This window comes from Silene latifolia, chromosome X, assembly GCF_048544455.1.
Source record: "Silene latifolia isolate original U9 population chromosome X, ASM4854445v1, whole genome shotgun sequence".
Lineage (NCBI taxonomy): Eukaryota > Viridiplantae > Streptophyta > Magnoliopsida > Caryophyllales > Caryophyllaceae > Silene > Silene latifolia.
Genome location: NC_133537.1, coordinates 247,169,324 through 247,227,247, shown reverse-complemented (window position 1 = coordinate 247,227,247; position 57,924 = coordinate 247,169,324). Strand labels below are relative to the sequence as shown.

The following is a 57,924-nucleotide window of genomic DNA, read 5'->3' as shown; positions in this document are numbered from 1 at the left end:
CGTTTATCGAGTAACCTATCACCGTTACCTTAAAACTTCTTCAATCTTCGTGTGTGTCGTCCACAATATAAGAATCTCCGTCTGGATCTTCAAGCCCTTCACCTAGCACATGAAATAACTCGATTTTCAGCTGAACCGCGGTATTTACAAAACGGGTTAAAAATGAAAACCTTACAAGACCTAGACTTTCTTACCTAGAATGAAGGAGGAAGGAAAGGGGAAGAGAGTGGTACTGAAATTAAGTGGAATGGTTGAGAATTGAAGACAAAATCTCGATTTTTAGCTCGGCAAAAATGGCATTTTCTTGCTCTGGTTTGTTGTTGCTGATGTTGCTGCTAGTATATCAGGTTTCGGAAAAAAAAAAAGAAAAAAAAAAGAGTAAGAGGGTTGGGATTGGTCCGCAGGTTATAAGTGGGGGTGACAGTCAAATAATTTATTATTTTAGTTGGGTGATGAAATTGAGAATTGAGTTGTCGACCCGGGATAGGTCGAGAATATATTAGTCTAGTCTCACATGTGAACATGTGACGGTCTTTGCTAGACGGAATTTCGCCTTAACCTACTATAATTTAAGACGGAACTTTATTATTATTATTATTATTATTATTATTATTATCATTATTCCTATCCGGCTAAATTGTATATTCTATATAAAATAAGCTTTTAAAATTATAGCTTTAATTAAATTTATGTTTAAATTAAAATTAATTAAATAAAGTAATATAAAAGTATTTTTTTATAATTATTATACGAAAAGGGTGGGTGTTACAATCACCCCTCCTTTAAAAAAGTTTCGTCCTCAAAACTTGAAGTAAGGGAGATTACCTTAAGAAAATAAATCCGGGTATTTGATACGCATAGAAGCTTTCGGTTCCCATGTCACTTCTTCCACGTTACCGTACTTCCATAAAACTTTCACTAAGGGGACAACTTTACTCCTCAACTTCTTATCTTTCTTATCCAAAATGTGAATCGGTCTCTCTTCAAAAGAAAAACTAGGCTCAAGCTCAGGAATTTCATTTTACAGCACCTGACTTAGGTCACTAATGTACTTCCTAAGTTGAGATACATGGAACACATCATGAACTTTACCCAAACTCGGGGGTAAATCCAATTTGTAAGTCACGGCACCAATCTTTTTCACAACGTCATTGGGTCCAATGTACTTTGGACTCAACTTCCCTTTAACTCCAAATCTCTTTACTCCTTTAATTTCATAGGGGATACTTTCAAGAACACTTTATCGCCAACTTCAAACTCTAAGGGCAGACGGCGAACATCGGCATAAGACTTTTGGCCATCTTGAGCGGCTTTCATTCTTTCTCGGATGATATTCACTTGGTCAATTGTCTCGGCTAGCTTGTCGGGTCCCAGGTCACGAACATCACTTGCTTGATCCCAACAAATCGGACTACGGCACCTTCTTCCATATAAGGCTTCATAAAGAGCCATTTTGATGGAGGCATGATAACTATTGTTGTAGGAAAATTCCACCAAAGGTAGGCCCTTCTCCCAACTAATATCAAGGGCACAAGCACGCAACAAATCTTCAAGGGTTTGAATTGTCCTTTCGGTTTGTCCATTGGTAGCGGCATGAAAAGCGGTACTCATCAACAACTTACTACCCATAGCATCTTGTAAAGCTTTCCAAAATCTCGAACAAAATCTCGGGTCACGATCCGACACGATCTCCTTAGGTACACCATGGTAACGAACAACTTCCTCAACATAGGCACTAGCAAGCCTATCTAAACTCCAAGTCTCTTTGATAGGGATGAACCTTGCACACTTAGTCAATCTATCCACAATCACTCATACGGCATCCTTTCCACCAACGGTCTTAGGCAAAGTCATAACAAAATCCATGGAGATTGACTCCCATTTCCATAAAGGCATATCCAAGGGTTGTAGCAAACCTCCGGGTCTCTTATGCTCAATCTTCACTTGTTGACAAGTGAGGCATTTCCCAACATAGGTCACAATGTCATTCTTCATGTTAGACCACCAAAATTGAAGCTTCAAATCTATATACATCTTGTCTCCTCCGAGATGGATTGAATAAGGGGATAGATGAGCTTCATCAAGGACTCTCTTTCTCAAGTTGACGGCATCGGGGACATACAAGCGGCTTTGGTAACGAAGGTATCCACTAGCATCAATCTCACAATCTTTAGCTTTCCCTTCAAGAAGCTTGGCTTGAAATCTTTTGAAAGTAGCATCATCCACAAGGTTATCACGAATCTCACGAAGAATAACGGGTTCGGCAACCATAGCACCAAGGTAATCAAAACCACTTTCCACTATTTGCAAACTTAACTTACGAAACTCGGCACAAAGGTCATCGGAAAGCACACGAATAACACTCAAGGAAAGAGTTGACTTTCTACTAAGAGCATCGGCAACCACATTTGCCTTTCCTTCATGATATAACAACTCCAAATCATAGTCATTCACTAACTCCAACCAACGGCGTTGTCTCACATTCAACTCTTTTTGGGTGAAAATATACCTCAAACTCTTATGATCGGTGTAGATATGTATGGACATGGGCCACGAGGGCGCTTGGGGACAAGCGTTTGTATTTGTGGAGTCGCCACCAATTTATTGTGGAAAATTGGAAACCGTTCGAATACCTCGTAGCATGTCAAGACACAAAGTAGTGACATGAACACCAAGATCTCGTTACCCTTAGCATTCTATGTCTAGAATGACTCTCGTGGATGCCAATGAACACGGATGTTCACAGAGATCTGGAGTAAGGGGTGAAGGTACGTATTAGGAAGCTCTTTTGATCGAACACCTAATCTCGCCCGCCTCGATAACGGCCTCTACTAATGATTAGGGAAGTTATTCATACTCGATATATTGACGGTTTATATGCATGCAATGCAACATCCAGTAGATTAATCCTAGCATGTGAGAATTAACTAAGTTGGTTAACACGTAATTTAACATGCAATAAATGTCAAAGTAGAATTTAATGTTGATTACATGTGAGAGCATACAAGCAATACAATAAAGAAAATTATAATAACTACATCGGATTTAATTGATTTATGTCGAGAATACATCTAAAACGGATAATTTTAGAAAAGAAAGAATAAATAAATAAACGAACAGAAATTTGGCGATAATACGATTAATAGTTAATTAAATACGTAAGCTAAACTAGGGTCAAGGCAAAAACGGGAGTTCAGAGACAGAAATCAACCGGGAACAGGCGCAGCAGAGCTGCGTCCCTTGGAAGAGGCGCAGCAGTCGCTGCGTCTGTTCCTGGGTTGAGTTCTGGCTGTGAAGCCGGAACCGCGACTCGTTGATGTCCGTTGGTGAATTTAATGGTTGATTATGAATAATTGACTCGGATGAAAGTGATTAACATATTATTTACATGTGAATTGGTCATAAAAACGATAAAGCACGAATGAAACTAATTAGAATGAATTATTACAAGATTAATGAGGTTATTATCTACAAATCAACAAACTAATCGGATTAATTAAACTAAACAAGTTATTAATGATGAATCAATGATGGTGACGGTAAATAATAGATACAAATATATCAAAGATGAATTCTAGAGATTCAATATGGGTAAATCGAACCTCTAAAAACCGAAATTGATTTTAATGATGAAAACCCGCAATTATGAATTATAAGGGATTTAAGTCGGGATTTAAAAGATGAATTAATTATGAAGAATTATGAATAAATTTCAGTTTAAAATTATCATGCTTAAATTGTCGTATTAATGAAACAATGAACAATTGAAAACAAAGGCAAAACAAACGGATTAACAAAAGACGAAGGAAGAAGAAAGGAAGCAGGAACTGCGGCAGCCTCACGAAGAGGCGCATCAGGCACTGCGTCCCTTCGAAGAGGCGCAGCAGTTGCTGCGTCCTTTCTCGACGGTTGTCCTCTGATAACCAGTAAAAAGGGTTTTTAAACAAGGTTTTTACAAATCGGTTTTAAGCATATTTTCGACATAAATCTTACAATATTAATTACGATAATAAAGAACGATAAACAAAAGAAGGATTTACACCCTCAGACTTACATGTTTGATGAAACGAGATGAACTAAGTTAACGTTTAATGATGCTCGACTCGAATGTACGACGAAAGTGCCCTCTAGGAGGAATTAAACAGATTGATTAAGTTCATTGATGTGAAGTTGTTCAAATTGGTCGGTCATGCAAAACGAGGCTGGTAATCAGAAGGATCCGAGCTTACGTGGTCGAAAGTTCAAGCACGTAGACGCCAAAAAACAAGAGCGTGGTCTTAGAATGCAAAGGGAGAAGAGAAGGGCGGACACTCGCGTGAGAAATATGTGAGACTGAAGGTCTCTATTTATACTAATCACACGGAGGAAGTAGGGTTTTCGGAGAAACTTTGGAAGTGAATCTCGAAAAGATACGAAAAATACGCAGAAAAGGACTGAGGAAGAGGCGCAGCAAGCACTGCGTCCCTGGAAGAGGCGCAGCACCTGCTGCGTCCTTTCCTCAGTGGTTTCCTCCTAGGGAAGAAAGATTTCCGAGTTTCTATTATGGAATAGCGGATTAATCTCGTTTCCTTAATATTTTGTGTGAATATTACGGGAGATATTTTACCAAAGATCAAAAGATTGGAAAATATGGAATAGAAATATCCGGAACATTTCAGAACATTCTGACTCGGTTTTAGAAAATGAAGACGGTTTTCTGACTCGGACTCCAAATGTACTCTAATTACTGCCAAAATGACCATATCGGCACGTAGATGACAATTAAGAGGTAGACACAAGTGTTTGAGCGACCACTTGATGATAAACTTACGAACTATCACAAATCGTTCCGTATACCAAACATACGGCCCAATCATCACCGGGTGGTTTGCGGGAGGTGCAGAAATGAGGTATCTACAGAGCCCCCACTTTGACTGAGGCTTAGACAAGGCGAAAGTCAAAGTATATCCATCAGGTCAATCGAAGATTACAACCTGACGACTATGGCGACGCGAGGCGGCTCAAGGGGTCTGAGTCAAGGACCTGTCGTCGGGAACATTTTAGAGTCTGTCGACTATCGGGGAGAGTCGTTTAAAGTCCATTAGACTACGTAAGGAGGCTCGCCAGCCATAAGAAGAGACCATACCTGAAATTCCTTGAAACTCCAGGGGAAACAAAACGCGATATTGGGAGGAGGCAGCAGGACGTGGTCAGGAACTGCTGGGAGAAATCTGCTTGGGTCGGCTTCAAACAAACTTTGGAAGAGCTTGGGGTCGATGTTGATCTCCATGTCTCGAGAGGGAATGTCTATCCGTGTACTCTCGCTGAGGGAACATAATCGGGAACTGATCTTCATGTCCCGAGATGGAATGTCTATCTATGTACTCTCGCTGGGGGAACATAATAAAGGCGTGTCGAAACACCTGTCAAAGAAGAACCGCTCATTGTGACAAGCTAGGTTTTGGCAAAAACATGGCAACAGTTTGCTGCTAGCTTGGAAATACGGGTCCGGGCGAAGAATAAATGTCAGACGGACCAAATATACGATATGACATCGAGAAAGAGGCGCACCAAAGATGGGCCCACAAAATAACGAACTTATAACGAATCTTCGAAAATTCGTATGGAGGGAAACTGAGGAAGAGGCGCAGCAAGAGCCGCGTCCCTTGGAAGAGGCGCAGTACCTGCTGCGTCTTTTCCTGAGCGTGGCTTTCCTGAGTAAAAACCGGATGAAACAAGGGTTTTGTTTCATTATTTCGAAACATAATTCTCTAATTTCTCTCTCAAATTCCAACCAATTTCCTTCAAAATTCGATCAAAAACTCGCATTTGCCATGACTAATCGAGGTATGTGTATTATTTGTGCATTAATCTTCTATAATTGATCAAATTGGACCGACAAAATCAGGGTTTTCAACCCTAATTATGTCGAAAATTTGGGGGTTTTTCCCCAAATGATTTTGCCTTGCAAAATCGACCATATAAATGGCTAATTGGTAGTATAAGGATCGTAACCATGTATTTGTTTTGAATTTCGTCGAGTTTTGAGCATTTGAGTGAAATTGAGACGGTCTCACAGCTAAACCGTAAATCGCTTCGAACATAGCCTTAGGATTGCCCATTTGTGACGAAACTTGATATTTGGAATCCTTGTATGATGAGTAAACTTCCTACCATTTCGGAATTTTGATTTGTGACGGCTTTTTCAGGACACTTTCTAGGGCATAATCGTCGTTATAATGAAATGCTGTCGAAATTCCGACTCGAACCCATGACTAGGCTTCAACTTAGGCTTGACTTGACCCAAATTACCACATGAGCAGATGGGTTTGTGGGAAAATTGCCAAAGATGGCAAGAAAAGAGCGATTTCGGAGCTCCGAAAACTCGAAAATCCCCTAATTAAGGCTTGTCGTCACTTGGCCCGGCCTAAATTCACTTTAATTTTACAGGTGGTGAGGCTTCTACGTCAGGGAGAGCTCCTATGGACGTGGATACTGCTATTGACCCTTCTCGTTTGCTTGAGGAGGTGTTAGAGCAGGCTTTTACTGCCGCGGTGACGGCTGCTGAGGACGAGGTGGCCCCGAGATGAGCCAACGTTGGACGGGGTGGTCGCCAGTTGAGGGGAGAACCTGCGTGGGCTGAGACTTGGGGCAGCAGGCACCTACTTTGGGCTGCAGAGGGTCACATGTCCTACAGTACGGTGAAGAGCTTGGTAAATTGAATTCATCGCTCTTCATTCATCTTCTTTCATTTCTTTTATTATTCCTTTTATTCATCCTTCAAGCTAAAGACAGCTCTTGTTTTGAATCCAAATAGGAGCCGGGAACATAAGATCGTTCTCGGGCTACACGACAGCGATGAGGTCCTACGAAAGGCTGTGGCTGAGGAGCAAGCCATCATCGAGCGGGGAGCGTTTGGTGCCTTGGTACAGGCTTGGAGAGACATCACGAGGAGGAAGATTCGAGCTAACCTTAGCCTGGTTCGAGCCTTCTTGGATCGGTTTTGGGATACGACCTCTACCTTTCACATGCCTTTCGGTGAGGTTGGGGTCACGTTGGAGGACTACGACATGATTTCTGGCTTGCCGTGCGAGACTGAGGCGGTGGAGTGGCCGGAGACAGCCATGAGGGTAGACTCGGCTGAGGCTAGGAGATTGATCGGCGGGAACTTGTGGACATGGGCCACGGGGGCGCTTGGGAACAAGCGTTTGCATTTGTGGAGTCGCCACCAATTTATTGTGGAAAATTGGAAACCGTTCGAATACCTCGTGTCATGTCAAGACACAAAGTAGTGACATAGACACCAAGAACTCGTTACCCTTAGCATTCTATGTCTAGAATGACTCTCGTGGATCCCAATGAACACGGATGTTCACAGAGATCTGGAGTAAGGGGTGAGGGTACGTATTAGGAAGCTCTTTTGATCGAACACCTAATCCCGCCCGCCTCGATAGCGGCCTCTACTAATGATTAGGGAAGTTATCTATACTCGATATATTGTCAATTATACGCATGCAATGCAACATCCAATAAATTAATCCTAGCATGTGAGAATTAACTAAGTCGGTAAACAATTAATTTAGCATACAATTAGGTCGAATCGGGATTTAAGTTCAATTACATGTGAAAGCATACAAGCAATAAAAAATACAATGATAAATACAATAAAGGAAATTACAATAATGAAAATTACAATAATTACATCGGGTGTAATGATTTATGTCGAAAATACATCTAAATGGATAATTTGGAAAAGAAAGAATAAATAAATTAACGAACAGATTATCAGGTGATAATACGAATAATAGTTAATTAAATACGTAATTAATAAACTAGGTCAAGGCAAAACGGGAGTTCATAGACAGAAATCAATTAGGAACAGGCGCAGCAGAGCTGCGCCCTCTGAAAGAGGCGCAGCAATCACTGCGTCTGTTCCTTGGCTCAGTTCTGGCTGTGAAGCCAGAATTTCAAGTCGTTAATATTCGTTGGTGATTTTAAGTATCATTTAAGTATACTCACATTGACTGTCATGTGTTGTTTTTGTTTTTCGTTTTTAAATATCTCAAATCAATTCTTATTGTCACAGGAAATGGGTAAAGGAAGAGACAGGATAGAATATGTGGATTGAAAAGTGTGCTTTTATTGAAATGAATACTATAGACTCGAGAAGACATGTGACTCGTGGGACAGCCCCCAGGTTGTCACTAGGAATGAAAATGGAGAAAGATACTAAAACGAATATGAGATAGAAAGCCTAAGACTCGGACTCGGACTTTGACGCGATCTTAGATCCAGATTCGTAATCATCGGCCCATGCTTGAACATCTACTCTTCCAGCAACTGGCTTCGGCATCTGGCTTTGAGCATTCACCCATTTGAGCACCTCGTCATCATTATTGGGAACACTGGAAGGATAACAATCAAGAAGAGTTTCTTGATAAATGGTATATCCATAAGGATTGCCTAAGTTGCCTTGTGGGCTAAAGTTTGAGAGGGACAAATTCCCGTCTTCGATCATATCTTGAATGACATGTTTTAATTTGTAACATTTCTCTGTATCATGCCCTTTGCCTCTATGGTATTTGCAGTAGGCATTCTCATCCCAGAATTTGGATTTCTTCTCTGGGTCAGGTGTAGGTCCTATAGGCTTCAACATTTGTTGTTCCATGAGTCTCTGAAGGGCATCGGCATATCTAATACCAATGTTGGTAAATTTCCTAGGAGGTGTGCCCTTCTTGTCGAAAGCCTTTGTGAGTGATCTTGGAGAGTTGTTAGGTTTCTCCGACGAAGGCTCCATGAAGTTACCTTTGTTTATTTTGATTCTCGGACGAGAAGAACTAGGAATGGATTTCCCACTCGTTGCTTTGGGACTATTAGGTCGAGAGTGTGTCTTGGAACTTTTCATCTTGAAAGATTGGGTCTCAAGCTTCTTATCCATTTCAGCAAATTGATTCCCCATGTTGGAAAGCCGAGAGTTTAGATTATCAATGGCTCCCTCTATCTTGGGAAGCATGAGCATTCCACTTTGGACATCGTCCTCCTTCAGCATTTTGATTTCTTTGTCATCACCGGGATCGAGAAGATGAGAAAAGTCTGGGAACGATCCTTCATCGTATTTAGTGCTGTTAGACCCAAGAGGGTCGGTCCCATCGAATTGCTCCACAAATGGTGGCATTGGAAGCTTGCCATACTCGATCATATCTTGAATAGTGTGTTTCAAGAGAAAACACTCTTCAATATCATAGCCTCTACCTTGGTGATATGAGCAGTATTTGTTGCCCTTCCAGAGGTTCACCTGTTTCTCTAATGGTGGATCCGGAATTGGCCCTATTGGATGTAGCTTGCCTTGGGCAGAGAGCCTCTTCAAAGCATCGGCATAAGGCATGCCTAAATCGGTAAGCACCCTTTGATGCCTCCCAGGTTCCTTTCAGCTGTTTTCGGCTTTCTAGGACGATGGTTATTGCAAGAGGTAAGCTTTGGACGACCTAGACTAGAGGTTTCTCTAGGTGGTGTGTTCTTTTCCACCATTCCATTCTCGAGGGTGAGGACGCGAATGCTCAAATTTTCCACTGTAGCTTGAACTCCTAGGACCATGGCATAAACATCTTGGAGAGACATGGTGATTGTGGCTTAAACTGCTTCGTGACTTTGCTGACTAACGGAACTTGTTGAATTCCTACTCGACAGAAATGACATGCATTAAAACTCGATTTGACATGGGATCACGCATACTAAGGCAACAAACAAAGGATACATGATGAGACGAGATGACTAGACTCTTGATTTGTGAATCCAGGAGATATCGTGAGTGACCTCTCGTGTTTGGACACATGGTGCTTTGATCTTGACCTTTAGACTCGAGTGTTGATTTTGACAGAGTGACATTTATGTGGTTGACTTGATTCACGAGATTGGCGACACGTGTTAAATCTAATTCGTGTGTTTAAGACAGACTTGACTCGAGGTTCGGGTATGTGTGTCCCAAACGTGTACTAGGAGAATTCAAGAAACGGATATGGGAACGGCTCGATGTGTTAGCCTCGAGTGTGTGAGTCGAGGTGTGGAAATGTTCAGATCCTAATTGAATTGGGGTAGGGAGCCCAAAATGACGGCGTAACGCCTTAGGACTCGACTCGGACTTGAAGTGACCCAAAATGTAAAGGAAGACGGGTTTATGACTCGACAGAGTTCCGACTAGGACATAGTCGGTTTGAACTTTGACTCTAACTTAGCCCATTTTGGTTTTTTTTTTCTAAAAAAACGTTTTTTTTTTTGAATTTTTTTTTTGTTTTTTTCGTTTTTTTGTTGTTGTTTTGTATTTGGTTTTGAAATGGGTTTTAGGCCCGAAGTTTGACTCGACATATGGACAGAGTTTTGGCTTCGTTTTGCGCTATTTTGAAAATATTTATATTTTGAAAAGGATTTTATTTTACCAAATGGTTTTGTTTACAAAATGGTGATCACATATGATACAAACATATATACAAGCATTATAACGGGATGCTGAGTGCATTTAAAAGAGTTTTGGTTTAAAGGGTGGGTTGCCATACTGAACAATCAAACCCGAGGTCTGTGGAGAGGCTCGTACCAAACAAGATTAAGGCCGATTCCTAGTCCATTTCCTCAAGTAGTGAAGGTCCTTGATACAAACAAGAGTAAGTACCATGGTATGGATGACGTCAATCGCTATCCATCCTTAGGCCCAAAAAAGAATTAGGACCGTTTAGACGGGACGATTGGTCGAATGGGTTGGGTTGGGCCTAGGAAGGCCGAATGAAATGATCTAGGAAGACCGAGTTATGAAAACCGACAATTGTCTTGTACAAACTATTCCCTAACCTTGTTCAAGTTTCACCCTTTTGGCTACACGTATGTGTATTATCCCCAGCGGAGTCGCCAAACTGTGGACATGGGCCACGGGGGCGCTTGGGAATAAGCGTTTGCATTTGTGGAGTCGCCACCAATTTATTGTGGAAAATTGGAAAACGTTCGAATACCTCGTGTCATGTCAAGACACAAAGTAGTGACATAGACACTAAGAACTCGTTACCCTTAGCATTCTATGTCTAGAATGACTCTCGTGGATGCCAATGAACACGGATGTTCACAGAGATCTGGAGTAAGGGGTGAGGGTACGTATTAGGAAGCTCTTTTGATCGAACACCTAATCCCGCCCGCCTCGATAGCGGCCTCTACTAATTGTTAGGGAAGTTATCTATACTCGATATATTCTCGATTATATGCATGCAATGCAACATCCAATAAATTAATCCTAGCATGTGAGAATTTACTAATTCGGTAAACAATTAATTTAGCATACAATTAGGTCGAATCGGGATTTAAGTTCAATTACATGTGAAAGCATACAAGCAATAAAAAATACAATGATAAATACAATAAAGGAAATTACAATAATGAAAATTACAATAATTACATCGGGTTTAATGATTTATGTCGAAAATACATCTAAAACGGATAATTTGGAAAAGAAAGAATAAATAAATTAACGAACAGATTATCAGGTGATAATACGAATAATAGTTAATTAAATACGTAATTAATAAACTAGGTCAAGGCAAAACGATAGTTCAGAGACAAAAATCAACCAGGAACAGGCGCAACAGTCACTGCGTCTGTTCCTTGGCTCAGTTCTGGCTGTGAAGCCGGAATTTCAAGTCGTTAATATTCGTTGGTGATTTTAATGTTTGATTATATTATTTGACCCGGATTAAAGTGATTATCAGCTTATTTACATGCGATTAACGGTCATAAAAGCAATAAACATGGATGAAATTAATTAGGACGAATTATTACAAGATTAAAGAGGATTAATTAACAAATTAATAACTAAACAAATTAATTAGGTTAAATACGATGAATTAATGACGGACTAATGATAAATATGATAATAAACAGGTGCGAATATATCAAAGATCGAATTCCAGAAACCCAATATGAATGAATCGAATTTCTACAACCCGGTTTGACTTTAATGACGAAAACCCGCAAATATTGGTTATTTGAGATTTAAGTCGGGAATTTAATGACGGATTATATGTTAATGATGAACAATATGTTAAGCTATCATGTGAACGAAATAAGTACAAACAAAGACGAAGGAAAACAAAAGATGAAATCAACAGAGGACGAAGGGAGAAGAAGAGAAGAAGGAACGGCGGCAACCTCAGGAAGAGGCGCAGCAAGTGCTGCGTCCCTTCCAAGAAGCGCAGCAGTTGCTGCGTCCCTTCTCGACGTCTGTCTTCCGTTAATTCGTAAAAGAGTTTAAACAAAGGGTTTTAGAAATCGGTTTTAATTGTATTTTCGACATAAATCTTACAATATGATTATAATAATAAATAACAATAAACAAAAGAGAGATTTACACCCTCAGACTTACATGTTTGACGAAACGAGATGAACTAAGTTAACGATTAGTGATGCTCGACTCGAATGTAGACGAAAGTGCCCTCGTAAGAGGAAAAAGACTAAGATTGATTAAGTTGATTATTGTGGAGTTGGTCAAATTGGTCGGTCATGCAAAACGAGGCTGGTACTCAGAAGGATCCGAGCTTACGTGGTCGAATGTTCAAGCACGTAGACGCCAAAAAGTAAGAACGTGGTCTAGAATGCAAAGGGAGAAGAGAAGGGCGGACACTCGTGTGAGAAATATGAGGAGCGACGGCTCTTATTTATACTAATCACGTGAAGGAATAGGGTTTTTGGAAAAACTTTGGAAGTGAATCTCGAAAAGATATGAAAAGATACGAAAAATACGCGGAAAAGGACCTGGGAAGAGGCGCAGCAGTCACTGAGTCTCTTGGAAGAGGCGCAGCACCTGCTGCGTCTGTTCCCAGGTGGTTTCCTCCTGCGGAAGAAAGATTTCCGTGTTTGGTTTATGGAATAACAGATTAATCTTATTTTCCTTAACATTTTGTATGAATATTACCGGAAATTCTTTACCAAAGAATAAAAGATTGTGAAAGATTTATAAAATATGGAATAGAAATATCCGGAACATTCCACAACATTCTGACTCGGGATTTAGCAGTTATCAGAAAATGAAGACGGTTTTAGGCCCGGACTCCAAATGTACTCTAATTACTGTCAAAACGACCGTATCGGCGCGTAGATGACAATTAAGAGGTAGACATCAATGTTTGAGCAATCACTTGACAATAAACTTACGAATTGTCGCAAATCGTTCCGCGTACCAAACATGCGGCCCAATCATCACCGGGTGGTTTGCGGGAGGTGCAGAAATGAGGTATCTACAGAACTTGATGCCGAAGGCGGCTGCGGTGCCTGGATTGGTGCCTATTTCTTACGTCCGGGACTATTTTGTGGGGAAGACCCCGGCGATTGTGGTGATCGATGGGAGGGAGATGGCTCCTCCTCCCTGTACTACAGAACAGAGAGTCCGTTTGTGGCTCTGGTGGTTCTTGTCTTCGATCTACCTCGGAGACAAGGGAGAGAGGCTATCGACGAAGCTCCTTCCCTTTCTTTCTAACCTAAGCAACCTAGGCTATTGGGACTGGGTCACCACTGGTTTTGCGGTCCTCATTCACTTTATGAGGGCCATGGTTTGTCCGGAGTTTATAGAGAAGGGGACTTCTCCTGCCGCTGTTGGCCCTGGGCTGTTGTTGGAGGTATGAACCTTCATCTTATTTCATGAAAGATCATTTCCTTTTCTCATCGAACCACGAAAGATCGTTGTTGATTATCTTGTTTTACAGGCGTGGGTGTACTCCTACTTTCCGGGCCTCGCGCCCAAGAGGACGGAGCCTGTGGAGAGGGCATATCCCATTGTGAGGGATTGGTTGATGTGTCGTACGAGGAGCCGGCGTTCCTTCCTTGACGTCTGTCGATGGGAGGTGAACGCCCTTCAGTTGGACGGCGTGAGTACTTCACCTTGCGTTGTTTGTCTTTCTTCTTTACTTTTAGAACTGATCATAAGAAGGACCCTTCGTTTGCTTTTCTTAGTGGGTGCCCAGGCCTTGGGCGGACTACGCTGGTGCTCCTCCCTTTGTGGCTGAGGTCCTTCGACCTAGGAGCTCGAGCCGGTTGCTGCTGAGGACGTCGATGGGTCCTGTGTGGTACTTCGGCTAGCGTTTGGCTCCTCAGTGCTCTCGAGATGTCTTGACGGTTCTCATCGACCCTCCTCGGACCATGTTTAGGGAGCCTTCTGAGGCTGAGAGGGAGGCTGACCTGGCTGGCGTTGGTGGTGACGCCCTCCTCCTTCCAGGCGAGGACTACTCGGAGTTCCTGTACGAGAGGCTGGCGTACTGGCCGGTCGTGGTAAGTGTTTTACTCTAATTTTTGATCATTTTGAGAACACGATGAATGATCATCGGTTAATGGAAATCATTTGACTTTGCAGGAGGTCGAGGCGGCGGGTATCGAGCCCCAGAGTACCCCGATACCCTTGAGTACACTGACGTGATGGGGATGATGACGATCTCCGAGCTGCGAGACTTTGATGCGGCGGTGAGAGATGCTGGCTTGGACGAGTGGCAGCATCTGATTCGGAGGGTGGGTCTCCTAACTTGTATAATTTTGTGTAAGAACACATTTGCTTGAGTTTGTCCAATTGTTAAGAATCTCTTCTTTTGAAATACAGGTTGCGCCGTCCCGGTTCGTGGCTTTATGGAGGGTAGCCAACCGGTTGCGGGCTACTGCCGTCGAGGCACTTGCTGGCGGCCGAGGACGTCTGGTATGAACCTTTCGTTTACTTCATTTTCGAATTTTCTAATTTTCCTTATGTTTGAAATGATTGACATGAGCCAATTCTTATTGTTTGCAGAGGGAGCGTGAGCTGGAGCGAGAGCTTGTCCAGTCCCGGGAGGAGACAGCTCGCCTGCTGAGGGAGCTCGAGGTCTGCGACGCCGATGTTGCTGCTCTCGAGGCGAGAGTTACTGAGCTAGACAGCGACCAGCAGTAGTTTGCTTGTTGTTTTTGTCTTCAGCTGTATTTTTCACATTTTGTACATTTTTAGGACCCACATTTTGGACATTCGGACTTTGTTTTGGGGCTCGAGCCCCGAGTTTGCCGTACATATCCTCTCTTGATTGTATATATGATGGCCTTAGTGCCTTTGCTGTTGGGTTGCTTTGTTTGTACCTGCAGGTTAGCTTTGAACAGGTTTGGTAGATGACGGTTTATGTCATCATGTTGCCGAAATTTACACGGAAATCACATAGAACATACATTTGTATACATGGCCTAAATTAGCGCAAAACAACGACTCGGAAATGCAAAAATGCAAAAATTTGCCGGAAATGACCAGACGGTAGGGAGGGCTACCCCCTAAAAAAAGGAAAAAATAGAAACATATAAGTTTGAAGTGTGATGTGGAAGGAGAGTGAAATGATTCCCCAAAAAAGAAAATTAAAAAGAAATTTAAAAGTTTGAAAATGAATAAATTAAATTGGTGAAATTATTCCCCAAAAGAAAATAGAAAAAACGAATGGATAAGTGTTCTAAGATGACGAAAATGTCGATATCGCCTCGAAATGCGTGCCCGTTGAATTAGAAAACACGAAACATGGCAATTTTGACGGATTTACCAAAATAATAACCTGTATGAATAGGAAATTATTATTTGAGGAATTATGAAATGTCCAACGCGGAAAATCAAAGAAAGAAGGCCGAAGAAAAGGCGCAGCAAGAGCTGCGTCCCTTTGAAGAGGCGCAGCAGGTGCTGCGCCTGTTCCCCAGTGTATCCGTCCTGACAGATTTTAGGAAACAGCTTTTAGTATAAATAGAGACATCGGGGGAGGTTTTATTCACATAATTCTCCCGTCTTTCCTTCGTCTTATTACATAAAGCTCTCAAAATAAGACTACATCATGAATACTCTCGAAATTCGTCTAAAAGAATGGACAAATGAGTTCTCTAATGTGGAGAAACACGACATAGGTGCTTATAACTTTGGATCACTCTTGAGTTTGAAGTTGATCAAGGTGGTCAAACCGTTCCTAGATGCTTATCTTGATTATTGGGACCCGAATTATCATGTATTTGCCTTCTCTGGAGGCGACATTTGCCCATTTCCCGAAGAAATTGCTACGATTGGTGGTTGGGACCCGGAACATTTGCCTGCTATTCCCTTCACTTCTCAAGGGTATAAGAATAAGTTCAAAGATTTTGTTGGGTTTAAAAGAGCTGATGTTGACCGTCTTGTGACCTCTAAAGGAGTGCCATGCGAAGGGCATTCGGGTTTTGCCTATTACATGTATATGTCCTTCAAGGGCATGTTGATGAGGATTTGAGAGGTGATCCTCGTTATTTGAGCTTGATTGAGTAAATGGAGATGCGCAGGAGCCCAGCTTGCCTGTGTTTAGGAGAGATCCTGTTGAGGTTAGATAACAGGAAAGCCAACCGCGACCTTCCTTATTTGGGAAGTCCCATCATTTTGCAGGTAAGAGAATTTTTTTCTCTTTCTTTTTTTTTTGTCTCTTTTTTTTTTCTTTTTTTTGTTTTTTTTTTGTTTCTAATACCCGCTTTTTTAGGTCTGGCTTATGGAGCGTCTTCGATTGATCGAGCCCCCAGTTAATGTTCCTGCTTATCATGCCCGTTCAATTGCGATGAGGACCAGGCTCTAGATGGTGGACTTCACTCGAGTCTGCAACTATTGGGGAAAAAAATTGAAGAGTGAAGATGGCCCCTTGATTAGATGGATCGTACCATGGTGGCATCTTAAATCTGTCACTGGAGTATCATCCTTGGATCCTACCCGGTCTGTGTGCATCCCTGGCTTGGAGTTTATGATATGCATCTTTTCGGAGAGGTTGATGAGGCAGGTTGGATTGAAGCAGATGATTCCGAAGCTTGACACTGTCCCGAAGACTGTCGTGGCGCTTACTACTGAGAGTCGAAGAGAGTGGGCCATCAAATGGGCTCAAAGAAACGTGTGGTTCTTGAATTCTTCTGTTAGTGCACTTTGGGTGTCGGATTCCTATCTGCGGTGGAGGAAAGCTACTACTCCGGAGGAGTGCGAGAGATTGAGGAAACGCGAGCCTATTGACTACAAGGTTCGTGATGTAGAAAAGAAAAAAGAAGCATCTGACTGAGGGAGAGGAGGAAGTCGGGTTTCGAGTTGTTCATCCTTCAAAGAAACCGAAGACTTCACCTGCCGTCGAGATGGTGGTTGACAAAAATGGCAAGGCTAGACCACGAGAGAGACCATTGGTGATTAGGTCGGAAGTGGCGCAAGAGCGTCCGGCTCGAGGTCGAGACAAGAAATATGATAAAAATGACAAAGGTACAGGGAAAATGGAAGAATAGCCTAAGTCTTTATTATTATTTATTATTATTATTATTATTGTAATAAGAAGGTTAGGTTTTTAGAATCCTAGCCTATTTTTATTTTTTATATTATGTGGCATATTATTATTAAAGAAATGAAATAAAAGAGGTTGATTGGTTATGAAACCGTTACGATTTTCTATCATTATTCTTGTCGAATTCCAAATGCATTTGCAAATGTCCTTCTATTTACATTTAAAATAATTAATGGGTTGTATCCATTGAAGGATTGCCTACGTATTCATTTAAAAAAAATGAAATCAAACCCTTGCGCGTAGTTCAAGTAAATGTAAAAAAATAATTGTTCTAAGCAAGAGCTTGTAATGAACTTAGAAAATAAGCATGAGCTTTTACTTACTCCTAAAATGCATTCCAGTTTATTTGATGATATGAGGATGACAAATTGTCAAAATGCAAAAGCAAGATGACATTAGCTTATTTCAGCTAGGCCAGGGGCCGTTTATTTCGTGCCACAAGAGCGACACGTGAGGTTACGCGAGGCGCGTTTTTTGCTCTTATTCTAGGCATAGTAACGTTTCAGTTGGTCGAGGTTTGTCTGGTTGGAAAATTCGTTTCCATCTAATCTGTGATCCTAACCGCACCCCCTGGAAGTATAGACTTGACTAGAAATGGCCCGGCCCAATTGGGTTTGAATTTTCCTCGTGGATCGACAGGTAAAAGAGCTCTAATTGATTTGAGTACCAAGTCTCCTTCTTTTATATTCCCTGGCTTAACCCTTTTGTTGAAGGCTCGTTTGATACGTGCCTGATATGTTTACACATTATGTAATGCACGTAACCTTCGTTCATCCAGGAGGATGAGTTCTTCATATCTATCCCTCTTCAAATCAGCTTCTGGGATTTGGCTTTCAAGTAAAATACGCAAGGATGGTATTTCTAGCTCGACTGGTTGTACAGCTTCCATGCCATAGTTCAAATAGAAAGGGGTGGCCCCAGTGGGCGTCCTAACAGATATACGGTATCCCCATTAAGCAAAGGTATCTTGCTTGGCCAATCTCTATAGTTGTCAATCATTTTCTTGAGAATCGTGACAACGTTTTTGTTTGCCGCCTCTACCGCGGCATTAGTTTGTGGTCTATATGGCGAGGAGTGATGATGCTTGATTTTGTACTTGGCTAGCAATTGCTCAGTCTCAGCTTGGAAATGTGATCCATTGTCACTGATGATCTCATGTGGGCAACCATATCAACATATGATGTTGGTTTGTATGAACTTTGCCACGTTCTTGGCTGTAAGACTGGTGTAGGAAGCCGCTTCTACCCACTTGGTGAAATAATCGATTGCTACTAGGATGAAATAGTGACCTCTTATTCCGGCTGGAGTGATCTTGTCGATGATGTCAATTCCCGAAGCAGAAAATGGCCAGGGAGATGTCATGGTGTAGATCAAATAAGGAGGGACATGTTGCACATTCCCGAAGACACGGCAATTGTGGCAATGTCTTACATATTTGATGCAATCGGATTCCATCGTGGTCCAATAATACCCCAAACGTGTGATTTTCTTTGCCATCATGGCTCCACTCATGTGAGGGCCATATTCTCCATCATGGACTTCTTCCATCACTTTTCGTGCCTGTGAATGATCAAGGCAGCATAGGATTACACCAAGAGGTGTTCTTTTGTACAATTCTCCTTGTATGAGAACATATTGGGAAGCTAGTAAGCGTATAGCGCGTTGTCCCCTTTTGTCCATATCTGGTGGATAGGTGCCATTGAGTTTGAAGTTTAGGATTGCTTGGAACCAAGGTTCCTCTGTGATTTCCTCTTCATCAGCGATTTGGTACACATAAGCTGGCTCTGACCGTCGTTCGATGCATAAAGGCATTTCTACCATGCTATCCGGCATATTAATCAAATATGCGAGTTTTGCAAGAGCATCTGCAAATTGATTCTCCTCTCGAGGTAGGTGTAAGTGGGTTACTTGACCGAAGAATTGGTCTACTTGGTCTATTCTGGCTTGATAAGGTGCTAAGCTTTCACTTCGGATTTTCCAAGCTCCCGTAATTTGGTTGATGATCAAAGATGAATCCCCATGCACTCGAATATTCTTGATACCTAAATCCACTGCTGTTTGCAATCCAATGAGACAAGCCTCGTATTCGGCAGCGTTATTTGTCACCTTGAAGTCGAGTTTGACAGAGATTGGTGTATGCTTGCCTTCAGGAGAAATGAGCAACACTCTTATTCCGAATCCTCTTAAGTTCGATGCTCCATCAAAATAAAGTTCCCAAGAGTCTACATCAGTTTGGAGTATATCCTCATCCGGAAACGACCAGGTGTCTATCATTTGTGTATCATTAATGGGATTTTCTGCGAAGAATTCGGCAACGGCGCGCCCCTTTATAACTTTCAGAGGTACATACTTGAGATCGAACTCTGAGAGCATCAAAGTCCATCTTGCTAAGCGTCCATTGAGAACGGGTTTCTCGAAGAGGTATTTGACAGGATCCATTTTGGAGTGTATTTTGACGGAGTAGCTAAGCATGTAATGGCGTAGCTTCTTCGTTGCCCACACAAGAGCGAGGCATGTCTTCTCGAGTGGTGTGTATTTGCACTCGTAATCCAAGAACTTCTTACTAAGGTAGTAGATAGCTATTTCTTCTTTTCCTACGATTTGAGCTAGCATGGAGCCCATGGTTGTTTCGGTTACCGTGAGGTATAAACCAAGAGTTTAATCTCGTTGAGGTGGCATGAGCACTGGTGGTTTGGCTAATATCTCCTTGATTCGGTCGAAAACCTTCTGACAGTCATCATCCCACGTGGTGTGATCTGTTTTCTTTAACTTCTTGAAGATAGGTTCGCAGATCATGGTGAGTTTCATTATGAATCGACTTATGTATTGCACCTTGCCTAGGAATCCTCTAACTTCTTTCTCCGTTTGAGGTTGCGGCATTTCGATTAGAGCTTTGATCTTAGAAGGGTCTATTTCTATTCCTCGTTGGCTAACAACGTATCCCAGGAGTTTACCAGATGTTACTCCGAATGCGCATTTCTGAGGATTGAGTCTCATGTTGTACTTCCGTAGCCTTGAGAAGAATTTGTGAAGGTTCGCAATGTGTCCCTCTCTATCCTTGGACTTCACAATCATGTCATCTACGTATACCTCCACCTCTTTATGCATCATGTCATGTAAAAGCGTAGTTGCGGTGCGTTGGTATGTAGCTCCGGCGTTGATTAACCCAAACGACATAACTGTGTAGCAATAGGTTCCCCATTGAGTGACGAAGGCGGTCTTATGCATGTCCTCTATGGCCATCTTGATCTGGTTATATCCTGCGTATCCATCCATGAAGGATAGTAACGCGTGATCTGCCGTATTATTTACCAATATGTCGATATGTGGTAGAGGAAAGTCATCTTTGGGACTCGCTTTGTTTAAGTCTCTAAAATCAACACAAACGCGGATTCTCCCATCCTTTTTGGGTACGGGTACTATGTTAGCTACCCAGTCTTAGTACTCAAAAACTTTGATGAACCCGGCTTTCAATTGTTTATCGACTTCTTCTTTGATTTTGAGAGCCCATTATGTCCTCATTCGACGAAGCTTCTGTTTCACGGGTTTGAAACCTGCTTTGATTGGGATTCTATGCTATGTGATGTCCCTGTCGATCCCTGGCATGTCTTTGTAGGACCAAGCAAAAATGTCTTTGAACTCATGTAGGAGGTCTATGAAACTGGCTCTTTCGGTAGGACTCAAGGTCGTCCATATCCTAACTTCTTGGGGTTCTAGTTCGGTTCCTACGTTGATGGGTTCATTGTTTTCTATTACAGGTCCCCCTTCCCCCTCTTGTAGTATTTCTTTGGCTATGTAGGGAGGTATTTCGATTGAGTCTGGGTCTGGGTCATCCTCATTATCATCGTAAACAGAATTGCATTCAAGATAACACGAAGAGTAAGCGGAACCTGATTTATTCATATTAAAATTTGAGAAAAGTTGAAACAAAGAAGCCATCTGATCTGTAGTCAGTGGCGGTAAAGGGACAGCCGTTGGGACATTTCTCGAACTACTGCTAAGCTAGGAGTAACAAGGGGAGTAGGAATGACGACAGGAGGAGACTCTCTAGGAACTTCTCTAGACTCCGACTCTAACTCCGGCTCTGACTCTGACTCGAATTCATCGTCTTCTGGTTCTCCTTTGAACATCTCTCCTTCTCCAGTGGTGAGCTTGAAGAGTCTTCCTTTATTGTTTGTCCACTTGATCGACTTTCTCCATCCTTTCTGCTGATTGGTGTTGGTTTCTGTGATTAACGCGGTAGGGTTGAAGTGATCGTCTTGAAGTATCATGGTAATGATCTCCTCATGCACGGCTCTAACAAATCGATCTTCTCCAAATAGTAGACTAACAGCTTGTTCGTCTAAGCAAGGTGCTTGACGAGTCTTGACGGTAGGAACCGTTTCCGGAGGAATGAAGTAGTAATCGTGAAAGATCTCGATTCCGGCTAGCTTCTTTTCGAGATAGTGCCAAGGTTCGGGAAATCCGTGAAGGATATCTTGAGTTCCTTCCCTAACGAAGTATCCATTTAGGGTAGGGAGGTAGGGCCACATTTGGATTCCCACATTCTTGCGGTTTTGAACTTGAGCAAGCATCTCGAGAACTTCCTCTTTAGTGGGTTTGTATCCTAGTCCAAGGGGTATCATTTGTGAGTTGCCCTCTTTGTAGGGTGCAAAAGTGTTCCTTCGGATAGGATTCAAAGGCATTCCTGGGAAGTATCCCTGGGATTTGAGCATGTGGTTGACCACTAAATTGGAGTAGGGATTGAAGTATAAGGGTGCCAACTCACTTTCTATGACATTTATGATATGGAAGCCCCCAAGTTCATGTACTGGATCCGCAAAGACTTGATTACTCGACTTCTTTTCGATTATTGCCTTGATGGGCAACGAAGTGATCGTCACCACTTTACCATTTAGTGGGATTTTGATTTTCTGGTGGAGAATGGATGTTACCGCTTTGGAAGCGTGAATCCAAGGTCTTCCCAGAAGTATGTTAAAGGATGCTTCAATGTCCACTATTTGGAAGTTAACCTTTCACTCAATTGGCCTTGTGGCTATGGTTAGGTTAACAAGTCCTACTACCTTTCGTCGTGTACCATCATATGCGCAAACACCTTGGTTGGTAGGGGTCCAATCTGACTCTTTCATGCCCAATTTGTATGCCGTTTTCAAGGGTATGACATTGACTGTGGAGCCATCATCTACCAAAGTTATTGGCACATTCTTCTATAAGCAAATGACGGTGATATAAAGAGCCAAGTTATGACTAGCACCAAAGGGTGGCAAATCTTCATCCGAGAAAGTAATAGGATTACTTAGCTTTGGTGATTCTTGGAAGACCAAGTTGACTACGTCATCGGGTGTGGAGTTATGTGCCACGTTTAGTTTGGCCAAGGCTTGCAGTAAAGCTTGGCGATGTGGGAATGAGCTTGCCACTAGTTGCCAGACTGAAAGATCAGCCTTTGTCTTTTGTAGTTGCTTTAGCAAATGGTCGGTGGAGCCATCTTCATTATCATATGGTGCGACCACATTGGTTGGACCATTCACTATGGGATCTTTTTTAGAGGTGTTTTGGTTTGGGCGTCCCGAACGAGTAAGGTGGTCTACATCTTGATCTTCACAATTTTGGACTATTTCCTCACTGACTTTGACTAAGTAGTGTTCAATGAGATACTCATCTTCATCATCATCGGCCCATATTCCATTGATGGCAGCAAGTTCCCTCATTCTTATGATTTCGGCCTCCCATTGGATAATTTGGTCGACTAGTTCATCAACCATGGCTACTACTTCTTGTATTATAGTGTTTTGAGAGAAGACCAGTGGTGTACGTTCTTTAGGTGTGACGTTGGTATCACGTAGGGTTGCCACTGCACTTTCTAGTTCCATGATTTGCCTATTCACACTTTTTGCCCATGCAATGAAATCGGTGATGGTTGGGGAAATGGTAGAGTAGTTCCCTTCATTCTCTATTGCATGAATTTCATCTTCGACTGGAGAAATGAGGTGTGAACAATCTATGGTAGATTCTTCACTTGTAATCACTAGAATTCCAAGAGGATTCTGAGTGTTGTTAGGCTTACCTCCAGGCGGTATTGGTAGGCGACCGTCTTCAATCACGTCTTGAAGCACATTTTTCAGTTTGTAGCATTTCTCTGTATCATGTCCCTTGCCTCTATGGTATTCGCAGTACGAATTCTCATCCCAGAACTTGGATTTCTTTTCTGGTTCGGGTGTAGGGCCTATGGATTGAAGTTTACCCAGTTTCATCAACCTTTTCAGAGCATTGGAATATGTGTCCCCAAGATTTGTGAATTTCCTTGGTGGGGTACTCTTCTTATATGGCTCGAGAAGGTTAACTTCATCAGTTTTGCTAGTAGAGCCGTAAGAACGACTTGTTGAGCCTTGATATCCACGACCTACCGTTTTGGACAAGAGCCCTTTACGGATGTCATCTTCGATCCTTGTTCCTAGTACGGTTAAGTCTTTGAAGGTCTTAATGTTTTGGTACCTCAAATGACTTGCATAGATGGGTTTTAGTTTGTCCACGAATTTTTCCACGAGGGTAGCTTCATCTAGACGTTCAACAAGTTGAGTACTAGTCTTCCTCCACCTACTTAGAAAGTCGGTGAATCCTTATTTGTCATTTTGGGTAAGAACCTCTAAAGTGCGCATGTTGACTTGGATTTCAGCATTATCCGCGTATTGTTTGGCAAACTCAATTGCGGCATCATCCCAGGTAGCGATCTTCTTATGCTCTAGATAATAGAACCATTGTTTTGGGATGGTGTCAAGAGATGAAGAAAAGATCCTTAAGAACATCTCGGGTTTAATGCCTTTGATAGACATGTAGTCCTTGAAAGCACGGATATGGTCCAAAGGGTTTTCATGCCCCTTGAATTTAGGGATATCCGTCATGTTGAAGTTGGTTGGCAACTTGGAACTCACGGCTTCATATTTGCGATTATTTTCCCTATAAATGTCATCCCCTTTGAGATACATCAATTGTTCCTCCAAGTATTGGAGTCGTTTCTCAGCTGTAGTCATACCTATGGGAGGGTTTTCGTCCCCGAAGTTATTCACAAATTCATCAGACACTTCACTTTCTCGAGGAGGCATCCTCGTTTCCACGGCATATATTCGGCCTTTGATTGTGTCAAGGCGATCATACACTTGGTCTTGAGTGACTTGGAAACGAGCTAGTGTGGCTAGGATTTGATCATTACCATTCTGGAGTTGGTTGAAGTTCACGTCGCTTGTTTCAGGCATCTTGGAAACTGGATAAGAGATCGACGACGAATCAAAACACGATCGACCATTCTAGCACACTTTTACTCGAAAAGAAATGTTTTGACTCGTGAAGTGAGAGTGTGCCACTTGTGTCAAGTGAGTTTTGAAATGACAAAGTTTGAAAATGTTGGTCCTAGTCAACTTTAGTGTAGTTGTAGGAGTGGACTCCAAGTGAGGTTTTGAAATGGGTTTTGAGGCCCGAATTTTGACTTGACGATTGGACAGAGTTTCGACTAGTTTTGCGCTAATATTAGGCCTATGTTTCGAAAAATTTTAAATATTAAAAGGGATTTTGTTTTTACAAAAATCGTCATGGTTTTTTTTAGAAATGGTGATCACATATGGTACAAACATTATACAAGCATTATAACGGGATGCTGAGTGCATTTAAAAGGGTTTTGGCTTTAAAGGGTGGGTTGCCATATGATGTGACCATAATTGGCGCATATTTAGCCCCCGAATTAGCCTTGTTCCCATGCTTTTTAGTGCCTATTTGGGTCATTTCTTATCTTTAGTTCTTTGTTTTGCATATTCTTTGAGATTTTGATCCCTTGGTAGGAAAGGAGTAAGAATCTTGCATTTTCATGGCAAAACGAGACTAAATTGATCGAATTCAATGACCAAGCATCAAGGAGAGACAAGATTAGAAGGCCTTTGTACATATCATAGTAGAAGAGCAATGTTGAGAAAGGATCCTTGAGTCCCCAAGGAAATCCCCAAGGAATTTATGAAGAAAAGGGAAGAAAAGAAGAAGATTTGTTCTTTGTTGACAATCCGAGCGGATTGTCACCAATCCGTCCGTCCCAAAGAAGACAATCCGAGCGGCTTTGCCACAATCCGCTCGGATTCCACCTCCACAATCCGCCCAGATTCCCCTGAATCCGCTCGGATTCCAAAGCCAGAATCCGCCCGTCCCGACCCTATTCCGCCCGGATTCTAGCACAGCACAGATTGTCTTCTCCAAGCTACGAAGAAAGAAGCCCTTCTCTCAGAAAATACCGGCTTCTCCTTGCTCAACTTAAAAAGTGTAATTACTAGTTTAGCCCTTAGTTAACCTTAATGCATCCTCCCTAATTTCCACTATAAATACCCCATTAGTCTAATTAGAGGAGCATGTTCTTCTTATCAATAATTAGTGTAGTTAATATCAATCAAATCTCTCTTTAATATTGTAATCAAGTATTAATCAAGTTTTAATCCAAGTTTTAGTTCTTCAATCTCTCTTTTGTTCATCCTTTATTTTGGGTAATTGAAGATTATTTTGGGTTATTGTTGGGAGATTGACAACCTCTCAATCAAGCATTCAAGTACTTCTTTTATCTTTGCTTTATTATTGGAATCATTAGTAGGTATAATCTCTTAATCCCTTTTTAATTATTGTCAATTACTTTCATTTATTCATCATGTTTCATATTGTTGGTATGATTGACAACCTTGCTAGCATGATCAACATGATAATGAGTGAGTAGTCTCTTAGCTAGTGTTAATGGGTGATTAGGAGAAACCAACATGGGGAATGATTCATGCTTAAATTAATATGCTTTCATGTTTTATTTGCTTGCTTGTTTTGATCTCAACTCATGCACATGTTATATTTGATGAAATGCTAAGCCTATGAATCCTTGCATTTACTATCATCTCCTATCTTTTCAATGAGACTTGTAAGTCATAACCCAACTCGAGTCTCATTAGACCATGCATGTTGTTGAGTAGGGAAGATTAAGTCGACTTGTAGGTGTTGTACAATCTAATCGATTCGGCTCCGGGACCCAAACTTTCCTAGGATTGTAAGATATAACCCAACTCAATCCATCACAACAATAATTGCTTGCTTATAATTTGAGAACATGTTTGTATGATCATATCCCATGATTCCCCTATGATCCCATGACACCCTAGTGCCTTTAATCAATTGTTTACACCCCTTTAATTCATCTTGCTTGTTTATTTTCATTGCTATTTTAGTTTAGTAACCTTCTACATCAACCCAATTTGTGACACCCCTTAGACACCACTAGTTACAATAGAAATCTCAATTCAACTCCCGTCCCTTGGGATCCGACCTTTACTTGCCTCTTTACTAATTGTAGAGTTGTTTGTGGAGCTATAAATTGTGTTTTGATTCGACCGTGACCAACGACCACATCTTAATTTGTGAACACTTAGCGGGATCGCATCAAAAATGGCGCCGTTGACGGGGACGGTGTTTGTTTGATTTAGATTTCTTTTTATTGTTATTAGTTGTGTCTTTCTTCGCCTTGAGGAAGTAAAACTCCTCAAGGTTTGTTCTAATCATTTTCGAGTTGTTTGATATTTTGCGAGATGGATTTCATAGACTGTTTTGTAGAGGACCACTTGAGTATCCCTTACTTCAAGGATCCCATGCAAGCATTAGAAGCCTTAGAAGCAAGTGAGGCTAAGAGCATGTATTGGGAGTTGGAGGTGGATCTCTTTGAGGCCGCTCTAGCTAACAAGAAACTTACTCGTGCACAATCCGAATTGGTGCATAATATTCTAGTATAAGCATGTCAACCCATAGAGGATGAGCAATCCATCCTTGAGGATATTTTACAAACTCAAGAGCAAGAGGAACCCATCATGGGATTTGAATATGATGAGGTTGATGAAAGTGAAGTTGAGTATGCTATGAGAATGGAATGTCTAATGGAGATGGAGCAAATTCTCAATGAAACTCCAAAGGAAGAAAGCAAGGTACAAACTCCTACTTTGAAACCCCTTCCCCCAAATTTGAAATATGCTTACCTTGATGAATCAAAGACCAAACCCGTGATTGTTAATGATAGACTTGATGATGACCAATTGGGAAAGTTGCTTGATGTGTTGAAATAACATGAGAAGGCTATAGGTTATAGTCTAGATGACCTTAAGTGGATAAGTCCCGACTTTTGCATGCATAGAATTCATCTAGAGGAAGACCATAGACCTACCATTCAACCCCAAAGAAGATTGAACCCCCACATGCAAGAAGTTGTCAAAGGAGAAGTCATGAAATTACTTGATGCGGGAATCATATATCCCATATCGGATTCTTTGTGGGTTAGCCCCGTCCAAGTGGTACCTAAGAAAGGAGGTACCACGGTAGTGACAAATGAAAAGAATGAATTAATACCCACAAGAATGATCACCGGTTGGCGTATGTGCATTGACTACCGGAAATTAAACTCCGCAACAAGAAAAGATCACTTCCCCTTACCATTCATTGACCAAATGCTTGAGAGGTTAGCCTCCAACAAATTCTTTTGTTACCTTGACGGGTATTCGGGATTCTTCCAAATCCCTATACACCCGGATGACCAACATAAGACCACCTTCACATGCCCTTATGGCACTTTTGCATATAGGAGGATGCCTTTTGGATTATGTAATGCCCCCGCCACTTTCCAAAGATGCATGATGAGTGTCTTCTCCGATTACTTAGAGACCATAATGGAGGTTTTTATGGATGATTTTAGTGTTTATGGAAAGGACTTTGACTCATGTTTGCATAATCTTTCTCTTGTATTGCAAAAGTGTGAAGATGTTAGCCTTGTTTTAAATTGGGAAAAGTGTCACTTCATGGTCAATGAAGGAATTGTCTTAGGTCATTTGATTTCGGAAAAGGGCATCGAGGTCGATAAAGCCAAAGTTGAGGTGATAGAGAAACTCCCACCTCCCGTGAATGTTAGAGGGGTGAGAAGTTTTCTCGGTCACGTGGGTTTTTATCGTCGTTTCATAAAAGATTTTTCAAAAATAGCAAAACCCCTCACTCAACTTTTGCTTAAAGATGCCCAATTCCAATTTACTAACGAGTGTGTTGAAGCTTTTAATAGAATCAAAGAAGCATTAATCTCGGCACCAATCATTCGACCCCCAAATTGGGAGTTACCTTTCGAGATTATGTGTGACGCTAGCAACTACGCCGTTGGAGCAGTTCTCGGCCAACGGGTAGGGAGAGCTCTTCATGCCATCTATTACATAAGCAAGACCCTCGACCCCTCCCAAGTGAATTATGATACAACCGAAAAGGAGCTTCTTGCCATTGTATATGCTTTGGATAAATTCCGTTCCTACTTGCTCGGATCCAAGGTGATTGTATTTTCGGATCACCGTGCTCTCCGACATCTCTTGATAAAGAAGGAGGCAAAACCAAGATTATTGAGATGGATTTTGCTTCTTCAAGAATTTGACTTGGAAATAAGAGACAAGAAAGGAGCCGAGAATGTAGTGGCGGATCACTTGTCAAGGATCCGGTTTCATGATGAAAATGGAGAAACCCCGATCAATGACTCATTCCCCGACGATATTTTGATGGCTATTCAAACTCAACTTGAGAGGCACATCACCCCATGGTTTGCCGATTATGCCAATTATATTGTTGGAAAAGTGCTCCCTCCAAATTTGAACCACAACCAAAGGAAGAGATTCCTATTCGAAGTGAAGAGATACTTTTGGGATGACCCAAACCTCTACAAGGAGTGTAGTGATGGGCTCTACCGGAGATGCATCCCTCAATGGGAAATCCAAGGAATCTTGGAAGGGTGTCATTCATCACCCTACGGTAGGCACCATGGAGCAAGGAAAACCGTTGCAAAAATTCTCCAATCGGGCTTCTATTGGCCTACAATGTTCCAAGATACAAGAGAATTCATCATTCATTGCGATGCTTGTCAAAGAACGGGGAATATATCTTGGAGGAACGAAATGCCACAAAGGGGCATTCTAGAGGTAGAGATCTTCGATGTTTGGGGAATTGACTACCAAGGGCCCTTTGTGACATCCAATGGGAATAAGTACATCCTTGTGGCCGTCGATTATGTTTCAAAGTGGGTGGAGGCAATTGCCACCCCAAATGATGATGCAAAAACGGTCACCAAGCTTTTCAAGAAGATAATTTTCCCAAGATTTGGAGTTCCTAGAGCAATTATTAGTGATGGAGGAACACATTTCCATGAGAAGAAGCTTGCATCCCTTTTGACCAAATATGGTGTTCAACATCGAACCGGCTTGGGATATCATCCTCAAACAAGCGGTCAAGTGGAAATTTCAAATAGAGAGATCAAGCAAATCCTTGAAAAAGTTGTGAACAAGACTCGGAAAGATTGGAGCACAAAGCTTGATGATGCTCTTTGGGCTTATAGGACGGCCTATAAGACTCCCATAGGATCCTCCCCCTACAAGCTTGTCTATGGAAAAGCATGTCATTTGCCAATCGAATTGGAGTACAAAGCTTATTGGGCAATCCGAGCACTTAATCTTGATCTCAAATTGAGCGGTCAAAGGAGGATGATTCAAATCCAAGAGTTGGAGGAGTTCCGACTACAATCCTATGAGAATGCAAAGATTTAAGAAGAAAGAACAAAATTGCTTCATGACAAAAGAATTAGACAAAAGGCCTTGCACAAGGGAGACAAAGTCCTTCTATTCAATTCCCGCTACCGACTCTTTCCGGGAAAATTGAACTCTAGATGGATGGGTCCCTATGTGATAACCGAAGTTGGAAAATATGGAGATTTCGAACTCAAGGCGGAAGATGGAAGCAAGTTCAAGGTAAATGGTCAAAGGTTGAAGCCCTACTATGAAGGAGCGTTTGTTGGAGAGGTCGAGGCTACCTACCTCAGGCCTCCTCCCCCTTGAAAGGACCATCTAAGGGAGAGTTTGGTGGAGTCCTCCCTAAACCACCACTTGTAAATATACTAACCCTCTAACTTGTATTTATTGCATTTGTTTTAATAATAGCATGAACTCTTTTCATGAGCGTAAGTAAGGGAGGGTTACTAATGATTTTTGAATGAAGGAAGGAACAAATGCTCAAGTGTGGGGACGCATCTAAGAAAGGAGAAGAAGTCAAAACTCGCAGCCTGAATCCGTGCGGATTCCCTGTAATCCGGCCGTCTTGGAGGAATCCGGGCGCTTAGTGGAAAAACCGTCCGTCCAGCTACGCTGAGAAATTGAAGATTTCTGGACTGAGGTCGAATCCGAGCGTCCTGTGAAGAATCCGCCCGTCTTGTGGAATCCGGCCGGATTTGAAGAAAGGCGCCCGTCTTTCTGCCTGTGCATTTCAAAGAAAATCTCTGTACTGGAATCCGCCCGTCTTCTCAAGAAGACGCCCGTCCCATCTTAAAAGAATCCGAGCGTCTTATGCTCGGGACGCCCGTCTTGAGGCGTCAAAATTTTGGGAATTTTCTCTGTGGCAGAATCCGAGCGGATTGTCAAGAATCCGCCCGTCCCGTGGAGCAAGAATCCGAGCGTCTTCACCTCGAATCCGCTCGTCTTCTCACGGTGTCTTAACCCGACTTTTTCCTAATTAAAATACCCCCACCACACATACAATGACACATCACTATTCCTTCCACTCACCCTATAAAACCCACCTCCTTATGACTCCCATACATATCCAAATCACTCTCTTTACCCACAAAATCAAAAATCCCCAATTTTCTAGGGTTTCCAACACTCAATCAACAAGGAACATCCTTACTCTTTCACAAATCAAAACAACCCAACAAAAGAAGCAAGAATGGCACCAAGGAGATCCTCTTTTAGGAGTGCAAGAAGACCAAGGATGGTGGGAAGTTCTTCTACCTCCCATATCAACACCATTAGAAGGGAACATGTAGAGATTGTAGACCTCACAAGGCTCGATGATTTCTCAAATGTGGAATTCCTCGATGATGTGCAGAGATTAGTCTTCCACCGGCTCCTAAGTAAGAATATTCTTCCCACTAAATTTCTTTGTCATGCTACCTTGAGAAAGCTTGGGATTTTTCACCAAGTAGAAGCTCTCTTTGAGGTTTTTGGTCTTTCAACCCTTTTTCGCATGCATGAACCAACCTATCGGTCCCTTGTGCTAGAATTCTTAAGCTTTTTGAAGATTACAACCGTGAACAAAGTGATATGCATAGAGTTTAGGTTGGAGAATGTTTCTAGGATGATGACCCTTGTAGAGTTCGCCAATGTGTTCGGACTTGATGTTTCGCCTACCCAAACATCAAAGCCCAAAAAGTATAATGTTGCACCATTGTGGAGGGCCATGACGGGCCGGGATTTCATTCTTACCAAGGAATGTCTTGCTTTTCACATCCAAAACCCGATCTTGAGGCTTACATATCGATTTCTTTCGGGTACTCTCTTCGCCCGCCGAGATCCGGCCATCGTCAACCAATTGGACCTTGTGTTTATGGAATCATACCTCAACATTCAAGGGAGAGATGGGTATCACTTCAATGCACCTCTAGTTTTGCTAGAGAAATGGGCAAGGTTTAGAAATGGGGATTATGATGGAATGAAGCACATAGTAAATGGAGGACTCATAACTCGACTTGCAAAGCACTTCAACCCAAGGTTCAATGAGAACAATGAGTACACTCCACTTACGGGGAGCACGAGAATTAATGAAGATCTCCTTGTCGTCCAACACCATTGGATAACCCTTGAGGGGGTCGATAAGCGGATAAAGTGGTTGACAAAAGGGAGCGATCCGATCTATCTCCCAATAACCGATCTACCACGGATCTCCCCAAGAAGAGGAAACTTGTCCCCAATGCCCTCCTACCTCATCCCAAGTCAAACAAGGCGAGCTCCACCACCACAAAATCCACCACCACAACAACAAGAACAACAAACCCAAAATGAGAAGATAAAAGTGCCTCCCTACCCCTTTCCCTACCAACCATATAACCATCCAAATCCCTTCATCCTCCCCCGTGACGACTTTGTCACGGGAATTTTGCAAGATTTACACTACCGTCAATATGAGACCTCCGTGGACACTTACTATGCTCTTTACCCCCAATACCATGAGATGGCTCAAAAAGGACGGATTAGTGAGGAAGGAGCTTTCCCCTCATGGGCTCAAATGGATTTGCTCTTTCTTAACTCGGAGAAGGCTAATGAAGGGGCAAACGGTAGACAAAGGGAGGAGAGTGGCAATTCTTGTGGAGGTGACACGGTGAAGCTTGAGAGTGAGGAAGACGAATTCATGGATCCAAGTTTAAGTGATGCTTCAAAGGATATTTGGGATAGCGATATAGAGGGAGATGATGCCGATGTCTAGGAGACCACTTCATCACTAGGTGGAGCAAGCAAGAGCACCCACCTAAGTTCAAGTGAAGTTTTCTCATCTCTCCTCTTTATCTTTATTTTTCATGAAAAGAAGTTTGTGTCTTGTACCTTTGTATTTTATATAATTTTGATCATTGTTGGAGTAGTCCTAGCCCCATTAGAGGACTCACACCTCGGTACCTTTGAGGTGTTCTCATTCTATTGTTCCCATTTTCAAAATCCAAAATGACAAATTAGTTTCATGCAAGCATAGTGTGTGCATGAACTACACCCATCCTTGGACATTAGCAATAGTGTCTCACTCGGTTTGGGGAAGTTAATGCATACACAACGGGAGGTAATCTAAATTATCCTCTCCGTCATAACAAAAACCATGCATCATGTAGCATAGCTTAGTGTAGATTGCATTTAGTATAGAAATCATGCATCATCTTTGCATAATTTCCATCATTTTGGCCATTGAGGACAATGCCCATATTAGTGTGGGGATGGGAATTCTAACATTTAGCTCTTATTCAAAAATCCAAAAAAAAAATTGAAAAATTTCAAAAATCATAAAAATTTGAAAATTGAAAACTCAAAAACATGTTTATTTCCTTTTGTAGTCTTGTATATATTGTCTTGTATATATTGTGTTTGTTCTATCCTTGTTCACATTGATTGACTACGCCACATCCGAGACATGAGGATATTGAAGACCGCATGGTATGATCTTTCCAATCTCCTTTTTCCTCTTTATGTTAATGACTATGTGGCTTTATTTTGATTGATGCGGTATAACAATGTGAATTTAGGACTTGCATTTAGTTTATATGTCATGTTAGTTGATAGATTCACTTGCATTAGGATGTTTATATTAGTTGCATCATGGCATGTAGTTGCATGTTAGAAATGTTTTGAAAAATGCCTATTTAGGAACTTTGACAAGAGCAACTAAGCCATTATAAATACTTGTTCAACTTAAGACTTTGCCTACTAGAATGGTTGTAAAACACCCTAGATAGTGTCATACTAGTGTCTTTTGACCCATGACCCAAGGCCTAGTCAAGGGTTTGCATGTGAGTCACCTATCCAAACCCGTGATGCGATGTGGACTTGGTTAACTTGTATAGGTGACCTTGTTTGACCTTGTGGTAAGGCAACCCAAAAATATTTTCTATCAATAAGCTTGAAGTGCTCATTTCAAAGAAATTTTGTCATGTGGAAGTAATGTAATGCCAAGGAAACCTCAAATGTTATGAATTGTTGAAAGTTGAAAGTTAAGTTGTTTTGATGGAGGCGTACCACTTCGATGTGCTTTGGTGTGGGATCCATTGAATTGGGCCCCCATACGGTTGTGAATTCGGCCGCCCAGAGACAGAGTGACTATCACCCCGAAAAGCTATTGTCTAGAGGTTAACCGGTTGCCTAATAAGTGATTGGCGAAAGCAAAGGACACTAGCCCTAAGGACAAACCCCATCTTAAATTTTTGAAATGTGAAAGTGAAATGAGGACAATTTTGAATACTAGTCATATCCACCCGTTGTGAATAAAGATTTGAGCATTTCATTCCCAAAAAGCCTTTTGTCAAGCCACTTGGTCGAGCTTGGGACGATCCATGACCTTTACTTTTGTAGAGAATTCGAGACTTGTCATGTCATATGCTACTAGCATCATAGGGATCATCATTCCACCACCATCCGATCGCTCTTGACGAAAGCATTTGGAAATTGAGGACGAAAGTAGTCTAGTTTAACACCATTTGGAGGTGATTTAGTGCCATCCTCTTAGAATTAGTAATTTGTTGAACTAGTATTTGTGAAGGATTACATGCTCTTAAATTTGTTCCTCTTTAGTGCCTCCGCCACTTGATAAGGGAGTGGCTATTCTTTTTGTAGATGCATCCATTATGTGTTTTTATGTGCTTAATGTTTGGATGTGTCGCCATTTTGGCAAGACACACCTTGCCTTGCAAGAAGGCATCCTACCTCATGGTTGTCTTGTTGTGAGTTGAAGGGGCGGAGTGAGACCCGCTAATTGTCTCATATCGGCTATATTATTAGGATAGGTTAGTTTTGGTCCTAGTCTTTGGCACCTCTTTACTCGGGACGAGCAAAGGTTCGGTTTGGGGATATTTGATGTGACCATAATTGGCGCATATTTAGCCCCCGAATTAGCCTTGTTCGCATGCTTTTTAGTGCCTATTTGGGTCATTTCTTATCTTTAGTTCTTTGTTTTGCATATTCTTTGAGATTTTGATCCCTTGGTAGGAAAGGAGTAAGAATCTTGCATTTTCATGGCAAAACGAGACTAAATTGATCGAATTCAATGACCAAGCATCAAAGAGAGACAAGATTAGAAGGCCTTTGTACATATCATAGTAGAAGAGCAATGTTGAGAAAGGATCCTTGAGTCCCCAAGGAAATCCCCAAGGAATTTATGAAGAAAAGGGAAGAAAAGAAGAAGATTTGTTGCTGACTGACAATCCGAGCGGATTGTCACCAATCCGTCCGTCCCGCAGCAGCACAATCCGAGCGGCTTTGCCACAATCCGCCCGGATTCCACCTCCACAATCCACCCGGATTCCCCTGAATCCGCTCGGATTCCAAAGCCAGAATCCGCCCGTCCCGACCCTATTCCGCCCGGATTCTAGCACAGCACGGATTGTCTTCTCCAAGCTACGAAGAAAGAAGCCCTTCTCTCAGAAAATACCGGCTCCTCCTTGCTCAACTTAAAAAGTGTAATTACTAGTTTAGCCCTTAGTTAACCCTAATGCATCCTCCCTAATTTCCACTATAAATACCCCATTAGTCTAATTAGAGGAGCATGTTCTTCTTATCAATAATTAGTGTAGTTAATATCAATCAAATCTCTCTTTAATATTGTAATCAAGTATTAATCAAGTTTTAATCCAAGTTTTAGTTCTTCAATCTCTCTTTTGTTCATCCTTTATTTTGGGTAATTGAAGATTATTTTGGGTTATTGTTGGGAGATTGACAACCTCTCAATCAAGCATTCAAGTACTTCTTTTATCTTTTCTTTATTATTGGAATCATTAGTAGGTATAATCTCTTAATCCCTTTTTAATTATTGTCAATTACTTTCATTTATTCATCATGTTTCATATTGTTGGTATGATTGACAACCTTGCTAGCATGATCAACATGATAATGAGTGAGTAGTCTCTTAGCTAGGGTTAATGGGTGATTTGGGGAAACCAACATGGGGAATGATTCATGCTTAAATTAATATGCTTTTATGTTTTATTTGCTTGCTTGTTTTGATCTCAACTCATGCACATGTTATATTTGATGAAATGCTAAGCCTATGAATCCTTGCATTTACTATCATCTCCTATCTTTTCAATGAGACTTGTAAGACATAACCCAACTCGAGTCTCATTAGACCATGCATGTTGTTGAGTAGGGAAGATTAAGTCGACTTGTAGGTGTTGTACAATCTAATCGATTCGGCTCCGGGACCCAAACTTTCCTAGGATTGTAAGATATAACCCAACTCAATCCATCACAACAATAATTGCTTGCTTATAATTTGAGAACATGTTTGTATGATCATATCCCATGATTCCCCTATGATCCCATGACACCCTAGTGCCTTTAATCAATTGTTTACACCCCTTTAATTCATCTTGCTTGTTTATTTTCATTGTTATTTTAGTTTAGTAACCTTCTACATCAACCCAATTTGTGACACCCCTTAGACACCACTAGTTACAATAGAAATCTCATTTCAACTCCCGTCCCTTGGGATCCGACCTTTACTTACCTCTTTACTAATTGTAGAGTTGTTTGTGGAGCTATAAATTGTGTTTTGATTCGACCGTGACCAACGACCACATCTTAATTTGTGAACACTTAGCGGGATCGCATCACCATACCGAACAATCAAACCGAAGGTCTGTGGAGAGGCTCATACCAAACAAGAGTAAGGCCGATTCCTAGTCCATTTCCTCAAGTAGTGAAAGTCCTTGATACAAACAAGAGTAAGTACTATGGTATGGATGACGTCAATCGCTATCCATCCTTAGGCCCAAGTAAGAATTAGGACCGTTTAGACGGGACGATTGGTCGAATGGGTTGGGTTGGGTTGGGCCTAGGAAGGCCGAATGAAACGATCTAGGAAGACCGAGTTATGAAACCGACAATTGTCTTGTACGAACTATTCCCTAACCTTGTTCAGGTTTCACCCTTTTGGCTACACGTAAGTGTATTATCCCCAGCGGAGTCGCCAAACTGTGGACATGGCCACGGGGGCGGTTGGGAACAAGCGTTTGCATTTGTGGAGTCGCCACCAATTTACTGTGGAAAATTGGAAACCGTTCGAATACCTCGTATCATGTCAAGACACAAAGTAGTGACATGAACACCAAGAACTCGTTACCCTTAGCATTCTATATCTAGAATGACTCTCGTGGATGCCAATGAACACGGATGTTCACAGAGATCTGGAGTAAGGGGTGAGGGTACGTATTAGGAAGCTCTTTTGATCGAACACCTAATCCCGCCCGCCTCGATAGCGGCCTTTACTAATGATTAGGGAAGTTATTCATACTCGATATATTGACGGTTTATATGCATGCAATGCAACATCCATTAGATTAATCCTAGCATGTGAGAATTAACTAAATCGGTTAACACGTAATTTAACATGCAATAAATGTCAAAGTAAATTTAATGTTGATTACATGTGAGAGAATACAAGCAATACAATAAAATACAATAAAGAAAATTACAAGAATTACATCGGATTTAATTGATTTATGTCGAGAATACATCTAAAACGGATAATTTTAGAAAAAGAAAGAATAAATAAATAAACGAATAGAAATTAGGCGATAATACGATTAATAGTAATTAAATACGTAAGCTAAACTAGGATCAAGGCAAAAACGAGAGTTCAGAGACAGAAATCAACCGGGAACAGGCGTAGCAGAGCTGCGTCCCTTGGAAGAGGCGCAGCAGTCGCTGCGTCTGTTTCTGGGTTGAGTTCTGGCTGTGAAGCCGGAACCGCAACTCGTTGATGTTCGTTGGTGAATTTAATGGTTGATTATGAATAATTGACTCGGATGAAAGTGATTAACATATTATTTACATGTGAATTGGTCATAAAAATGATAAAGCACGAATGAAACTAATTAGAATGAATTATTACAAGATTAATGAGGTTATTAACTACAAATTAACAAACTAAACAAGTTATTAATGATGAGTCAATGATGGTGACGGTAAATAATAGATATAAATATATCAAAGATGAATTCTAGAGATTCAATATGGGTAAATCGAACCTCTAAAAACCGAAATTGATTTTAATGATGAAAACCCGCAAATATGAATTATAAGGGATTTAAGTCGGGATTTAAAAGATGTATTAATTATGAAGAATTATGAATAAATTACAGGTTAAAATTATCATGCTTAAATTGTCGTATTAATGAAACAATGAACAATTGAAAACAAAGGCAAAACAAACGGATTAACAAAAGACGAAGGAAGAAGAAAGGAAGCAGGAACTGCGGCAGCCTCACGAAGAGGCGCAGCAGGCACTGCGTCCCTTCGAAGAGGCGCAGCAGTTGTTGCGTCCTTTCTCGACGGTTGTCCTCTGATAACCCGTAAAAAGGGTTTTTAAACAAGGTTTTTACAAATCGGTTTTAAGCATATTTTCGACATAAATCTTACAATATTAATTACGATAATAAAGAACAATAAACAAAAGAAGGATTTACACCCTCAGACTTACATGTTTGACGAAACGAGATGAACTAAGTTAACGTTTAGTGATGCTCGACTCGAATGTACGACGAAAGTGCCCTCTAGGAGGAATTAAACAGATTGATTAAGTTGATTGATGTGGAGTTGGTCAAATTGGTCGGTCATGCAAAACTAGGCTGGTACTCAGAAGGATCCGAGCTTACGTGGTCGAAAGTTCAAGCACGTAGACGCCAAAAAGCAAGAGCGTGGTCTTAGAATGCAAAGGGAGAAGAGAAGGGCGGACACTCGCGTGAGAAATATGTGACACTGAAGGTCTCTATTTATACTAATCACACGGAGGAAGTAGGGTTTTTGGAGAAACTTTGGAAGTGAATCTCGAAAAGATACGGAAAATACGCAGAAAAGGACTGAGGAAGAGGCGCAGCAAGCACTGCGTCCCTTGGAAGAGGTGCAGCACCTGCTGCATCCTTTCCTCAGTGGTTTCCTCCTGCAAAAGAAAGATTTCCGCGTTTCTATTATGGAATAGCGGATTAATCTCGTTTCCTTAATATTTTGTGTGAATATTACGGGAGATATTTACCAAAGATCAAAAGATTGGAAAATATGGAATAGAAATATCCGGAACATTCCAGAACATTCTGACTCGGTTTTAGAAAATGAAGACGGTTTTCTGACTCGGACTCCAAATGTACTCTAATTACTGCCAAAACGACCGTATCGGCACGTAGATGACAATTAAGAGGTAGACACAAGTGTTTGAGCGACCACTTGACGATAAGCTTACGAACTGTCACAAATCGTTCCGTATACCAAACATGCGGCCCAATCATCACCGGGTGGTTTGCGGGAGGTGCAGAAATGAGGTATATACAATATGGCAATGAACTCCAATAAGGTAATGTCTCCACATCTTTAAGGCATGAACAACGGCGGCTAACTCAAGATCATGAGTAGGGTAGTTCACTTCATGAACTCTCAATTGTCGCGAAGCATAGCAACAACTCTCCTATTTTGCATAAGAACACAACCTAAACCCATCTTAGAAGCATCACAAAACACATCAAACTCTACTCTATCCTCAGGTAAGGTCAACACGGGAGCGGTAGTCAACCTTCTCTTCAAATCTTGGAAAGCTTCTTCACAAGCTTCGGTCCACAAGAACTTGGTCTCCTTCGTCAAAAGTTGAGCCATCGGTCTAGCAAGCTTAGAAAAATCCTTTACAAAGCGACGGTAATAACCCACCAAACCCAAGAAACTACGGATCTCACCAACATTGGTCGGGCTCTTCCATTCCATCACGGCTTTAATCTTCAAAGGGTCCACCATAACACCCTCTTTAGATATCACATGACCAAGAAATGACACCTTAGACAACCAAAATTCACACTTGGAAAATTTGGCAAACCACTTTTGACGACGAAGAATCTCTAAGATAGTACGAAGATGATCGGCATGCTCTTCCACAGATTCATAAAAGATGAGAATATCGTTGATGAAGACCACAACACACTTGTCCAACAACTCACTAAAAGTCCGATTTATTTGGTCGATGAAGATAGCGGGAGCATTGGTTAAACCAAAGGGCATCACCTTAAACTCGAAATGCCCATATCTCGTGCTAAAGGCGGTTTTTGGAATATCGGAATCACGAACGGTAATTTGTTGATAATCGGATCTTAAATCAATCTTGGAAAAAGTAAAGGCACCTTTAAGTTGATCAAACAAGTCTTCAATTGTCGGTAGAGGGTACTTGTTCTTGATAGTAACACGGTTGAGCTCACGATAATCGATACAAAGTCTCATGGATCCATCTTTCTTCTTCACAAAGAGAACGGGAGCACCCCAAGGTGAGGCACTAGGTCGAATAAATCTTTTCTCAATCATCTCATCAAGTTGCTTCCTTAACTCTTTAAGTTTGGTTGGAGCCGTACGGTAGGGAGCTTTAGCAATCGGTCCGGTTCCGGGTACAAGGTCGATAGAAAATTCTACATCACGCTTGGGAGGTATCCCGGGCAACTCCTCGGGATAAAACATCGGTGAATTCACAAACCACGGGCACTTCTTCAAGCTTCGGCAAAGAAGAAGAAGTAGAAGTCACCACACACAAAAAGACTTGGTGACCTTTCCTCACCATACTCATTAACTTCAAAGCGGAAATCAACTTCACACCTTCTTGAGAACGGACTCTTTTATAGGATACACGGGTTCCTAGCGGACTTTTGAGGTGAATCTTTTGGTCTCTGCACTCGAATATTGCATCATACTTGGACAACCAATTCATACCCAAAATCACATCGAATTCCTCAAGGAGAAAACGAAGTAGGTTAGCGGGGAAAAGAATTCCCGAAATTAAGATAGGGACATCGGGAAAAGAATAGGAGCATGAAATGATTTCTCCGGATGGTAAGGATATAGGGGTATCCTCACTAGGTATAGGATCAAGAGCGAAATTTTCCAAAAACTTGGAAGAAATAAAAGATAAAGATGCGTCGGTATCGAAAAGAATAAGGCATGGTTGATCAAAAATTGAGAACGTACCCGTAATGATGTCGGGATGAGCGGCGACTTTGGCACGGCTCATGACATAGATGGTTTCTCTTGGCTTGGCTTTAGGAGGAGGATCATCCTTCTTCTTGGGACAAGCATTGGCATGGTGTCCGGGCTTCTTACAAATGTAGCAAATCAAAGGTCGATTGTAGCATCCAACTCCGGGGTGAACGGCTTGCTTACAATTGAAGCACTTGCGAGCTTTCTCCAAATTGAGGTTGTTGTTGCTTGATTGGGAAACTTGTCCACTAGGCTCTTGCCTTCTAGGTTCTTGCACTCTTGGTTCTTGTACGCTTGGCACAAACCTCTTGTTAGCATAGTTTAGTGAAGGAGAAGGCACAAAGGGTCTCTTGCCATGAAAGTTAGGACGGTAAGAAGTAGAGTGGGAACGAGACTTGGCATCATCATCAATAGCCTTCAAGGAATTCTCGGCCCAAAAAGCATCATCATAGACTGCCACAAAGGTTGTGGAGTCTCTTCTCACCATACTTTCCAACTTAGGATTCAACTTGCTTCGGTAGAAGTAAACACGTTCATCTTCATCTTTCACAAACTTAGGGGCATAGTAAGCAAGATCATTGAACTTGTCGGTGAAAGCTTGAACGGATAGGCCTCCTTGCTTGAATTCAATGAACTCCTTCAATTTTTGTTGCCTGAGTTCCTTAGGGTAGAAACAAGTTCCACAAGAGTCTTGAAACGGTTCCAATCAAAGGTGGGATCTTGAGTGACGGAAGGTCCGGTAATAGTCCACCACCTATCGGCCTCCTTCACAAGGAAATGAGAGGCAAGCTTCACTTTTTCACGATCTTGGACATCATAAAGAGAGAAATTCTTCTCCATGTCACGAAATCACTCGAAAAGCTCAATAGGATTCACTTCACCACCATAGGTCCTAGCCTTGTTTCTTGCTAGTTGACTTGCAATCCAAGCAAAACTTCCTTGACAATCTCCCATTTGTGAAGCAGGATTGGCTTGAACATTGACATTTTGTTGATTTTGAAGAATTTGAGTAAGGGCTTGCAAGATAGTATTCTCCACATTGTTTGGTCGCACCATCTTCTTAAAGCACCAAAGAAAATCAAACAAGTTAGTACTTAACAAATTGCATACACAAGAAGACTACCAACTTAGGTCCTTAGTTCTACCCATCTCTCATTCATTATTTCACGGTCAAGTTCAAAATTTTAAGTTTGGGGTACACGTGTGTGCGTGGGGAGCTACAAAGGCTCTGATACCAACTGTGACGCCCTGCGATAAAGCGAAAAATGAGAAGTTTTTAAAACTTGTATTTAATAGATAGAATTTTAGCATGCGGGAGTCACTAACATTCAACAGAAGGAAAATGCAGAATTAAAAATAAAGGTTCATATAAATAAAATGGTCAAAAGTGGGGAAAATATATCCCTCGAATGACATAATGAGAAAGGTGAGTCTAAGCGGTAAATAAGTAAACTAAAAGTCTGGGGTAGTCGCTAGCTCATACGTCAAACCCCATATAAGATCTTCGCCAACCTGTCATTCATGTAAACATGAAAGCCACAGTCAGTGGGAAGTAACTCAAGGTTCTCCCAGCCACAAAACATCAAGACGAACATAACAAAGCTCATAAACAGATAAATGAATTACAACTATACATATGATCATACATGTTTAAGAATACAAGAATAAGAAAGGAGTGAGATAGGCAAGTAAGCAAGGTATAAGCAGTGTTAAATAATAGAGAAGGGATGTAAGTGAGCAATATGAAGACCACTTAACCATGAGCACGTAATTCAAGGAGATATGACCAATGTAACCATCCAAAATGCAAACATTCACTATTCTTAGACTATAATTTCCCCGGGTAGGACTACGGTAATGATACGGTCCTAGTCTAAATCTGCAAATTCTCGGGTGTACATCCCGATTCGACGTGCGTCAGCACAGCACGCACCCAACTCTCGACTACCAATGGAGACCGAGTACCCCAATCGCCAGAACAGCACGAAAGTGGCGGACAGACTAAGATAAGACTCACTTGCCAGAACTGCACAAGTGGCCAAAAACCGTACTTGCTAGAACAACACAAGTAGGCCAAACTCGTACTTTCCAGAACAGCACAAGTAGGGCGTAAATGTAAATCAAGCATATATGATAGTATTATGGCATTTCTACAAGAATACGACTCTTACAAGTAATTATTTTTAATAATCTTTTCATACTTGTAACATATAAATAAACATTTCATTTCATAATCAAACATGCCGGTTAAATAAAATATAACAAGCGATAATGAATAATTTACGTCATGTAAAAATTTACGGAATACATACAAATCCAATACATGTGACAAGGCGAGCTCAACCATTATATTGTGGTGAGCCCAACAATTTAATGGTGGTGAGCCCAAACATACAAAGGTAGTGAGTCCAAAGAATTTATGGAGGTGAGCCCAACATGTATTCACCAAAGAAAATCACTAAGGCAAAAAGGAAAAGAAGAAAGCAAGAAGGGTATACATACGGCTCAATCACCGTGACCAACAACCGAGTTACCAACTGTGGTTATGGTCGTGCAACCACCAGCCCATGCCATCCACGGTCAGCTCCCTAGCTGCAGCCACACAGCCCTTCAACTCCCCCCTTTTTCCTGCACCAAAACAGTCCCCAAAACAGGGGCAAAGCCGAGCTGGTCACGGCACGAAAATAGGGTATCAACAGTCCAAAACCCGGGTTTTCCAAGCGGCAAAAATCGAGTATACAGGTGACGACATTAGCCTGAAGATAAAAGCAAGAAAACAGACACGAGGGACCATTTAATCCGTCCCAAAACATAGCTCAAAACAGCATATCCGCGGTTTGAAAATTGCCTTTAATGGCTCTATTTTGGTTCCATTTTAAGACGAAAGAAAATTCTGGGTTGGGGACGGGCATGATCATATATAGAACCTGAATAAACATCATCAGTTTCAGCATATGTAACCCCAGAAAACCAGCAAGCAAGAATGCACACTTGCTCAACAAGAAAACAAGCAACCCTCCATTTTCGAGATTTATAACCGGATATAAAATGAAAGACAAGCCGTGAGACACAGCCACCATGTAAGTTAACCACAAGTACTAAAAAAATCGATTCCATACACGAGGAAACATATAAAGGCTTAAACTTTACGATAAACAAGGTAAAAACCGATTAGGAAGGGCGAGTTTCCCGACATTTGTCGAGTAACCTATCACCGTTACCTTAAAACTTCTTCAATCTTCGAGTGTGTCGTCCACAATGTAAGAATCTCCATCTGGATCTTCAAGCCCTTCACCTAGCACACTAAATAACTCGGTTTTCAGCTGAACCGCGGTATTTACAAAATGGGTCAAAAACGAAAACCTTACAAGACCTCGACTTTCTTACCTAGAATGAAGGAGGAAGGAAAGGGGAAGAGAATGGTAAAAAAAATTAAGAGGAATGGTTGAGAATTGAAGACGAAATCTCGGTTTTTAGCTCGGCAAAAATGACGTTTTCTTGCTCTAGTTTGTTGTTGTTGATGTTGCTGCTAGTATATCAGGTTTCGGAAAAAAAAAAAAAAAAAAAAAAAAAAAAAAAAAAAAAAAAAAGGTAAGAGGGTTGGGATTGGTCCGCTGGTTATAAGTGGGGGTGAGAGTCAAATAATTTATTATTTTAGTTGGGTGATGAAATTGAGAATTGAGTTCTCGACCCGGGATAGGTCGAGAATAGATTAGTCTAGTCTCACATGTGAACATGTGACGGTCTTTGCTAGACGGAATTTCGCCTTAAACCTACTATAATTTAAGACGGAACTTTATTATTATTATTATTATTATTATTATTATTATTATCATTATTCCTATCCGGCTAAATTGTATATTCTATACAAAATCAGCTTTTAAAATTATAGCTTTAATTAAATTTATGTTTAAATTAAAATTAATTAAATAAAGTAATATAAAATTATTTTTTTATAATTATTATACGAAAAGGGCGGGTGTTACACAAGCAAACATGGAAAACATGATAAAGATTGCTACTTTGAATGAATAACAAACAAGTAAAAAAATTAATGTAAATTAATTAAGTAAATGTAAACAAAAGATGAGAATTATACCAACTAAGAGGAAAGTAATGAACTTGGATTGATAAAGGAGATGAATTTCTTCTTTTCTTTCAATTACAACCCAAAACTAACTGAAAGCTAATGAAAATTGTAGATTTGAACTAAACTAGAGAATAATTAAACTATGGGTTTTTCTTGTCTTTACCCTTGTGTTATTGGGTTTTCTCACTTATGCCCCTTCTTTTTTTTTATTCTTAGTTGTACCCTTATAGTATCTTTCTTAGTCTCAACCGTAACCTTACTACTTGTAACTGTTAAACAAGTCTGTTAGTTTATTATGTTAACCTTAATACCCTTGATTTTAGCAATCGTAAATTCGTAACACACAATCATTAATCATTTAATCCCATCATGCAATCATCTTCATCTTTCTGCTCCCTCTAAAACCGGTGACCACCATAGCAACACCTATGATTGAACCATCACCATCCATAATCAACAACTAAAGCTCGCCACCAGTGAACAGCACAACCAAACTAACCAACCACCGGATAGACACTTCTTAGCCACCGTATCGACAACGACTACCACCGTGGCAACAAATCTCAACCCACCATCGACAACTTTTGAACCACCATTAAATCATATTTTTGTCGCAACCGACCTGAATTTTTGGGTCGCGCCAACCCAAAATCCACCAATTACCCATTTCTGAGCCACTGTCATCCATTTCAGAGTTACCCCTAACCGCTCTTGACGCTAGCGGCCTTATTACCCTCTCCATTTCGTGCCACTCTTACAGAAAATGGAGCCACGACAAACCAATTTTTGACCACCTAGCCCATTTGCAAGCAACTCTTCTTTTTCACAATACATATCGAATCATACTCTCGATTTTTTGCAAGTATTTTTGGGTTTAAGCCAAGATATAGTTAGGTTGTTGATGGAGACTATGCTAGTGAGTAGTGATGAAAAGAGAAGAAGGTAAAGAGTATGATAAGTGAGGTCAGCAAATGGAAAATTATGGAAGAGAGATGAAGGGTAACTAACGGACTTTTTGACGGAAAAAGTCATTAAGGTCATGTTTGGGACTAGTAAGATAATAGAAGGGTATTGCTAAGAATAAAGAAAAAGGGAGGGTACAAGTGAGAAAACGTAATAACTCAAGGGTACAAATGAGAAAAACCCTTAAACTATTAATGAGGAAAGATTACAACTTTAATTGAAGAAATATTAAGAGGTTAAATATCTTGGGTTCTAAAATCTTGAGAGAAAATAAAAATAAGAGAGTTTTTCTAATCTACTTGGCAGTGTGTAGAATGTGTGAGTGTCTTAATAATAATAATAATAATAATAATAATAATAATAATAATAATAATAATAATAATAATAATAATAATAATAATAATAATAATAATAATAATAATAATAATAATAATAATAATAATAATAATAATAATAATAATAATAATAATAATAATAATAATAATAATAATAATAATAATAATAATAATAATAATAATAATAATAATAATAATAATAATAATAATAATAATAATAATAATAATAATAATAATAATAATAATAATAATAATAATAATAATAATAATAATAATAATAATAATAATAATAATAATAATAATAATAATAATAATAATAATAATAATAATAATAATAATAATAATAATAATAATAATAATAATAATAATAATAATAATAATAATAATAATAATAATAATAATAATAATAATAATAATAATAATAATAATAATAATAATAATAATAATAATAATAATAATAATAATAATAATAATAATAATAATAATAATAATAATAATAATAATAATAATAATAATAATAATAATAATAATAATAATAATAATAAGCTAATTAGGGAAGGTTTGTTGGGAATATATCATGACAAATTAGAGATAAAACTCATATTTACCATAAGTACTGATATAATGTTGAAAATCTTTCCATACTTAACTTATTAACATGTGCCCTAAGGACACATGTTAGAAAAACCCTAATAATAATAATAGTAGTAGTACTAGTAAACAAACACACGACACATCTCACCAAGGGGAAGGGGATTGTTTTTTTATAAAACAAAACAATAATAAAAAAAAGGAAAAATTACAAATAGCCACCTTATATTTGCATATTTTTATAAATTACCACTTTGTATTTGCGTTTTTACAAATAACCCCCAAACTTCACTGTATATTCCCCAATCACCACCGTATTTTTATCCCGAGCTTTATTTTTCTTATTTCCCGACTTGTTAAGTAGCGATTTAAGTGCAATACCAAAATTACCCTTACAATACAACATAACACACATTCAATACTAATTCACATTACCCTCATATTGTTTCTCCTAACCCTAAATCCCCAATTCAATCGATAATTTAATGTATTCATCATCTCTTTCCCTAAATCAATTAATCCCTCAATCCCTAGCCCTAATTCAGTCGATTAATCAAACATCCAAATAAAATACAAAATTAGAAATAAGAAATCCAAGTTGTAAGTGGAGGTTGAGTAAAATGCTGCAAAATCAATCAAAATATTCTCATATTAAGAGATCGAAATCTGGGCAAAAATTATGATGCTTGCCATTTAAGCCAATTAGAATACAAGTGGGACAAATGATGAGTGAAGTCTGTCTTGGGTCAGTAGTGTGGTGGTGGTCAGGTGGCGACGACGAGGAGATGGTGGATTGTGGTGAGACGGTTTGAGTTTGTTGGTGGTGAAATAAACATTTTGGGAATATGATGATGAATTGATCAGGATGAATTATGGGGTGAGATTGTGGTGAATATTGTTTATCTTTAATTTAGGTGGTAGTAGTGTTTGGAGTGAATAAAGGTAGGGATATTATGGTCATTTTATAAGTTTATTAACTTAACAAGTCGGAAAATATGAAAAATCGAGGTTTCCGATCAAAATACGGTGGTGATTGGGGAGTATACCGTAAAATTTGGGGTTATTTGTAAAAACGCAAATACATGGTGATAATTTGTAAAAATACATAAATAAATGGTGGTTATTTGTAATTTTTCAATAAAAAAACGGAAACAAAAAGGGAAAACGGCGGATGAGAACAGGTCTGGGAGCCGGTCCACCGGCCGTCGGTGGTGCACCGGCTGGGGATCTCCTGGAAACAAAAGGGAAGAATTGATGGGTGTGTGAGCCGGTTGGGGTGTCGGCAGCCGGTGGGCCGTCTGGAAACAATTTGAGATGTAATTGAGTGTCGCCAGCCGGCTAGTCGTGTAACACCCCCATACTCCAAGTGCCTTACCAGGACCACTTAAGGCATGGAAGTGCTACCATCTCGGTTTTCCGAGGCAATGATAATCATAAGACAATAACGAAACATACTTAAAAGTAAATAATGTTTAAAGTGATTACATACCAACTCCAAAACTGATAAAAAGAAATACAAGACTCTCAGACGGTTTATTGCTAAAACTATCAAAGCTATAAAACATCATCTGACACAGCGGAAGACTTCTAACTGCCACGTGATGACTCGTCCCAGCTATCCCATACGCGTCATATCATACCTGCTCAATAACTGCTCACCACCCCAGAATGGATCACCACAGTTTTTAAAACATTAAACGGGGTCAGTACTAATCACACAATTTATATAACCAACAACACAAAGAAACAAGCAAACAAACGGTCACACACACAATCACACCCACTCCAATAAATCTCCGTCACCGACTGTCCACTGGACCAGCCCTGCTAGTGGGGGACCGCAGCCGTTCCCACCTAAGCCCCGCTCATCATACCGAGCGATAACCCTGTCCCATTAATGTGCACATCCCCTCCCGTGGCGGATTCCAAGGAGGGCGAAACTAGGGCGTGAAGCCACTCCCGCAAGTGACTCCACTCAGCCGAGAACGTATCTCGAGAACCAGAGACAAACAATCACAACCATTAAACAGCAATCAAACCAACAACCGTCACAATACTCGTATAATAATAATTAACAATCACAAATCATCACCAACACATTATGGGACTAATACTGAGTAGGGAAACCCTACCTAGAAAGCAACACAATCAGACGGTCTCACAGCTGATATCAAAAGGCTTCTTCTACGAATCCTCCTCCTAACATACAAACATATAATCACTACCAATCACAAAATACAACAAAACCCCCAAATCCCAATATTAGGGTTTAACCAACTTTGACTAAATACTATAAAAACGGTACGTAGATCTTACCCTCGACGCAAGGATCACAATGGTATAAAGAAAGGTAAAATCCGACCTTCCACGCTCCGGGATTTGCCAACAATGCGATTGATGCGAAGAACGTAGTTTGATTTCTCTTTTGAAAGTAATTAGGTTGTAAAAGTGTTTAAAGAAAAGTGACGGAAGTAATTATATACTTAATCGCATTATTAACAAAACCCTAGAAATAATCCCCCGTAAACCGGCTACTCGATCGAGTAGCTGACGTACTCGATCGAGTGCCCCCTTACTCGATCGAGTATCAACGTTACTCGATCGAGTACCCAACAGGTCAGAAACTATTTTAAAAACGCAACTCACCCTTACTCGACAGAGTAAGGCCTACTCGATAGAGTACCCATAGACTCATAAAAAACCGTAGTATTACGTCTTCCTCCTAAAAAGAACTTCGTCCCCGAAGTTCAACCCATACCTAAAAACAACCATACTAACTCGACCAAGACACAACAACATACTAAGAACTCAAGAACTCGACCAAACATAAAACATGAACTCTTAACACCCACTCCACCAACTATGTTTACTTCCACAACATGACTCACGATATCGTATCTACCACATATATATCTCTCACGACACCAACTCCATACATAACCAACTACCATCCTCTAACGCTGCTAGCTCCATAATATCATCCACTATCAAATCCAATATCAAGACACTCATAGACATCAAACGGAATGTTACATTCTACCACCCTTAAAAGGAACTTCGTCCTCGAAGTTTACTCACACTCATAACCTCATCATCCAATTGTCAACACTAGTGAAATATTCTCACACTCCTAAACATCACACTACTACAAGCTCGACCATGGCCTTTTAATAACATCAACCACAAAATATTCAACTTCCTTCTTTATGCTACACTAACACTCTACTGCGAATATACCACCATATGCACAACCATCAAAATCTCTTTTATCGCATCCTACTCCTCTTAAGATAAATGTTACGTCCTCGTAACTCACTAATACTACATCTGAGCTATATCGTCTCATTATCCTCATCACCACCGCATGTCAAAGATAACCACCTATAATCTAAACACTCGCCATGCATATATCCAAGGCTCTCTTACTTAAACATTTCTCATACCTCAACTCATTTGGCACACCACCTAACCTATACCATAAAACTCTTTGCAAAATCACCATACTAACTCTCCATTATTACTGCAAAACAACATACCTCTCTATGTAAAGCACCTATTTCCCAAAAGCATAACTCACGATCCACACTCGGTACGTATACTCACACTAGATCCTCAAGTTCTTTCTTTCATTACCGCAAAACTCATACACAACTTAACATGACACTAATTCCCCCAACACCCTACACTCACCGTCTCAACAAAGGATTATGAACCACCGCATCTTTCAGTCATTACCACACATGTTTTACGAATCACTTGCCATTACCATATCCACTAAAGCCTTATCTAGAACAAGATCAAAATTACAGAATAACCTCTCACAACCGTGTCTCATCAACAGAATATCACTATACCATGACAACAACGAAAACATATACAACTCTATTTCATATCATACTCTACCCCGATTCCCAAACTTTACTCGGTAAGAAACATCAATAAACAAAACAACCGTCTATCTGTACAAACCGAAACTCACAGGAAGCAACATCAAACAAAACAACAATCTATGTATGACTGGTATGTACTTTTGAAAACTCGTATCATAATCATCCCGCCTACTCCACCACAACCGGTGACGGCATCGCAACACCGCCACCAATGACCACACACGCAGTGCGAAAATACCCGCATCACAACACTATGTACCATGCCCGGATCACCACCCGAGGCACAACAACCACATCGATAGACATCACAACGCATACAATTCCCATAAACACCGACTTAGAATAACTTCTCGTACAAGAAAAAAACTTACTCAAATCCACTTTACTAAATCACAACGCAACATATTTTATGAATTAAACAGTAATAACCTCATGAATATCATCCCTTTACCATATCACGATTGATATGTATCATGAATACATACAAGTATAACCAAATCATGCCGATCACTCAATTTATTACCTTTTTAATCATCATTCAATTAGATTAGCGTACCCAACATGCATTACAGAACATTCAACTAACAACTTTATGATAACCACACCATATCACGTCTTGTGAGGTCAAAACCTCACACAAACATTTATATATATATATATCACAGACCCGTAATCACATACAACCAGTCAATCCTGATCACGTAAGTTACCACCTGATAAAAGTTACCTCTCACCCGAGCTTAACTCGTATACCCCTCATAACATATTCTCCCATTCGCATATCCATCACCCCCTGCCAATTGTAACCATACCATTAATACTCAACTACTAACAACCGCCTCATATAACCACATCTTATACTTTCTCACAACCATACATATCAATCTGGTCTCTACAAAATCAACCTCATTAGAATTTCTACCTTTCTAATATACCACCACCCTTAACCACTAGTCACAAACCATAACATTACCGATGTCCGGACATCAAACCTCTTACACTCATCTCTAAATATCGCGATTTCTTTCTATGTTTGGTTAACATCCCAAACAACGAACATCGAATCCATCAACACAATTACCTCAACATTATTCCCAATACTATCCTTAATTGTATCATCATCTAACTCTCGACCAAAATCTCGTATCGTGCAAATACCCCACCAACTTCATACTCCCTTAATTCCTCGAAACTCATGATTAATCATGTTGTCCCGAAATTCCTATATAACCCTTAACTAATATCCTCATGATAATATCATAAATCTCGACGATTCCTTACTTCTATATCACATAACTCTGGTCAACATTTTTCTCAGCTTACTTTTATCCTTCTTTTCTCTTTACACTCAACAATACCAATTATTAGTTCAACTCCTTATTCCTTCTAGCTAACTCTTTAGTAATCCAGTTACCCTTTCGTTGCTCCAAAACTCAAATTCCATTATTTTATACCGATATCATCTCACTCTTTCTTACCATGGATCTTCTCTTATTATGCTATCACTCACACTTGCCACTAATCTATCCATAAAATCAACGTTCACTGTCCAAACAATTGCATCTCCTTTGTACCTCTCTAGAAATCAGAATTCATTTCATACCGTTAATTACCCAAGGAAATCACACAGTAGTTTCATCTCTTAATAAACCAAATCTCCCAAACTCACTCACTGTCTACAAATCTACCTCGCGACATGTCTCCACAAAGTTCACTATATATTACTCTTCTCAACCCCTTTAAACAAACTTTCACTATGCATACTCCTAACCCACACGACTCCTAACCATCTTCCTCCATAATTCTTTACACATCACAAGTTGCCATTATCCATATCCTTACTCTCAATCCTTTCATTCTCGCGTTCCTTAGACTCACATCATCCCTTTCTCATATTCACTTGCTTTTACGTTACTCAACACACAATCATATTACTCATCTCATCTCAGAGAACATGCTCTATGTCTCAATTAAGCCATAACGATCCTCCTTTTATTTTTCCACTATCTATCACAACCACATATAACTCATGTCCTCTCACCGAACTCATACTCACCACAGGTGCCACTCCTTACATCACAATATTGGGTAACTTACGCATCAAGACCAACATACATGTAAAACAATGCATAAAGAAGCAAAATAACACTTTTGAATTAAACATGATATGCAACAAAGTCTAAAGATAAGCATATGACCCAAAATAGGGGTCACTAGATCGAGTACAGGCCGCTCGATCGAGTAAGGGACTTACTCGATCGAGTAGGTGAAGGTCAGAAGCACGTAAAACAAATTTTACCAGGGTTACTCGATCGAGTAAGGGGTACTCGATCGAGTACCAAGATGCACTCGATCGAGTAAGGGCCACTCGATCGAGTACCCTACGCATTTCTCAGCACTGTCCAATTTTCAAAAAACGGTCATAACTCATTCATTTCTTGGTCATTTTGGGCATGTGACCTATCGTTAGAATCGTAAAACAACAAGCTATCACCTCCAATTAGAATCACATCAAAATCATCTATGCATCTCAAGTTATAACAGTTTAAAGACAACCTCTTTATAATCGAAAAACACAACTACTTGATTTTTACTTCCAAACGACTTAAACAACAACAAGGTAGACAAAAACAACTCAGTACTCATAAAACCAGTATTGCTAATCACATGTTACTATCTTCAAAAGTCAAGCAACAACATCCATCTTGCACATATATTATTTAACTTATTAATCCTGTACTAACCGCAGGCTTTAATTTTATAACTTTTCGTAACACAAAACATACTCATACAATTACAAATCCTATTTCCATGTTACTAACACAACAATATTAGAACTCCACTTCGTCATCTAAACATATTCATATTCACAAAATTCATATTCTCATGCAATTGACACTCCATCTTTTCCAATCAGTTCATCTATTTCAACCACATTCTTCATTTACAAGTGCATATGATACCACAGTAGACAATTATATGAGCTTATTATCTAACTTTACGCAAACAGAATTATGTAAAATCATATCAAATCCCCTAATCACAAGTTACTAGTATATACACATTATAAATCATTCATCCTGCAACATTATTATTCATCACATATTATCACATATGAACTACTTCCTTTTTTCCACCACATCATTCGTCATTCTCACATACCTTTCCAACTATTCCAATCAACATGGTAAACCAACTATCATCCAACATGCTTTCAACCAACAACATACAAAATCACACTTATTCATGCCACACATCACTATATTGGTACACAATTCACAAAATAAACACATAGCAATCCCGACTCATATCCCATGGTGACCGGTTCAAAATTGTAGGGCGAGTTCACGACTTTAGGACGTCTCCCAAGTCTTTGCATTAGCTCCTACAACTTCTACCCCGGGTTCATTTTATTTGACTCCCTATATTCATTGGATTCATTGGTTACAGGTTTCAGGATCGTCGCTCTGATACCATTTTGTAACACCCCCATACTCCAAGTGCCTTACCAGGACCACTTAAGGCATGGAAGTGCTACCATCTCGGTTTTCCGAGGCAATGATAATCATAAGACAATAACGAAACATACTTAAAAGTAAATAATGTTTAAAGTGATTACATACCAACTCCAAAACTGATAAAAAGAAATACAAGACTCTCAGACGGTCTACTGCTAAAACTATCAAAGCTATAAAACATCATCTGACACAGCGGAAGACTTCTAACTGCCACGTGATGACTCATCCCAGCTATCCCATACGCGTCATATCATACTCCGCTCAATAACTCGCCACCACCCCGAATGGATCACCACAGTTTTAAAACATTAAACGGGTCGATCGATAATCACACAATTTATATAACCAACAACACAAGAAACAAGCAAACGGCTCAAACGGTCACACACACAATCACACCCACTCCAATCAATCTCCGTCACCGATCGTCCACTGGACCACCACGCTAGTGGGGGACCGCAGCCGTTCCCACCTAAGCCCCGCTCATCATACCGAGCGATAACCCTGTCCCATTAATGTGCACATCCCCACCCGTGGCGGATTCAACGGAGGGCGAAACTAGGGCGTGAAGCCACTCCCGCAAGTGACTCCACTCAGCCGAGAACGCATCTCGAGAACCAGAGACAAACAATCACAACCATTAAACAGCAATCAAACCAACAACCGTCACAATACTCGTATAATAATAATCAACAATCACAAATCATCACCAACACATTATGGGACTAATACTGAGTAGGGAAACCCTACCTGGAAAGCAACACAATCAGACGGTCTCACAGCTGATATCAAAAGGCTTCTTCTACGAATCCTCCTCCTAACATACAAACATATAATCACTTCCAATCACAAAATACAACAAAACCCCCAAATCCCAATATTAGGGTTTAACCAACTTTGACTAAATACTATAAAAACGGTACGTAGATCTTACCCTCGACGCAAGAATCACAACGGTATAAATAAAGGTAAAATCCGACCTTCCACGCTCCGAGATTTGCCAACAATGCGATTGATGCGAAGAACGTAGTTTGATTTCTCTTTTGAAAGTAATTAGTTTGTAAAAGTGTTTAAAGAAAAGTGACGGAAGTAATTATATACTTAATCGCATTATTAACAAAACCCGAGAAATCATCCCAGAAAAACGGCTTACTCGATCGAGTAGCTGAGGTACTCGATCGAGTGCCCCCTTACTCGATCGAGTATCAACGTTACTCGATCGAGTACCCAACAGGTCAGAAACTATTTTAAAAACGCAACTCACCCTTACTCGACAGAGTAAGGCCTACTCGATAGAGTACCCAGAGACTCATAAAACCGTAGTATTACAAGTCGACCGCCGGTGGCTAGGCCGGCTGGGAAGTCTCTGAAAGTTGGAGGAGATAATGCATGTATCCTGGGCCGGTGGTGAGGGCGGCAACCGGTGGACCGGCTGGGAAAGCATTTTGTTCCAATCAACTCGGTTTCGATTCCGAGTTCATGCGTGGTGATTAAGCCAGGCGGCTCAATTTGTGGTGGACGAATGATGGTGTCGCTGGTGTGCTGCTTTTGACCACCAAACACAAGGTCCAATGGTGATGATGGTGGTTGTTTTTCATGGTTGATGTCGTGTGGGATGATAAGCAGCAAGGGTGGTGTCGGGTTGGAATGGTGATGATGTGAATTTATTGATGCATTAATGATGGTTGATTGTTGTGGTGACGGAGTGCAGGTGATGAAGGAGGACGGTGATGGAGCTGATGGTTGAAGAAGGTTCCGTGGTGGTTGTTAATAGAGGCTAGGTGAATTGTTGATGACAGGGGTGTATTCGGGTTATTTGAAACCGAGTCAAGATGGTGACTAATATGGCTGCTCATGAAAATGAATGGTGAAGTGTTGATGGGGGCGTGAATGGTGTTTATTGGTGACTTATATGGTGATGCAGGTAAGGGTGGACGATGATTGGTGGTAAAAGTGGTGTTTGTCGTGGTGATGCGTATGGTGTAACGGGGTTATGATGGTGGAGAAAAATGGTGATGAATGAATGAATGATGATGATGAAACACGAAAGGAGAGAAGCAGGGGTTGTGAATCGAAAACGGAGTGAAGTCAGGGGGTTTGAGTTGTGTTTAGAGACGGGTCAAGGTTGACTTTCATTTATTTTCCAAATTGCCATGTTTTTTACCCGTCTTTGTTCTTGATTTTCTTATTTATCACGAACTTCGTTCCTATAATTATCAAATAAATGGGAGTATTACCAAATCTAGGAAATATGAGAATTATTTGTGATAAATATAATAAAACTACTAGCTTTTAAATAATATATAAAATGAGCTATTTAACAATTAAAACACACAAAATCGAGTCAAGTGAAAGGTATAAATGAGGGGTAAAATGTCACTAAAATACTACTTATCAACAGGCCATGCTTGGTTTTAAAGGTTGTCTTCCACTCATCTCCTTCCCTGATTCTCACCTGGTGGTAGCCCTGCCTCAGATATACCTTGGAAAATACCTTGGCTCCACTTAACTCATCCAGAATATCATCCAATCTTGGGATAGGGATCCTATACTTGACAGTAATATTGTTGATGGCTCTGTTGTCAGTATACATTCTTCATGTCTCATCCTTCTTTGGAAAAAGAAGTGCAGGGACTGCAGATGGACTCAATGACTCCCTGACAAACCCCTTGTTCATCAATTCCCCAACCTGCTTCTGCAATTCCTTTGTTGCCTTTGGATCATTTCTGTAAGCTGCCTTTTTTGGTAGCACATCTTCTGGGATGAGATCAATGTGATGTTATATCCCTCTCAGTGGTGGTAATCCACTAGGCAGCTCATTAGAAAATACATCTCCATAACTCTTCAGCAGTTGCTCAATCTCAGCAGGCAAAGGTAGCCCTGCTTCTTCTGCAATTCCCTACGCAAGGAGAATCAGATTAATCTCCATGTTGTTCAGTTCCTGAATCATCTCTTATTCACCAACCATCAGAACTTCCTTAGATTTTTCAACAAGGCTAGGTAGTGCAATATACTTCAAAGCTGGTGGTAGTGGTGTCAGGGTAATTTTCTTCTTCCCCAGCTTGACTGAATAAATATTCTCCCTTTCTTAATGAACACAATCCCTATTAAATTCTCATGGTCTTCCTAGCCACAGATGACATGCATCCATTGGCGGCACATAAGGATGGCAATTATGGCTCAAACCGAACCCGAATCGAACCAAAGGAAAAAATTCGATTCAAACCCACCCTTTAAAAACCCATCCCCGATCCACTATTTAAAAATCCATATCCATATTCACAATTGGAAAACCCGAACGAAATCCAAACACGATCCATTCATACCCGAGCCAGATCGAATCGGATATTTTGAAAATTTAGGATTTATTAAACTTGAAATTTCAGTTTTCTTATATAAGATTAATTTTTTATGTAGTCAAATCAAGTTTTGGAATGGGTTTTGGATTATATGGTGAATCGGGTATGGATTTCGAGCGGGTATGAGTTTGAAAAAAGTATAATGGATCGGGTTGGATATGGATTTGCGATCCAATAAGTAAGTGGATCGGGTTTGGATATTGCAATGGGTCGGATTGGATCGGGTTTTGCAAAATCCAAACCCGATCCACTTAGTTATTGGATCGCAA

The 57,924-nt window shown here is 40.4% G+C and overlaps 1 protein-coding gene across 1 annotated transcript; it reads right to left on the bottom strand.

Moving 5' to 3' along the window:
- Positions 1 to 1,812: 1,812 nt before the first annotated feature.
- LOC141619892 (uncharacterized) lies at positions 1,813 to 41,749 on the bottom strand. The gene is made up of 4 exons (XM_074436907.1): positions 41,664 to 41,749; positions 40,901 to 41,562; positions 2,227 to 2,417; positions 1,813 to 1,989 (listed from the first exon to the last, which is right to left on the bottom strand). The coding sequence occupies exons 1-4, from the start codon at positions 41,747 to 41,749 to the stop codon at positions 1,813 to 1,815; spliced, it is 1,116 nt and encodes a 371-aa protein (XP_074293008.1).
- Positions 41,750 to 57,924: the final 16,175 nt, after the last annotated feature.

Excerpts from the sequence above, each read along its gene's own strand:
- LOC141619892 (XM_074436907.1), bottom strand. The coding sequence starts at position 41,749 with ATGGAGAAGAATTTCTCTCTTTATGATGTCCAAGATCGTGAAAAAGTG. Across the intron at positions 41,563-41,663 it reads CTTGTGAAGGAGGCCGATAG|GCAACAAAAATTGAAGGAGT; the intron begins GTGGTGGACTAT and ends TAAGGAACTCAG. Across the intron at positions 1,990-2,226 it reads GTGAGATTCGTGATAACCTT|AATGACATTGTGACCTATGT; the intron begins GTGGATGATGCT and ends TCTAACATGAAG.